Source organism: Oryzias latipes, chromosome 21, assembly GCF_053564925.1.
Source record: "Oryzias latipes strain Hd-rR chromosome 21, Olatipes_Hd-rR_3.1".
Classification (NCBI taxonomy): domain Eukaryota; kingdom Metazoa; phylum Chordata; class Actinopteri; order Beloniformes; family Adrianichthyidae; genus Oryzias; species Oryzias latipes.
The window spans coordinates 3,178,116-3,250,204 of NC_136257.1; the positions used below are offsets into that span (position 1 = coordinate 3,178,116).

At 40.1% G+C, this 72,089-nt stretch overlaps 5 protein-coding genes, 3 long non-coding RNA genes and 1 pseudogene across 8 annotated transcripts; 8 read left to right on the top strand and 1 right to left on the bottom strand.

The window, feature by feature from the left end:
- The first annotated feature begins 2,120 nt into the window (after positions 1 to 2,120).
- LOC101166668 (olfactory receptor 2T1-like) lies at positions 2,121 to 3,886 on the top strand. Its single transcript, XM_004081403.2, has one exon. The coding sequence runs from the start codon at positions 2,121 to 2,123 to the stop codon at positions 3,072 to 3,074; it is 954 nt and encodes a 317-aa protein (XP_004081451.1). The 3' UTR covers positions 3,075 to 3,886.
- A 594-nt stretch (positions 3,887 to 4,480) lies between these two features.
- LOC101166912 (olfactory receptor 2T1-like) lies at positions 4,481 to 5,502 on the top strand. The gene has a single exon (XM_020713177.2). The coding sequence runs from the start codon at positions 4,558 to 4,560 to the stop codon at positions 5,500 to 5,502; it is 945 nt and encodes a 314-aa protein (XP_020568836.1). The 5' UTR covers positions 4,481 to 4,557.
- A 4,671-nt stretch (positions 5,503 to 10,173) lies between these two features.
- LOC101167155 (olfactory receptor 11A1-like) lies at positions 10,174 to 11,681 on the top strand (annotated as a pseudogene).
- A 4,127-nt stretch (positions 11,682 to 15,808) lies between these two features.
- Positions 15,809 to 16,169, top strand: LOC105358779 (uncharacterized). The gene is made up of 2 exons (XR_002872541.2): positions 15,809 to 15,996; positions 16,118 to 16,169. It is a non-coding gene; the product is annotated as an uncharacterized LOC105358779 (long non-coding RNA).
- Positions 16,170 to 22,274: 6,105 nt separating this feature from the next.
- LOC144988626 (uncharacterized) lies at positions 22,275 to 23,884 on the bottom strand. Its single transcript, XR_013652566.1, has 4 exons — positions 23,751 to 23,884; positions 22,840 to 23,029; positions 22,631 to 22,760; positions 22,275 to 22,455 (listed from the first exon to the last, which is right to left on the bottom strand). It is a non-coding gene; the product is annotated as an uncharacterized LOC144988626 (long non-coding RNA).
- A 677-nt stretch (positions 23,885 to 24,561) lies between these two features.
- Positions 24,562 to 26,960, top strand: LOC105357547 (uncharacterized). The gene is made up of 5 exons (XR_002872540.2): positions 24,562 to 24,603; positions 25,821 to 25,883; positions 25,962 to 26,041; positions 26,365 to 26,463; positions 26,591 to 26,960. It is a non-coding gene; the product is annotated as an uncharacterized LOC105357547 (long non-coding RNA).
- Positions 26,961 to 35,692: 8,732 nt separating this feature from the next.
- LOC111946768 (olfactory receptor 6N2-like) lies at positions 35,693 to 36,619 on the top strand. Its single transcript, XM_023950999.1, has one exon. It carries the CDS (start codon positions 35,693 to 35,695, stop codon positions 36,617 to 36,619), a length of 927 nt encoding a protein of 308 aa, XP_023806767.1.
- Positions 36,620 to 45,967: 9,348 nt separating this feature from the next.
- On the top strand, positions 45,968 to 46,891 carry LOC101167405 (olfactory receptor 6N2). The gene has a single exon (XM_004081405.3). The coding sequence runs from the start codon at positions 45,968 to 45,970 to the stop codon at positions 46,889 to 46,891; it is 924 nt and encodes a 307-aa protein (XP_004081453.1).
- A 5,271-nt stretch (positions 46,892 to 52,162) lies between these two features.
- On the top strand, positions 52,163 to 53,086 carry LOC101167658 (olfactory receptor 6N2). Its single transcript, XM_011489199.1, has one exon. The coding sequence runs from the start codon at positions 52,163 to 52,165 to the stop codon at positions 53,084 to 53,086; it is 924 nt and encodes a 307-aa protein (XP_011487501.1).
- Positions 53,087 to 72,089: the final 19,003 nt, after the last annotated feature.

The following is a 72,089-nucleotide window of genomic DNA, read 5'->3' on the forward strand; positions in this document are numbered from 1 at the left end:
GATCGGCGTTTACGACAGCGTGTTCCAGTTCCTTCCAATATCCAGCAACTTCGCACAGCCATTGAAGAAGAGTGGACCAACATTCCACAGGCCACAATAGACAACCTGATCAACTCTTTGCGAAGGAGATGTGTCGCACTTCATGAGGCAAATGGTGGTCACACCAGATACTGACTGGTTGTCTGAGGCCCCTGACCCCTCAATAAAACAAAACTGAAGATTTCAGAGGCCAGTCTAAGGCACACCTGTGCAATAATCATGCTGTCTAATCAGCATCTTGATATGGCACACCTGCGAGGTGGGATGGATTGTCTTGGCAAAGGAGAAGTGCTGACTATCACAGATTTAGACAGATTTGTAAACAATATTTCAGAGAACTGGTTATTTTGTGTATGTGGAAAATGTTTCACATCTTTGAGTTCATACCATAAAAAATGGGAGCAATAACAAAAGTGTTGCGTTTATATTTTTGGTCTGTGTATCTTTGTCAAAAATGACACCCATGTTTCTAAGGCTGGGTTTGACAGCCTGGCCAAGAGAACCCAAATGCTGCTTAATCCCTGGCATTGATAGCATCATCAGGGGCAATAACTAGTGTTTCTGTTTTCTCTGAGTTTAGCTGCAAAGAGTTTTTACAGAGCCATTGTTTTATCCGCATCAAGCAGTTCATTAGAGAATCCAGCTAAAAAAGGGGCTTAAAAACCAGAACCAGTTGAGGTGGCTTGGGCATTTAGTTCGGATGCCTCCTCGATGCCTCCCTGGGGAGATGTTCCGGGGATGTCCCACTGGGCAGAGGCCCCGGGGAAGACCCAGGACACGCTGGAGAAACCAAGTCTCTCGGCTGCCCTTGGAACGCCTTGGAGTCCCCCCAGAAAAGCTGGAGGAAGTGGCCAGGGAGAGGGCAGTTTGGGCAACTTTACCTAGACTGCGGCCCCCACAAACCGTTCCCAGATGAGTGGAAGAAGATGGGTGGATGCATTCAATACAATATTATATATACATCCCAAAATCACAACAGTTGTCTTAATGGGCTTCATACCGGTAAAGTAAACATAATATCTTAAGGATCATAACTACAAAGAATTCAAGAGGAAAATTCTAAACTGAACTAATTAAACAGACTAAACTGGATGAATGGATGGTGTGTCTAAATATATCATTATACCATTATGATTTTAGGATTTGTTGTTAAATTAAGCAAAGCAACAGACATTGCTTTTTACTATTTAAATTGGAACTTGACAGAAACAAATTGTATGTTACTATGTCTAAAGAATTAAATAACACTTCTTTCTTTTAAAACTTTTTTTTATGTGAAATGATTTGTCGATTCTGCTCTCCTGTCCCAAATAATTGTATAATATCCCTTGTGCTATCCTAGGCACTTTAACATTGGGAGTTGGGTCATCTAGACCCACTAGACAGTGCTCTGAACCTTTTTTCGTCAATGATTTGTGATCTTCACTGGTGTCCATGGATTACATGAAATCCTCTCCACCTTTATCCACCTTTGTCATGGTAGGGAGAACACGTCAATGGTTATCCTGACCCCATAGGACAGCACAAGGATTAAATGATGGTGATTAAATACACAGTATGTGAATTTTCACATACCCAGTAAAAAGACAATCATAAGGCAAATATTCACCCACAATGTATTAAATAGTAAAAATCACGTTTTGATCTGTAAGTCATTGATGTTGATTTTTGCACTGAGTGGTATCATTAATGATCCACAGCCCCACTTGGTACATATGGAAGTTCAACAATTTTAACTAGAAAAGTTGAAAAAAGTCATGTGCATCAGGTCTCTAGTGTTATTCTGCTTTTCTAAGTTTGTTGAGCTTTAAACAATTATAAAATCCTTACTTGGCTTTAACAATTATGTCTTTGTCAGCGAAACTACAGACTTTTTAAACTAAAAAGTTTAGAAAGGGTGGATAGACAAAGTAAACTGACAAATCTCAGCTCTCCTAATTAACTGTTGGTATGTTTTTGTCAACAAGCTAATGAGATCCATGGAGAAAAAAAAGTCAGATAAAACCCATTCAGCTGCTGGAACTCTCCACTTTGAGGTGAGGAAACCCAAAGTCCTTGTTGTGAGCGCAAGAAAGAATCAAATGATGGATAACTTTAATGTTACATTTATCACTTTTACTGGTTATGTGGATTTACAGAGTTACAGATTACTGTATTTTATCATCATGTTTATTGTATATGTTTCAATCATTTTTGGTAATTTGACCATATTCTGTCTCGTTTGCATTCACAAAAGCCTCCATGAGCCCATGTACATTTTCATTGCTGCTCTGTTGCTGAATTCTCTTCTTTTCAGCACAAATATTTATCCCAAACTTCTGATTGACTTTTTATCTGACCAACAGATCATTTCTCTTTCTTTATGTCACCTGCAGGGCTTTATTTATTACACCCTTTGTGGCGCAGAGTTCTTTTTGTTATCTGCAATGGCTTATGACAGATATGTGTCAATATGTAAGCCTCTCCGATATGCAAGCATTATGAAGAAATCCACAGTCTGTGTTCTGCTGGTTTTAGCTTGGCTCTTGCCTGCAGGTCAGCTCGTTCCATCACTTTTATTGACTAGTAGCATGAAGGTCTGTAATTTTAATTTAAATGGGATTTTCTGTAATAATGTTATCTCCAAACTGTACTGCACGGGTTCATCTTCAGCATATGTTATTTATGGAGTGTTTTTGATTCTTAATAGCGTATTTTTACCTTTGATTTTTATATTGTTTACCTACTCAAAAATCCTTTTAGTGTCCTATCGCAGCAGCATGAACGTCAGGAGAAAAGCTGCGCAGACGTGCTCGCCTCACCTGCTGGTCCTGATCAGTTTCTCCTGTCTGTGTTCTTATGACATTGTGATCGCTCGACTGCAGATAGATTTGCACAAAACTGCACGTTTTATCATGACTTTACAAGTGGTGCTGTACCATCCGCTCTTTAATCCCATTATTTATGGTGTCAAGGTGAAAAAGATCTCAGAACTCCTGAAGAGACTTTTTTTGCAAGGCAACATCAATATGTGCTTTAAAATAAACGTTTGGTAGCAGTTGTGCAGTTTGATTTTTAAATGAGAATTTACAATCTAATACAGGTTTTCAGTTAATTTCAGAATTAACTGTGGCTCGTTTCCAGACAATCCCAGTTTTGTTGGACATTAAGTTGGACATTAATTTACCTTTGAGAAAAGCTATAATCTGTCGTTACTTTTTCAACTTTGTGTCATGTTTGCATTTTTTGTAAAGTGTAATGTAATAATTAGGATTTTTCAAAAATGTATTGTTATTTTTCTTTGAATGTTGACTCTTATATGGGTACATTATTGGTTGGCTATTACCTGGTAAATAAATTCTTTGAAGCAGTGAAATCTATGTAGCCCTCCAGGTGCCAGTGGTTAAAAGGAAAATATTTAAAAAAAAATGATGTGCACGGATTGCTAGGCTATGCGCACGGATTGATCAGTTGTGCTTGTACTGTTGCGCAATCGTGCGTGCGTGCACATTGCATGTCTGAGCAGAGCAGCTGGACTCGTAGCTTCGTGTTTGCAGGCAGGGGGGGTGCTTTGTTACAGTGTGTGCAATGGAGGAGGCTTCGTACCGCCGTCTGTCTGCCTGCTCTGCGTGAGCGGCCTGCCGGACTCAGAAGAACCGTGTCTCCCGTGAGATTTGTATCTCCAGACAAAAGACAATCATGTAAATTTGTGTTACCAGTCGGGTCCAGTCAAAATAAAGGCTGGTGTTGTTCAAGTTTAAGTTCATGCACGGCTAAATGTTGTTAGCACCTATTAACCTAATCCTAACCTTTCTTTCGGGTCAGTTCGGCTAAGAAAAAGCACTGGCTGCATGGATTTAAAAAACTAAAAGCAAGCCAGTACTTAATAATAATCAAAACAATAATAAAAGCCCATTTTGAAGATCATCTCGTTCTATGTCGGAGCCTTGTTCACAACGGGACTCCATTTTCTTTTTCTATGTATCCAGATCAATCACTATCTTACATGTCATCGGACCAACGTACAGCCAATCAAATAGTGTGACGTCATCATTAGCTTGCAGGCCGTATTCGGGGCTTGATGTCTGTCAAGTCAAAATAGCTTCCTGTCCCTAAATGAACTCGGGTTTTATCCCGTGGCTTTGCCTAAAACTATTTAAACCTGAGGATTTCTTTTGAATAGACTCGGCAAAATGTTGTTTTGCACTTTTTATGTCTCTTCATATAAAAATCATGAATAAAATACAGCTGTTTATAGATTTTTTTTCTTCTACTGTGTTCTTCTTTTTTATGATTGGGGGGTAAATAAAGTAAAATGATTCACTTAACTTTTTGCAGATGTAAAACATCAACATAACATCAGAGATTCAAAGTCTCCAGGACATAATTGGTCTGTTGTCATTTTTGTCAACAAGTTAATGAGATCCATGGAGAAAAAAAGGGTCACATAAAACTGATACAGCTATAGAGACTCTCCACTTTGAGGTGAAGAAACCCAAAGTCTTTTGTTGTGAGCGTGAGAATCATTGCATTTTTTTGATGGATGACTTAAACGTAACATATATAACTTTTGCAGGGCATGTGGAATTGCAGAGTTACAGATCACTGTATTTTATCATCATGTTTATTGTATATGTTTCAATCATTTTTGGTAATTTGACCATATTCTGTCTTGTTTGCATTCACAAAAGCCTCCATGAGCCCATGTACATTTTCATTGCTGCTCTGTTGCTAAATTCTCTTCTTTTCAGTACAAATATTTACCCCAAACTTCTGATTGACTTTTTATCTGACCAACAGATCATTTCTCTTTCTTTATGTCACCTGCAGAGCTTTATTTATTACACCCTGTGTGGCGCAGAGTTCTTTTTGTTATCTGCAATGGCTTATGACAGGTATGTGTCAATATGTAAGCCTCTGCAATATGCAAGCATTATGAAGAAATCCACAGTCTGTGTTCTGCTGGTTTTAGCTTGGCTCTTGCCTGCAGGTCAGCTCGTTCCATCACTTTTCTTGATAAGCAACTTAAGAATTTGTCACTTTTCTTTGAAAGGAATTTTTTGCAATAATGGAATTTCTAAACTATACTGCATGAACTCAGAAACAACTTATGTTGTTTATGGTGTCCTTATTATCGTTACGACCATTTTTGTTCCCATGATTTTTATATTGTTTACCTACTCAAAAATCCTTTTAGTGTCCTATCGCAGCAGCGTGAACGTCAGGAGAAAAGCTGCGCAGACGTGCTCGCCTCACCTGCTGGTCCTGATCAGTTTCTCCTGTCTGTGTTCTTATGACATTGTTATCGCTCGACTGCAGATAGATTTGCACAAAACTGCACGTTTTATCATGACTTTACAAGTGGTGCTGTACCATCCGCTCTTTAATCCCATTATTTATGGTGTCAAGGTGAAAAAGATCTCAGAACTCCTGAAGAGACTTTTCATTTACATCAGGATATGTTACAAAACAAACGTTGGATAGATACTCAACTTAATTTCTTCTTTATGGAAACTTTTTCTGAAACATCTGAAAATTGTAAATAAATTTAGACTTTAATTTATATCACTATTGTTTACTTAATGAAGAGTATTTAATAATTCTAGTTATATATCAGCATTAGTACTTAGCCTTTTTTTGTACATGTTTAACAATTGATGTTTATGTGTTTCAATGTGTCATTACTAACAGTTTGAATGACGTTAATAACTTCTGTGCTCTGCCTCTCATGTTTTAATAGGCAAACAACTAAAAGAACATTATTTACTGATTATTTTTTTATGGTGCTGTAAAATTGACATAAAATGGTAAATGTAATGTGAGAGTCCTAAAAATGACCACTTCACATTTTTATCAACATGATATCTGTCTTGCAGTTGAATCATAGCAACTGGATTTTAAATCTTTTGCCTTGAACCTTTCATCCAAGAAGCTTCATCAGTCTGAGTGGAGGTGGCTTCAGGCCACATTTACATCCTCTGGGTGGGACACTTACATTCCTGCCAATGGATGACCCGTTAAAGAGAAACAAAGCAGACGGAAACCCCTTGCATCTCGTAATCCCCCCCCTATCCCCCTCATAGGGCATTGGGTGTGGTCCGGCTGGAGTTTTGGTCTTTTTTTGGGACTAATGAATGTGCAGCATGATAAAAAGGAGACAACTGTGTTTGAGGTCTTGACTGTAGATAAAGATGACTGGCTGGGTAGCTCGGTTGGTAAGGTAGAAAACTAGGGTTCCATTCCTGGAGGGGGATGAACAATGGTCCTGTGGGCAATCACCATATCAATGCCGAGTAATTAACATCACTCAGTGAGGGCCCTTAAGCAAGACCCTTAATGCTACTGCCTCCCGAGTGCAGTCCGGCTGCAGCTCACCACTCCCCCAGAGGATGGGTCAAATGCGGAGCGCAAATTTCCCTTCATGGGATAAATACAGTAAAAAAAAAAAAGTCCAGCAAAGTGAAGCCAATTCAGTCGCCGTTTTTCCACATTACCGGCGCCGCCATTTGGAGCCAGACGACAGTGATTGGTCCGAGTTGGTCTGAGTTGAAGTTTCTATGGCAACTACGGTTGCCAATCAGGAGTGAGCGTGTTCGGGGCCAGCAGGCACCACATGTTTGTACTGAGACATCTGATTGGTCAGTTTATAACTTAAACAAATTGTGATAAAGAAAAAATATCATGAAAGAAATGTTGTTTAATGTTTAATCTGACAAATAGAATGACTGAGTTTTGGCTCTTTAGTTTTCAATATAAATCGATAGGATTTGGGCTTCTTGGAGCCAACTTCCTGTTAGGAATGCCGCGGGGGGGGGGCAGTCTATGATCTGAGGCCTCCCCCTCTGCTGAGGGAAGGGTTATTCAGTTGTACATGTATTGCTTCTCTTTTAAACCAAATGTCTTATCTGTCAAGAATGTGCACTCTGTTATCTGCGCCTCTGCCTTTTATTGGGAATAAATACAGAAACTCGCCCTGGGGGTCGTTTCTTCTGCGCTGATACATCCTCTTGGCTATTTTGTTTCTCCAATGTACAGCTCTGAGCATTCTTGCACAGGACTCCATGAAATACTTTGCTTCTGTTTTTCTGTGAGTGTAGAGTCTTTGGGCTTAACCCGCTTTTGCTGCAGTGTATTGTTAGGTTAGCCTGTCTGCATTCACACAAAGCACCCCCCCCCCCCCCCCGATACGGGGCTGAGCGTGGAATCAGTCGTTTACTCTTTTTACTATCTCTGTGTATGTAGACAGGGAACACCCCTGCTGCAATGTAATCTGCCTAATTTTACTGCTCACTGATCGGTCAGCAATGCATGCCGCTTGACACCCAGAGCTCCACACAACTGATTGATTATTTTACAAACCAAGTTTTTGTTACTCACTTTTTTATCAACCAACCCGATTAGGCCAGTGGAGGGCTACCTCAACACCTGCTGTCTGCTAATTTGATCCACCCACCTTGCTCTCTGCAACAGGTTCCAGCTGGGATTTGAACCAGCGCGCCGAGAGAGTGTAACGAGAAAGTGCTGACCATTACACCACCGCACAGCGCAGTAAATGTTGTCTAATCTAAAATTTGAAATGCCTGGGTTGAGTCATGAATCTCAACTGTTGAGGATGTCACCAAAAAATAAAACGTCTTTATTTCAGTTCTATTCAAAACAAATCGAATTAAGTGTCCTAAACTTTAATTTCCAAAGGTGTTATTTTTCCACTTTTTCAGAGTAGAAAAACACGCCTTTCCTAGGCATGCTAACGTATAGAGGTCATCTGGAACCCACAAGCCGGTACTCTTATTTTTATTTCAACATAAAATGACACAATGACAAAATTCTGTCCACCATTGTCATGGTAGGGATGACACGTCAATGTCAGGGTGGGGTCATCTGGACCCCACAAGATAGCACATTTTTTTTGAAAACACTTATAATAATGGATTGGATTTGTCTGCGCTTTTCAAGACACCCAAAGTGCTTACATTGTGTCCATTATTCATTCACTCCTCATTCATACTTGGTGATGGCTACGCTGGTTGTAGCCACAGCTGCCCTGGGGCAGACTGACAGAGGCGTGGCTGCCATTTCACGCCTACGGCCCCTCTGACCATCACCGGGATCATACATGCGCATTCACACACCAGTGGAGCCACACTGGAGGCAAGGAGGGTGAAGTGTCTTGCCCAAGGACACAACAACATTTTGGCTGGTGGGAGCGGGGATCGAACCGCCAACCCTTCGATCATTAGACGACCCGCTCAACCACCTGAGCCACTGTCGCCCCTCCATTGTACGAGGCTCACTTGTAAGAACACAATTTATTATATTTATATAAAGACTTCATAATTATTAAGATAATGTGACAAAAACAAGTTCTTTGAAAGCCATGCTGATTGATAGTTGTGAATCTTTAGGAGACCGTTGTCCTCGGTTGGAGGTGAGACCGTCATCACTCCCCACTCCCTGATTAGCTCTTAGGTGTTAATAAACTGAGTAAAAGTGGCTTGTTCTGTTTTGGTTTTAGGAGACTGTTGTAGATTGATGGAAGGTTATATCTAATGCCACCATTCGTTTGTAGTGAGGGTTTCTTTAGACAAAATCAACTTCCTTTACTCCTCCCTTAAACCATAAGTGGCAAGAAAGAGTGGTGTGGAAACAAAGCCACCTTGGAAAAGAGAACCAGGGAACGCAGAGGCAGTCTTTTTGACTGGGTCATGGAGATACTACAATGTAGGCCGAGACATGGTTCCAGTTATATACTTTTTTGAATTTCATATTAAAAAGTAGAATAAAAAAACAGACAGAGAAGGGAAAATTGAGGAAGAGGCCCGCTAGGGCCGAGGCGTACCAACACAGCGCTTAGCGGTCACAAGTGTAGGGGGAAAAAAAGGCTACATTAAAACAAAACGCCCCACTCAGTGACATGAACACAAAGAAAGGAAATGGGGTCCACTTCGGGGAACACCATCGTTGCCAGACATGCTCTGCTCCAAGCAGTTGGCCCTATAAATGGGAGTGAATAAGAAATTGCTCCCTTCAGAAAACAGGTACCATTGGTCATGCCACCATCATCCCCATCTATTTCACGTTTTCTCTTTATCCAATATTCTTTTTTTTCTTTGCTTGATAATATGCAACTATGCAAAAAGGCAAATACCTCATTGGGGGTGTGATTGTACAAGTTTGCCACTTTCCACTTCTTTTTAAGCAATAAATTTTACTCTACTTGACCTTAGTTAATAATCTCTAAATTTAATTATTGTAATGGGACCTAATGTTTGCATTATTGTAAAAAAAAATATTTATGACTCTAAGTAATTACACTCACTTACATTCACGTTAATTTGTCTCTGTTTTAAATCAATGCATTCCCTTATCTGTATTGAGTTTGATACATCTGTGTGATTTTTTTTTCTATTGTCTACAATCAATGCTCAAAATAAAACAATACATTAAAATCAATCAAACTACTGTATTAAATACCTTATGAAAGTGTTTAGATGTCCTTCCTAATTTGGCATCAAATCTTAGTTTGCATTTACATGCAGACCCCCTGCTCCTTGTAATTTCTCCAAAGGGATGCCAGTCCTCATTTTAATTCTTGTACATTTTATGAATTTCACATTAATTTCAAATTTTTCACCAAAAATGGAATAATGAATAAACAAATGTATATGTCTGAGTCTTCTTTTTGAAATCAATCCGTTCAGTAACAGAGTGTTACAATCAGGACTAGCACAGGACTCTTTACAGAGTATAGGCTTTCCCTTTTTTTATTGTTTAAGTTAACTCCTGCAGGTTGAAGGCCTCATAAAACAAGCCTGGTTCTGGATTTCTGAGTTCTGAAGAGCCAAATGAATAAGTTCATTTTTAAATAGACCCTATCCTCTGTGATATCCCTGGATCCCAAACAATAGCCACCAGTTCTTGTTCTATTTTAGCCTAAGTCTCTCTCCTTCTGACATCCGTGTCTTGGAGCACCAGGATTGGGCAGAATAACTGCTGACGTGCAAAGCAGATACAGATAAAAATCCAAGTGGGAGATAAGAGAACCTGTAGATCTTTTGAACTGCTTTGAGCAACAGCTTTAAGAGATTTGAGAAAGCTACTGTCAGCAAGACATAAGGAATGGGAACATTTTTTTTTCAAGCTTAAGATCTTTTTTCTTTACTTTATTATGAATAGGGTTATAAATACAACCTATATAACTCTTGATGGTTATGTGGAAATACGACGATATAAGTGGCTTTACTTCATAGTTCTGTTGACAGCGTATGTGTTGATTATTTGCAGCAATTTTTCCATTGTGTGCATTATTGTTTTGTATAAAGAACTCAACAAACCCATGTATATTATAATTGCAGCTTTGTTAGTGAACTCTGTTTTTTTCAGCACTAATATCTACCCAAAGCTTTTGATTGACTTCTTGTCTGAAAAACAGGTCACATCTTATCCATTTTGTCTTATGCAGTTGTATATGTTTTAGTCTTTAAGTTTTTCAGAGCTCTTACTGCTGGCGATTATGGCTTTTGACAGGTATGTGGCTATATGTAAGCCCCTACGTTATCCAACTATCATGAGGCAAGCAACTGTAAGAACTTTACTGGTTTTAGCTTGGCTTGTGCCTGCCTGTCATTTTGCAGTACAGACTGCAGTAAATGTGAACTTAAAACTCTGCCGATTAACAGTGAAAGCCGTTTTTTGCAATAACGGCTTCACTGCTTTGTACTGCGCCTTTCCAAAGATTATTTCTATTTATGGTATAATGACTATAACAAATATTGGGATCTGTCCACTGATTTTTGTACTTTTTTCCTATACAAAGATACTAATAGTTTCTTGCAAGAGTTGTGGAAAAGTCAGGAAAAAAGCTGCACAAACATGTTTGCCTCATTTGCTGGTTTTATTTAACTTTTCTCTACTTATTGTTTACCATGGTGTTGTGGTTAGAGTGGCATCTGATTTACCAAATACATTAAATTTTATAATGACAATACAAATAATAACATGCCATCCGCTTTTTAATCCATTTATTTATGGCCTGAAAATAAATGCCATAAATAAATATGTCAAAATGTGGTTCACTAGGAAAAACCAAAGTTAGGTTATTTTATGATGAAGGTTTTTATTTAATTTTATTTTCTTTTTTTCTCCCCTGACATTGGAATTGTTTGTGCTGAGGTTGTCCTCTATCATCTGTTTGTAGTCCATTTTGGCCTGTCGGATGCCTCTCTTCCGGTTGGCTCTGGCAGAGCAGTATAGGTTCCTGTCATCGGACCTGAAGGCTGTGTTACTCTCCCGCAACAGTCGCTGGACCTCTCTGGTCATCCAGGGTTTTTGGTTTGGATTCACTCGGATGCACTTGTCCACAGTAACAGTGTCTGTGCAGTGGTTGATGCTGGAATAATGTATATAAGTTATCTCATATTTGCTTTTTTATGTATCACCTAGACATACAGTATATAGGTCATTTAATCATGTTCGCAGAAGTGTCTGTGTCCAAATCTGTTTCACAGGGAGGTGGAGGTGACACCCTTGGGAGAAGGTGATTATCTTTTGAATTCTCTCCAGCATTCTCCTGGGAACCTGTGTTAGCTGTGTCTAGAATAAAACGAAGAACGTTCTGTGTTAGTTTATCTGTGTGAAAAGGCTTTGCAGGTTTTTTGTTGCCATTAAACACATGATAGAGGGTAAACCATAACATAAACCCCGAAGTCCAGCTCTTAGTGTGCGACATAGATACTCAACAAAGCTGGTCTGTACCTGCTACAGTCTGGGTGATAAGCTCCCTGTTCAGAATGTAGAACCTACTGGCGATCCGCAGGACCATAACCTCCTAGTTCATGAGGTAGATATACGATACATCGACTAAGTAAACGCTTTATCAGCCCCCTCATCCCAGACAAAATATAGCTTAACTGAGGTTATTCAATGAAGGGGTGCAGAAGTTGTTTACATCCATAAGGAACATTACACTCAAGAACTGCTAAATAGCCGGCTCAGCAACTTCTTTTTCCTCTGAGGGAACTGTTTCCAAAAATGCAGAGAGCAGCTCATCTTCCGTGAATTTGATTCCCAAACAGTTTGAAAGAAACTGCTTGGGTAGAGCAATTGGAAAGTACTTTGTTAAGTTGTTGTAGCCAAGGACCATGACTTTGGCTATGTTTTTCCCAAATATCCTTCTTGTTACCGGTATTTTAATCATGTTTCCAGAGGTGCACTTCATGACAAAGGTTTCCCAGTACTCACTAAGTGCATCGAGCAGAACTCCAGCAATGTCTTCACCTTTTCAGTAGCACCATTGGGCTAGACCATCTCAATCTCCAGGACCACTTATTAACAGAGACAAGTCCATTACTGAAGGCAGCATTTAGTTCTTGGAAAACATTTCCCTTTTGAAGCCTAAGCCTAGTGGTTTTTGGTGGTTGGCAAGGTTCCTGAACTGCTACTGAACTTTCCACCTGAACCGGGTCCATTGTTGGAGTGTCATCAAGGTCATAAAAGTCATCTGAAAGGAAAGCACGTCCAACCACTACCTCTTCGTCTTATGAGACTGATGCCTGCGCTGCAAAAATTACATCCTCTTTTTTATCCATGTCATGCTCTGCTGATAAGCAAAAAACAATTGCAAGGTTTTCTATATTGGTATCTATATTGGTATATCTATATACAGTATATAATATTTATATTGTTATCAGTGTGTTGTAATGTTTCTTGCATCAAAGGAGTTCCTTGTACAGTTGTTTCTGTATGAGCAGTTTGTTCAGATGCATGTTCAGCCTCATGTTCAAAGGCCCACACATTTTCTTATCCAATATTGTAGGCACAAGCAATCTCTTTGTCATTTAACACTGTTTCCTTCTTTTTGGATGAAAAATACAATCGTAGCTTCTAGCTTTTCACTTCTCATATTGCTGACCCAAAATGGTCATTATTGGATCAAGCTCTTCCTCTGTGAAATCCCAAATACTCAAATAAAAACATCCACATCTTCAAGCCTGCTTTTTCCAATTGAGAAAAAAAGTTATTTGCCAGTTTCTAATAGTTGTGCCATTGTGGCTGTCTTTAATGCTTTCGAATGTGTGTTACCCCCTCCTCTTGTCTCTCAAACCTCAACAAGATGGCCCTCCACATCTTCAAAAAGCCCCATTGGAAAAGAGCGCTTGTTTTTCAATGCATTTAGGTCATTCCTTTTTGTGTTTCAGTGGCAGTGAAGGTTTTTACGGGGAGGGGTCTCTGACCCTTCGCCCAACCCTCCTCCTATACCCGGGCTTGGGACCAGCAAGAGATTCCAAAGAAACCCACTGGCGGAGTTAGCAATTGAGTTACCAGACAGTTTTTCTTGACGCTGTTTTCTGTGACTTCAGTTTGCATTTGACTTTTGGTTGGGCTTTGACATTAGACTGGTTGTTGCCTTTGAAACAGATGAGGTCCCCTCCAGAACAGCCACTTCTCTTCTACAGTATTGTCGTATTGCTATTCGATCACCAACTTTGGGCACGAATATCATTAATTGCTCATCTGTCATTTGATTGACAGCATGGCAGACAATCTGTAAAATAAAAATTATAGATATAGTACATTTGGGGGCAGTGGATGAGGCAATGGAAAAAAAACATACACTGTCAAGGTAAACAATGGATCGACCCAGTTTCCTTTTAACAGACACGATAGGGGGTGTGCAGTTACAGGCGCAGTTACAATCAAAATACGAGTGTAACCCACATGTTTAATTTGCACTGTCCTTTTACGCTGTCGTACACACGCTTTCAGGAAGTATCGCAAGATTTCAGAACGTAATTTCAGAACGGGATGTGACAGAGACAACTTCCGTGTATGTTTCATTATAAATTAGTGGCGGGGATATTTATCAGACGACATACGTTCGGGAGTTAACGGCGAAATCCTTGCTGTACAACGCCCTGCACCATTGATCCTTTGAATTGTTCTCACGCTTTTCTCATGCTTTAACTGGCCAGGTTTTTCCACCCAGGAAAATCCTCCTTCCTTCTGCTGATGGGAGCCAGCTGAGTCCATCTGGACCAAATGCCCAACAGTCCCTACTGACGCAGTAGGACAACAAATCCACACTAACACTCCAACAATAACTCCTACCAAGCAACAAGCTGCGAGATAGTATTCGAAAGGTGCCTTTATTATTGTTATGATTATTATTGAATTCATGTTCTCTTATAGTTCTTTTAATCTGTGCACCCATTGCTTTATTATTGACAGAACGGACCCGGAAGGGCAACATTTAGGCGTGCTGACAAAAATTTCAGCCACGGCTGAACTTAAACTGGAGTAACGAGCGGATTGTGACAACATGTCTTTATAAAAATGACAAAGAATATTGTCAGACACAATTTATGGGGGAAAACTCCTTTAGGTTACAAAAGGGAACGTGAAATGAAAATACGTAGAGCCCAAGCAGATGTCAACGCTACGTAGTTTGTCCAAGTGGGGTTACCGTAGTGTGACGTCATACTCAGTCGAAAGGACCCCGAACGGAAGTTCCAGGCCGAAAGGTTATGGTACCTACACCGTATTTTGTGATTTGTGCAAAGGCGATACTGCATTAGGACATGTATTGTCTCTGGATATTATATGTATCACTTGTTTGATAAGTGCCTTGCCTAACAATTTATGTGTACAAGATACTTCAAAAGCACATATATTTGAGAGTTTGCTCTGCACTTATATTTTCCCACAAATTTTTAAAAACAGGTGTGAAAAGTATTGACAAGTCAACCCAAGTTTGATTAAGATATACAGTAATATCCTCATTGCTTCATCAAAGGTAATAAATACAATGGCACTTCGGGCATACAACAAATTTTGTCATTTTCAACAGCCAATTTCTTCCTGAGCATGTATCAAGTGGCAGGAAAGTCTTTTGTGATGTTTTGTAAAACAGTATCTCATATTATACCAAAAAAAAACCATAAGAAACCTTTTAAAAAACTTTAGGATCGTTTTTGGTAAGAAATCAATGATAACTGCTGCTCTGTTTAGTGTTTTCAGGGAGTGGGTGAAGAAAGTTTATTTTTTTTAACTTTATTGTTCAAAATGTAAGTACAGCCAAGAGAGCAAACATATTACATGCATTTTACACAAAAACATTCAGGTTTCCACAACTTTCATACAAACATACAGCTTTCTTAAGGCTTTCAGAGATTTAACTGAGATACATTTCAATTTGTTTGATTTACACGGGGGGGGGGGGGGGGGGGGGGGGATAGAAGATGAATAGAATTAGCATTTATGAATATACAATTTGCCAAATATAATGATAAAATTAATTATTAGTTTTTATTTGAGTCCAAGTTTTTATTATAAAACCCAAAAATTGTATATTCGAATTTCAGAGTGAAGTTGGGGTGAATATGATTACTGATAAATTGTAAACACTTCTTCCAAAAAAATTCTAATTTCAGTACAATTCCAAAAAAGAAGATTAATTGCTTTTGGATGTTCTTTGCAAAAGGCACAAATCAATTTTTTAATGTATCTTAGCATGAATTGATTAGTGGGGTAAATTTTGTGAATGATTTTAAAAGAAACTTCTTTCATTTTTTATTTTATTTATCATAGATTTTTGGGTCACACTCCAGCCCTTTCTCCAAATGCTGCCGGGAACAAAACGTCTTCAGTAGTTTCGAAGCCGCAAAATAACACGAGGAGAACGAACGGCCGTGACGTCTTACCCGAGCTCCAGTAAAGTGAAATTTGATTGGTCACGTTCTGCAACGCGACCAATCAGTTGTCAAGTTACAGCGCTCCGCGCCGCCATGACGCAGTCTGTTTGAAAACAATGGCGGCACGGAGCGTTAGGTCCGAAGATGAAGACGGAAAAAAAGAATAAAAGTTGACCGTAGGAGACATGGACACCCTCTAGTAAGCGAGGCCGACCGCGTCCTCACAGCGAAAAGACCTCAGAGGATCCGGGAGTTGGCGGCAGTGACCCGGCCGAGCCGATAAGTTCAGGTAAAACTTTTGATCTAAATGGGCATGTTATATTCTGGGCTTGGAGGCTACGGGGTTATATTTAACCAATTCCGGGGCTATTTTAAATAGCAAAAAAACCCACATCCTTCCCTTTTTTCAGGAAAAGAGTCTTCATCTGAAGCGATTGAAACATAATCACAGAGGCTGGACGACGTGGAAAAAACCTATGAGGTGCCGTGTAGGACATTATTCAGAATTAGCATTCATAAACACATATAAAATCTCTCACACACACTAGTGAAATGCTTGTATACATACAACTGAAAATGTATTCATTCACATACACATGTGAAATCTCTCACATACACATGTGAAATGCTCTCACACACACTACTGAAAATGCTCTCACACACACTACTGAAAATGCTCTCACACACACTACTGAAAATGCTCTCACACACACTACTGAAAATGCTCTCACACACACATGTGAAAATGCTCTCACATACACATGTGAAAATTTCAATAGAAACGGAAGGCATTTCAGTAGAAACAACGTTTTTTTTTTTACTTTATTGTTAGAAACGAAGTTGGTCGACTGAAGGCATTTCAGTGGAAATGAACCTGTGTCCGAATTCCTGCCCTGATCCCTAACTACTAAAACCCTATATAGTGCAGAACTATATGTAGTTCTCTGAATTTAAAAGCAATTCAGACACCCGTGCTCAGTACTTTTTTCTTTTGGGTGTTGTTCATAACGCGCTTGACACGGAAACAAAGTGGCGCATTACCGCCACCACCTGGTCTGGAGGCGAACTACTCCTATTTAACGCGGAGAATGACACTTATTTGTCAGAGTAAAAACATAATAAATATGAACATTTTACAAAGACTATTTATGAATCTGCTGTGTTCTGATCATGGAAAACGTGACTGATTTATAAATAATTAAATTACAAACACGTTGGTGTTGATTTAATGTATTTGTTCATAAATAAACCCCCAAGTTATTTTTTCATGCCAATATTTATTTTGTTTTTGTGCCGCTGAACGATTAACGGGCTCTTGCAAGGAGGCATTTTTTTCTGTAGTTTTCTTACACCTTACTGAAAATGGCTTTGAAAATGAATCTGTCCGTGTTCCTGGCAATAATTCAACCGTTTTTCGTGAGATCAAACTGAAAACGAGCAGATATGCAGCATCACAGGATGGCAAGGACAAGCAGACATCTCAGAAGATTTCCTCTGGATGCCCTGACCAGACAGAATAACTTGTAAGTTAAACTTAAAGCTTTTTTTTTAGTTAAACTTAAACTTTAACTTAAACTTTGTTACTAATCATGCTCAAGGTTACACAGTCTCCTGGGTAAGAGTTTAACATTCTTTTTCAAGTGAGTTGTGTAGTCCAATTACATGAAACACTTGTGAGTTCAAAGTTTAGAATTTTTTATTCAGAGTCAAACCATATCACTTGTTTTAAACAAAAACAAAACAAAAACTTTCATTTTTAAAAGTTTAAATGAAAATCCAAAAACCCAGCCAAATAAAAACCACGAAATTTTCCAGAATTAATAAATACTTCATAATCTAAAATGTAAGACATCAAAATAAATAGAAACATTAAAAAAATGTGGGTAACGCTTTCTTTTACAGTACAGTACTTACAGTGTACTTAAGTGGTATTTACATGGTACTTATAGTGTAACCACTGGGTACTTTCAGGGTACTTACATGGTACTTTTTATGGAATTTACTGGGTACTTACAGTGTGTTTACATGGTACTTTCTATGGTACTTTACTGGGTATTTACATGGTACTTTTTGTGTTTACTCTGTACTTACATTGTACTTACTGTGTATTTATATGGTACTATTTGGTTCATACCTATGTGGTACATACTGAGTATTTATAATATTCTTACTGGGTATTTACATGTTGTGCAAAGGTGTCTTTTATGGTACTTACCACATGTAAGAACAAGGTAAGTACAAATAAAGTACCTTGACCTTTAGGTCTGCACTCGCTGCACGTTTCATGGTATTTACCATGAATTTACCACAGAAACTACCCCTTAAGTACAGTGAAACTGTAACTATAAAAGAAAGTCAGCCCTATTTCCACTCAACTACATGGTACTTTCATTACTAAATACTGGGTATGTTCACTTGAATAGTACTTGGTACTTACCCCTTAAGTACAGTGAAACTGTAACTGTAAAAGAAAGTCAGCCCTATTTCCACTCAACTACATGGTACTTTCATTACTAAATACCGGGTATGTTCACTTGAATAGTACTTGGTACTTACCCCTTAAGTACAATGAAGCTGTACTGTAAAAGAAAGTCAGACCTATTTCCACTCTATTACATGGTACTTTCATTACTAAATACCGGGTATGTTCACTTGAATAGTACTTGTTACTTACCCCTTAAGTACAATGAAACTGTACTGTAAAAGAAAGTCAGACCTATTTCCACTCTATTACATGGTACTTTCATTACTAAATACCGGGTATGTTCACTTGAATAGTACTTGTTACTTACCCCTTAAGTACAATGAAACTGTACTGTAAAAGAAAGTCAGACCTATTTCCACTCTATTACATGGTACTTTCATTACTAAATACCGGGTATGTTCACTTGAATAGTACTTGTTACTTACCCCTTAAGTACAATGAAGCTGTACTGTAAAAGAAAGTCAGACCTATTTCCACTCTATTACATGGTACTTTCATTACTAAATACCGGGTATGTTCACTTGAATAGTACTTGTTACTTACCCCTTAAGTACAATGAAACTGTACTGTAAAAGAAAGTCAGACCTATTTCCACTCTATTACATGGTACTTTCATTACTAAATACCGGGTATGTTCACTTGAATAGTACTTGTTACTTACCCCTTAAGTACAATGAAGCTGTACTGTAAAAGAAAGTCAGACCTATTTCCACTCTATTACATGGTACTTTCATTACTAAATACCGGGTATGTTCACTTGAATAGTACTTGTTACTTACCCCTTAAGTACAATGAAACTGTACTGTAAAAGAAAGTCAGACCTATTTCCACTCTATTACATGGTACTTTCAGTAGTAAATGCCACTTATTACCTTCCCGTACAGTGTACATGAACACACTTGGTCTTCTGACCTCACCACATGAGACAATGCTAACCTGTTGGTAAGGGTAAAGTAACTACATTGTAAAAAAAATATACTGGCCTGATTACTTCTTGTAACATGAGGCAAGTTTAAAGAGAAACAAGACAGCTGTGAAAACAACAATCTTTAATATGATACATGTCTGCAGCATACAAAGTGTCATCACAATGAAATAGGTTTTAAGTACAAAACAGTACAAAGGAGAATTCTAAAAAACACATTATTGGCCTGAGGGTCGTGCTTTTTGTACAGTTTGGTAAAGGTGCAGGACTTCTTCAGGGTTTGTAACTGCAAGAAAATTCACAATATGAGCTCAAGTGAACATAAAAAGCATAACGACTTTGATGCAATACAAAATAAATGTTACTTATTTAATCATTTCTGTAATGAGTTTGATAAATCTCTATGAATTTTTTTATCGCTTTGACTGTAATGCTTGAAATTAATCAAGTACTATCCTCATTTAAAAACATGATAATAAATTATTCAAAACTTAACTTTTTTTAAATATTGTTCTAAAAATGAACTTTTTTAAATATATATTATATAATGTCAGGAAAATATGTAAAACAACAAGGCTAAATAATTAGTTTTAATACTAAAAACACCCCGAGTGTGTGTTTTTGTTAAGTATGGCAGGGGAAGTAAAGTTGCAAATTCCCAGCGCACTTGAATGCAGCACAACTACCCCCAAAGTGAACGTGCAGATTAATCCGGAGAGCCTCGAGGCGCGCGCAACAGTTTGAATTTCTCTTCATCTGGCAGGTAAGCCAGTGTTTTGTTTTTTTTTTAAATATTGGATAAATTACATGTAAATATTTAAACTGATCAAACTTTATAAAGAAGCTAACCTTGTGATTTCAAGCCACTATCTCTGTGTTTGAAACGTGACGTAAGAGCCTGTCTACCTTACTGCAATAATTTCAGTTATTTTGTGTATACATTTTCAAAGTTTGTAATGAAAATCTACAAACATTTTTGTTACTTACCAGGAGAGAGGCACCTGTAAAACAAGCACGTAGCCTAAATGATAACGTCTGTTGTCCTGTGCTCGTTTGACTGAGCGCACGTCTTTCTGGGAAAATCAAAGAAAGGCGTTTATTTAAAATAATGATGACGTACTTCCGTCTTTTTACCGCTTTACATCAGCTATGGTGAAGAAGACATTCCAGACGAATCCGTGAAGCCACAGGAGAGTAAGCTAAAGTAAGCTAAATCCACCAAGTGGACATATTATCTACATTAATGAAGAGTTTAAATGCCGTTTCCCCATTTTCTTTTCTTTCGCCGTTTTTATTTTATTTTTATTTATTTATTTATTTTCAAATATGATAGAGACAACAATACCACCCAACAGTGAATGTAAATGTTTGAAAATTAAAACATATTTTTGTGAATAACTGTGTTGAATTTGAAATTGCCTATTTATTTATTTTTTTCTTTTCTTTTACACTGCAATGTTTTTCATGCTAATGCAAATTGTAGGTGCGAATAATATTTATAAAGAATAAATACACACAGCAATTGCCAATTAAAACATTGCTTTTGTTATTCTTTGTCTAAACAAATTAGATTTTTTTATGGCAATTTTGATTTTTTTTCTTTGATTTCTTTTTTGTTGTTCTTGTTTATGTAACTAAAATATAAAGTTGTGAATAATTTATTGTCATGTTCATAAATGAGGATAATTGATTAATTTCAAGCATTACAGTCAAAGCTATAAAGAATTCACAGAAATTTATCAAACTCATTACAGAAATGATTAAATAAGTACAATTTTTTTTTTTTTTCATCAAAGTCGTTATGCTTTTTATGTTCACTTGAGCTCATATTGTGAATTTTCTTGCAGTTACAAACCCTGAAGAAGTCCTGCACCGTTACCAAACTGTACAAAAAGCACGACCCTCAGGCCAATAATGTGTTTTTTGAAATGCTCCTTTGTACTGTTTTGTACTTAAAACCTATTTCATTGTGATGAGACTTTCTATGCTGCAGACACGTATCATATTAAAGATTGTTGTTTTCACTGCTGTCTTGTTTCTCTTTAAACTTGCCTCATGTTACAAGAAGTAATCAGGCCAGAATATGTTTTTACAATGTAGTTACTTTACCCTTACCAACAGGTTAGCATTGTTTCATTTGGTGAGGACAGAAGACCAAGTGTGTATGTACACTGTGCGGGATGGTAATACGTGTACATACCCAGCATTTACTACTGAAAGTACCATGTAATAGAGTGGAAATAGGTCTGACTTTCTTTTACAGTTACAGTTTCAGTGTACTTAAGGGGTAAGTACCAAGTACTATTCAAGTGAACATACCCAGTATTTAGTAATGAAAGTACCATGTAGTTGAGTGGAAATAGGGCTGACTTTCTTTTACAGTTACAGTTTCACTGTACTTAAGGGGTAGTTTCTGTGGTAAATTCATGGTAAATACCATGAAACGTGCAGCGAGTGCAGACCTAAAGGTCAAGGTACTTTATTTGTACTTACCTTGTTCTTACATGTGGTAAGTACCATAAAAGACACCTTTGCACAACATGTAAATACCCAGTAAGAATATTATAAATACCCAGTATGTACCACATAGGTATGAACCAAATAGTACCATATAAATACACAGTAAGTACCATGTAAGTACAGAGTAGACACAAAAAGTACCATGTAAGTACCCAGTAAAGTCCCATAGAAAGTACCATGTAAACACACTGTAAGTACCCAGTAAATTCCATAAAAAAGTACCATGTAAGTACCCTGAAAGTACCCAGTAGTTACACTATAAGTACCATGTAAATACCACTTAAGTACACTGTAAGTACTTTACTGTAAAAGAAAGCGTTACCAAAATGTGATTTAATTTCCTCAATGAAATAATTAATGTTGCATTTTCCAGGGTCTTCCACGTCTCTACTGCTTTACCAACACAAAGGTGTCTGTCCTGGCCCTTTACGCTGACGGTCAGTCCGACACAAGACTGGATTTTCGGTTGACCCGCAGGACCATCGAGCATCTGGGTCGATGGTCCTGAAGCATCAGCTTCGGGTTCCTCACACTCTGGGGGGTCACAGGAGACTGACGTCCTGGTGTTTCTTTTCTGGCTGGCGTGTGGCACATCTTACAGTGTGGTAGCCAGAGTCTTTGACATGACACGGTCCACCGTGAGCGATGTTGTCCACAGGTAGGCAGACCGCATCCTCCAGCTGATGAGCAGGGTCACCCAGCTTCCCAGTGGGAATGAACTACCATAAGTCGCCTCTGGATTTTAGCAGCTCGCTTGGTCTTTCTCCTTCCAAAGGGTCACAAGGAGCATTGATGGCTGCCACATAAGAATAAAGGCCCTAAAAGAAAATGCAGCTTGTTATTTTAACAGGAAGCTTTTTTATTCCATTAAAATGCATGCTGTATGTGACTCTAATGCCAAATTTATAGATATTTTTGTTGGGAATCCAGGATCAATCCATGATTCACAGGTTCTACGTAAAAGCCCAATTTATGTAAATCAAACAAACCCACCTGAAGGATCCTTTTGGGTGATGGTGGGTATCCCTGCATTGCACATCCCATCATGCTGCTGACACCCTACAGGGAACCCATGAGGAATGCCATTGAGGCAGTTACAACCAGAACCACTCCAGAACACGCTCTGTTGTGAAGAGAGCATTTGGCATGATAAAGATGAGGAGGAGAGCAATATTTCTGGTGGCACTGGAAGTAAAACCAACCTTTGCAATGAAAATCATTGCCTGCAGTTCAATTCTGCACATTCTGTGCATCAGCAAAGGCGACTGCTTAGCCACAGATGTTGAGCCACAGCAGGACAACACCAGGAACATGCAGGACGAGCAGAGTCACGTCTGTCTGCAAGGACAAATCTTTGCTTTCCTTTCAGCTCCAACTGTGACACACATGACTCTAGAAGACCAGGATTATTGTTAACATGTATAAAAATAAATATTAACATATAAAACGAAATTCTAAATATGTACATCTGATATTTATATGAAAATCCTTTTAAGATTGTTAAAAATAGCTCAGATTTAAATAATACATGTAAATTATTCATTTTTGTTCATACATTTATTAAACAAATTGGAAAAACAATGGCTGCATTACATTTTAGAACAATAATTTCAACTCAAGTTAACTTAACAGACTCTCCTGTCGCTGTTCCTCCCTTCTAGCCCTTTCCTCCTCTCTCTTCTGGGTCTTTAACATAAACCTTTAACCCAGTACGACAACGATTAACCGTTTATTAAAATGAAGTCAAATCTGATCATGTCTCTACCCATCTGGCACGAGCTAGCTTGAAAACAAACAGGCTATCTTTCTCCATCCGCAAATGGATCGGATTTTCCTCATCCTCGTCTGTCCCTACATATATGAACACATTTAAAACATGTGTTAATAACTTGTGACTACGGTTAGAAGTCACTGCTTTTTGATGTAATATCTAGCGTTTGTTTTTAGCCTTCGGCGCTAATTCGCGTTAGCGTTAGCTTTAGCATTACTGAAATTGATGAGCTTCAAAACAATCTAGGTTGTTGATTGAGGAATATAACATATTAAACACATCATCTTAAGTATTTACAAATATATTTTACAACAGATACTGGATATTTTTTAATATACTTACACGTTTCGGTGGTTTTCCTTGCGCAACCGGCTGCCATTTTCGAATGATTCAGACGAATGATTATCTCGCGATAATCAGCCAACTTCCGTTTCTACTGAAATGCCTTCCGTTTCTGTCGAAAATTTCAGTAGTGTATGTGAGAGCATTTTGGATAGTGTATGTGAGAGCATTTTCACATGTGTATGTGAGAGGATTTTCACATGTGTATGTGAGAGGATTTTCACATGTGTATGTGAGAGGATTTTCACATGTGTATGTGAGAGCATTTTCAGTAGTGTATGTGAGAGCATTTTCAGTAGTGTGTGTAAGAGCATTTTCACATGTGTATGTGAGAGCATTTTCAGTAGTGTGTGTAAGAGCATTTTCACATGTGTATGTGAGAGCATTTTCAGTAGTGTGTGTAAGAGCATTTTCACATGTGTATGTGAGAGCATTTTCAGTAGTGTGTGTAAGAGCATTTTCACATGTGTATGTGAGAGCATTTTCGATAGTGTATGTGAGAGGATTTTCACATGTGTATGTGAGAGCATTTTCAGTAGTGTGTGTAAGAGCATTTTCACATGTGTATGTGAGAGCATTTTCACATGTGTATGTGAGAGCATTTTCACATGTGTATGTGAGAGATTTCACATGTGTATGTGAGAGATTTCACATGTGTATGTGAAAGATTTCACATGTGTATGTGAATGAATACATTTTCAGTTGTATGTATACAAGCATTTCACTAGTGTGTGTGAGAGATTTCATATGTGTTTGTGAATGCTAATTCTGAATTATGTCCTACACGGCACCTCATAAAAACCAAGAAGAAGCTACAAGAACAGCGGATACGAACCCCCCCCCCGAAGTCTCCGTATGTATCTTCCGTGTGTAAAAATATTTTGTGCTGAAAAACTTCGCTTTTGTATAAAACTTCAAGTAACCCAGAAACATGTCATCACCTAACGGACAAACGTCGAGCAGCGACTTTAACGCGGTAAACAGCAGAGGACGTGACCGAACAGATTAAATGAAGCGCGTGGAGGGGATGGGGGATTGGGGGGTGGAATCCGCGGCACACGTCTGTGCAGAACCGGGGCCTGTGATCCGTATGGATCATGGATCATCCGCGCAGCCTAGTAGCTTCTCCTGGGATTCGGTGTCAGACCGTAAAACCTCATCACCCGCGGGACGTCATCACCGCGGACCCACACTTTATTTATTTATTTGAAGATACAGGACTGCATATGGTGTGTGATTTGAACTATAAACATATTCATCTTTGCTAATTATTGTGTATTGTCGTGCAGTTATGGACAAATGTTGGACACCCTGGGCACTATGTCAATTAGGTTTCTTTTAGGTTCTACGTGTTGGGCGGCCGCGGCGTCACTCCTCCCGATTCCCCCGCTGGAGCGGCAGACGTCTCCCCCCACCGCCGTGGGGCCTGTGTGGCGCGGGCAGCACGGAGACACGGGGGTCCACCGGCAGCTGCGCCCGAACCGCACAGGGTCCGAACGTCGGCTCCCCTCTCGCTAAGGGCGCCGGAGGAGGGAAAGGAGAGGCGAGGAGCCTGCGGGGCGAGGGTGGAGCGCAGGCGCCCCGAAGTCTCTGCACTTCTGTCAAAAGTGGCAGGAAAATATACGTCTAAATGCGCTACGAGCTCCTCATGGGAGCGTGAATTCAGCGCGGCAGGAAACATCGTCACCCCGTTAATATCCTCACTGATAGCTGACACGGTTAATATGTTGGTGTTCCGGTCACGTAACATGAAGACGGGCGAATAAAGCAGCAGCAGCACGATTCACTAAAGCAGCCAAACAGACAAACACGTGTTCACTTTTTTTTTTGCACTTTAAAAAAGGTTGTTCATGTTTAGCCTATGTTGAACCTTTCCTGCGATGACTTTTCTCTTTCTGACCGTGGTCGGAAAACGTTGGCGGATCTTCCTTTGGGGTTATAAGCTACATGCGTTCTCGAGTTTGCCACTCGGCCGCTGGGGGGTTTTGTGTTGGGCAGGTGCCTGTATTCTAGAACATTGGCCATAACAACAATGTTACTGTAACCTAACAGACTTCTTCTTTCTTTCAGATTCCATCACAAACACAAGAACCTCGGAGAGCAGCTCCAGTGGAAGGTCCGGGCAGATGACAAGTATGTTTCCTTCTCACTATCGTTTTAGGAAACTTGACAAGAACTCCAGTCAGTTATAAAATATTGTCTTTTTTTTAGCTTCAGAACACCGCACAATGAGGAGATGACGGCAGCAGTGAAAGATGTGGAACCAAATTGGAGTTTCCACCAAGTTAGAAGTAAGCACATGAAGTTGGATTTACACAACTCGCCATAAGTTAGAGATAATGTGAGAGACTCAATGTCAATAATCAGTGTTACTTTCTTTTCAGAGATTTTTTGAATAGGATTGCAATTGTATTAGTGTGATAGACAGCTCATTTAGTGTTTCCATGTCTTAAGACCAAACACTAAGTTACAATAACGATATAGCATTGACAATGGATAATTAAGATAAGCCACTGTGACAGTCTGCATGGCACATTTTGAATATTCCACTTTGGAAACATGTTTGCAATATGTTGACCTCATCTTCTGTACATTTCATATTTCCATCGACTAGGAGCTTGCAATCGAGCTATTGACAGTCTCAAGTGCAAAGAGAGAGAATGGAGATAGAAGCAAGGAGGAGGTCAAAAGGAGGACCAGTCAGCATGATCAGGTGAGTTGTCCTATTTGTGACCTTGTTTCATTTACTCAGGTCGTGCATGGTCCAGTTGAACTGTGTATGTGTGTGTATGTTGTTTCCTCTAATTAAAATAATATTTTCCTTTCCTGTTGGTCCACAGCTCTTCAAAAAGAGGGTCAAAATTGCTGAGAAGATTCTCAATCAAGAGGATCTGTCATAAATAAAAAGAGCCAATGCAAACTATGTCAGCGACGAGGAAAGTGACGAGGACAAACCATCTTATTATCAAGCCTCGCCAAAGTGGCGCTCCACTAGGCTAACCATGGTGATGCTGAAATGCCATAAAGCCTGGGATGAAAACTGGAGGAGTGGAATTGAGCCAAAATTACGCACGAGACACTCAGCTGACTTTACTGAAGGAAACCCACCACCAGTCAAGAGCTGCTATCTGGCAGAAGAGAGAAAAAGGATGCATGTTTGTTTGTGGTTTTTGACTTATTTATTTATTTTGTAATAAAATATTTTTGAGTAATACCGGTTTTCTGTTACCTTTTATTTCTTATATATTTTGGAGATGACTGGTATCTTGAAATATCCTGACTTACATCACTAGAGTTTGTTCTTCAGATATGCCTGCTGGCCATATGTTCCAAATCCTAACTTCAGATATGACTGGTATACGGACATCAGATATCAACAGATATGACATGGATAGAATCTGGAAATATCCTGACCTTGGATATCACTAGTGACGCATCTCATATCTGGAGAGAATCTCATCTCCAGATTCTATCAGAATAAAAGTGTCCCATACTCGGAGTTGATATGCTCAGGACATGAACTTAGAGACAGTCATGTCCGGAGAGTATCCACCGTAGATATCACCAGATATGGGGTATTTCTGAGGATATCCAGACAAATATATGTCCTGATTCTGGGGTTTTTTGCACAGTGTAAATAAATAGGTAAACAAACAAACAAGTATGGCTTGGCTCTGCTGTGAGGAAACAGTATTTGGGAATCCTTTCATACCAGGAGCCAGCCCGGCCATGGGAGCATCGCCACAGCGCCCTCCCAGACTGGGACAACACTGGGGTCCACTTCACAGCCGTGAAGCTGCAAAGTTAGACCCCAGCTTCCCCAGCAAGGGCAAGAACTGCAGCAACAATCAGCAACCAAGCCGGCAAGCCCTGGAGGAAAAGATCCCCACAAGAAACACTGGGGCTAAAATCATGAGAAGATGCTAAAATTAAAGACATAGGATGTATATAAAAACATAAAATTGAGAATAAGATGCAAAAAATGAAATTAAATACATAAAATAGCCTATACTAAAACTAATAGAATAAATTAGCAGTTAAAATCAACTAAAAGCTAAATTAAACAGGTGGGTCTTAAGCCTCATCTTAAAAACATCTACAGTCTCTGCGGCCCTGAGGTTCTCCGGCAGGCTGTTCCACAGGCGAGGACCGTAATGGCAAAACGAAGCCTCACCGTAAGTTTTGGTCCTCCCCTTCGGAACAACTAAGAGGCCAGCACCGGAGGACGTCAGGGTCCGCGAGTGCTCATACTTTAAAATAATATCATTTAAATAAGAAGGCCCAAGACAATAAAAACATTTATAAACCATTAAAAGAATTTTAAAATCAATCCTGAAACGCAGAGGGAGCCAATGCAGCCATTTCAAAACCGGTGTAATGTTTTTCCCGCCCTCTGGTCCTCGTCAGAACTCGTGCCGCTGATTTCTGCAATAGCTGTAGGTTGGAAATAGACTTTTTGGGTAAACCAGAGAGAAATGCATTACAATAATCTAAACGACTGAAAATAAAAGCATGCATCAGCACCTCCGTGCTGGCAAGAGAGAGGAACAGGCGGACTCTGGCAATGTTTTTAAGATGATAAAATCCTGTCTTAACAACATTTTTAATGTGTGGGATAAAATTTAGCTCAGAGTCAAAAAGTACGCCCAGGTTTCTCACACATTGAGAAGGTTTAAAATTATGAAGATGTGGTAAAATCATCTCTCTCTTGTGTTCGGAACCGATGATTAGAACTTCAGTTTTGTCCTGGTTGAGCTGTAAGAAGTTTTCTGCCATCCATGACTTTATCTCTAAAATACAGTTTCAAATAGTGTTAACAGGTTCAAGGTCATCAGGAGACACATCGCTGTAAAGCTGTGTATCATCAGCATAGCTGTGAAAGTCAATGCCATGTCTCCTGATGACTTCCCCAATGCCATGGTCAGAACACGAGACGGACCCAGATGCTGGAACCCAGTACGAGGAGACAGGTAAGTGGATAAATGTAATTTAATGTCACTGAATATGGCGAAGGCTTGGAGGAGCGTGGCTAGGTCGAGACTAGAAGGCGTGGCTTTGAGCGTGGTGGAGAAGCCTGAGCGAGCTGTAGCTCTTGCTGACAGAGGTGCAGCTGCAGCGCTACTGGAGATCTTGAGAGTGGTGTGACTGAAGGTCTTGAAGAGGGGTGTTGCTGGAGTTCTTGTGAGTGGCGAGGCTGGAGGACCAGTGAAGCCAGAACCAGTGCGTGCTGTGGCCGAAGAGCGTCGGCGTCTGGGAGGTAGCTGCAGCTCAAGGTGGTGTAGGTTCCAGGTGACAATCGTGGCATGACAAAACCATCAGGGTTAACGAACTGGCGAAGACTCTTGGAGTTGGGTCTCCTTAAGAAGCAGATGAGTTGATTAGTCACAGCTGGAGTCAGGAGCAGAGCAGGGCTGGAAGGGGGAGGAGACTGGCAGGCACCATGACAGTACCCCCCCGTCAACGACCGCCTCCAGGCGGTCCCGGACGCCGATCCGGGTGGGCACGGAAGAAGGCAGTGATGAGGGAAGGGTCGAGGATGAGAGAACGGGAGACCCACGAGTGTTCCTCAGGCCCGTACCCTTCCCAGTCCACCAAATACTGGAAGCTACGGCCACGGCGGCGAACGTCCAAAATCTTGGAGACCGTGAAAGCCGGAGCGCCGTCAATGATACGGGGAGACGGAGGGGAGACGGAAGGCGGGCACAAGAGACTATCAACAAAGGGCTTAATTTGTGAGACGTGGAATGACGGGTGTACCTTAAGGGCTGCCGGCAACTTGAGGCGAACGCAGGCAGGGTTGATGATTTTGTCAATAATGTAGGGGCCAATAAAGCGGGGAGCCAACTTCCTGGAAGTGGACTGCAAAGGGATGTTCTTGGCAGACAGCCACACCTTTTGACCGACCTGATAAGCGGGTCCCACCACCCTGCGACGATTGGCTGATCTGCAGTTGCGTTCATTGGTTCGGAGCAGGGCTTCTCTGGTCTGGTTCCACACCCGCTGGCAACGCTGTAGATTGTGTTGGATAGACGGAACCGCCAGATCCAGTTCCTGAGAAGGAAACAATGGAGGAGAATATCCGAGCGAGGCTTCAAACGGTGAGACCCCTGTGGCAGAGGAGATATGGGAATTATGGGCGTATTCAATCCATACAAGAAACTTCGCCCAATCAGTTGGGTTTTGGGCAGCCAGACAGCGAAGGGATGCTTCCAGCTCCTGATTGGCCCGTTCCGCTTGCCCGTTGGTTTGGGGATGGTACCCGGAGGATAGACTGGTGGTGGCACCCAGAGCGGAACAGAAGGCCTTCCAAACTTGGGAAACAAACTGTGGACCCCTGTCGGAAACGATATCGCTAGGGATCCCATGAAGTCGAAAGACATGTTGGACTAAGATATCAGCAGTACTGGTGGCGGTAGGTAGTTGGGGAAGTGGAATGAACTGAGCAGCCTTGGAGAAACGGTCAACAACAGTGAGTATAACTGAATGACCTTGGGAAGGGGGTAACCCCGTAACAAAATCAATGGCGATGTGAGACCATGGTCTGTGCGGCGTAGGCAGGGGCCGCAACAGTCCTGAAGGTGGAGAGTTGGAAGATTTGTCTGGTCCTGACACTCACGCACATCCTTCTCCATATTCGGCCAGAAGAACCTCTTCCTGATGAAGGGTGCGGTAGATGCCTCCATGACAGGCTATACGGGAATTGTGGCCCCAAACTAGCACGTCTGACCTGAGAGAGGTGGGAACGTAAAGGATGCCGTTAGGACAGGGATCATGGTCGGGTTCCTCACCTTGGGCGTTAATGACCCGGTTCTCAATATCCCAGGTCAGACTTCCCACGATGCAAGTGGCAGGGATGATGGAAGCAGTATCATTTGGTCCGTCAGTGCTGAATTTCCTGGAAAGGGCGTCAGGTTTGATATTTCTACTGCCTGGCCTGTAAGTAATGGTGAAGTCGAAGCGATCAAAAAATAAACACCACCTGGCTTGGCGAGAATTCAGTCTTTTTGCGGATCTTAAATATTCCAGATTTTTATGGTCAGTCCAAACTATGAATGGTTGTTTTGCCCCCTCCAGCCAGTGCCGCCACTCCTCCAAAGCCAACTTGATGGCAAGCAACTCTCGGTTACCCACGTCATAATTTCGCTCTGCAGGAAAGAAAGCACACGGTTTGAGTTTGCCAGAGGATGCTTCACGTTGGGAGAGAACAGCGCCAACCCCAGTATCAGAGGCGTCAACCTCGACCACAAACTGTCTATTCGGGTCAGGTTGGATGAGAATAGGAGCCGAAATAAACAATGACTTGAGTTTGTCAAAAGCAGCCTGTGCCTCTGGGTTCCAAATAAAAGGTTTGGAGATGGAAGTTAACTGAGTGAGGGTTGAAGCAATACTGCTGTAGTTGCGTATGAACCGCCGATAAAAATTAGCGAACCCCAGAAACTGCTGCAGCTTTTTACGTGACTCCGGTGGTTCCCACTGAGTGACTGCTTCTATTTTAGCGGGATCAGGACGGATGCTGCCAGCCTCAAGAATATAGCCGAGGAACTAGACAGAGGAAGCATGGAACTGGCATTTCTCCGCTTTAACAAAAAATTGGTTCTCGAGCAGTCTGGAGAGAACGAAACGGACATGGTTTTCATGCTGCACAGGATCAGGTGAGAATATCAAGATGTCATCGAGATAGACGAAAACAAAACGATTAATGAAGTCCCGGAGGATATCATTAACAAGTCTCTGGAATACTGCAGGGGCGTTGGTAAGACCGAAAGGCATGACGAGGTATTCATAATGACCCAGAGGCGTATTGAATGCGGTCTTCCACTCGTCGCCTTCTTTAATGCGGACTAAATGATAGGCATTACGTAGGTCGAGTTTGGTAAATATGTGGGCCCCCTGCACTGAATCGAACACGGAGCTGATAAGTGGAAGAGAGTATTTGTCCTTAACTGTAATTTGATTAAGTTCCCGGTATCGATGCAGGGTCGTAGCGTTTTGTCCTTCTTAGAGACGAAAAAGAACCCAGCACCCACCGGGGACGAGGAGGGTCGAATGTGACCGGAGGATAGAGCTTCATGGATATACGACTCCATGGCTGCCTTTTCAGGACCAGACAGGTTAAATAAATGTCCTTTGGGTAGAGTAGCCCCAGGCAGGAGTTCAATGGCACAGTCATAAGGTCTGTGCGGAGGTAAAGAATTAGCCTTGAGTTTGCTGAAAACGGTTTTAAACTCATGATAGCACGGGGGTACTGACGAAAGATCAATAAGTTCAGTAGTTACGTTGACGTCGGAAGGTACAGTAGGCATAGCTGAACGAAGGCAATTAGCTAGACAAAAAGCACTCCAGGTAACCACTCGGTGAGAGGCCCAGTCCAAACGTGGGTTGTGCAGCTTAAGCCAAGAATAACCTGAAACCACTGGGTTTTGAGGAGCATGCGTGACATAGAATTGTATAAACTCGTGGTGATTGCCAGAGGAAACGAGCTGAATAGGTCTAGTGCGGTGAGTGATAACAGCGAGGTGCTGACCCCCCAACCCTGTGGTTTTAACTGGGTTTTCTAAAGGTTCCATGAGCAGCGACAGTGATTTCACTAAATCAGAATCAATAAGACTTTGTTCGGCCCCAGAATCAACTAAAGCATGGATTTCAGTGACAGCGGACTTGAAACATAGCTTGACAGGAACATAGAAAAAGTTCTTGGACGTGGGAAAAGCAGTCTGACCCGCCCGCGGCCTGTCGTCTAGCGGGGGATCCTGGAGTTTAAACGGAGCCTGCATTGAGAAACCTTATGATTCGGATCACCGCAGTAGAAACAAAGACCTTCGTCTCTACGCTTCTGACGTTCTTCAGCTGACAGTTTTGAGTGCCCAATCTGCATGGGTTCCTCGGAGCTGCTACGTGACATGGCCGGGGAAAAACCAACTGGATCACCCGGGGGTGCATGTGGTTTAGCTAATGGCGGCTTGCGGGGTTGTGAGTTACGTTCGTGTTGACGTTCTCTGAGGCGGGTATCAGAGCGTAGCGCAGCAGCCACAAGATCTTCAAAAGACTGAGCTTCGGGCTGAGTGCATAAATGATCCTTGATGGCGTCATTTAATGATTGATAGAAGATACCACGAAGTGCCGGATCAGACCAGCCTGCTTCTACCGCTAGAATACGAAAGTCAATCACGTGATCGCTGACAGATCGATTACGTTGGTTGAGCCTCAGTAATCGTCTGGTGGGTTCTTCCTGTTTTTTCGGCTGATCAAATACGAGTCGGAACTCACCAATGAAGCTTTCGAAGGACAGATGAGTGACGGGATTGGCGGCGAGGAAAGCTTGGGCCCACTGTAGCGCTTTACCTCTGAGTGAGTTGACTAATAAAGTTGCTGTGATCCGAGTGGTAGAAACGAGGCGCTTGTAGAAACAGGAGGTGACACTGCAGTAGGAAACCCCCGCATGCTTCGACGTCGCCATGGAACTGCTCTGGCTGGAGACGGAAGTTTTCCGGAAGTGAGGCGGAACTAGAGACAGGCGGATCGCTGGAAGGTGGAAGTGACGCTGGAACAGCAGAGACGGATTGTTGCCCGGTTAGTTCTAGCAAGGTTTGTGTCACAGCCGGCAAAATAAGTCTTGGTGCGCGGAGGCCATCTGTGTAAGCGCTTTGGCTTGATGCCCCAACATGACGCCCTGTTGTTTGACTGCCAGGCGGAGTCCTTCCGGGTCAGCTGGGTCCGGATGATGGCCAGTTCGTTCTGTCATGGTCAGAACACGAGACGGACCCAGATGCTGGAACCTAGTACGAGGAGACAGGTAAGTGGATAAATGTAATTTAATGTCACTGAATATGGCGAAGGCTTGGAGGAGCGTGGCTAGGTCGAGACTAGAAGGCGTGGCTTTGAGCGTGGTGGAGAAGCCTGAGCGAGCTGTAGCTCTTGCTGACAGAGGTGCAGCTGCAGCGCTACTGGAGATCTTGAGAGTGGTGTGACTGAAGGTCTTGAGAAGGGGTGTTGCTGGAGTTCTTGTGAGTGGCGAGGCTGGAGGACCAGTGAAGCCAGAACCAGTGCGTGCTGTGGCCGAAAAGCGTCGGCGTCTGGGTGGTGTAGGTTCCAGGTGACAATCGTGGCATGACAAAACCATCAGGGTTAACGAACTGGCGAAGACTCTTGGAGTTGGGTCTCCTTAAGAAGCAGGTGAGTTGATGAGTTGATTAGTCACAGCTGGAGTCAGGAGCAGAGCAGGGCTGGAAGGGGGAGGAGACTGGCAGGCACCATGACACCCAAAAGGCAAACTATATAAATTAAAAAGTATTGGCCCTAAAATCGACCCTTGGGGAACCCCACAAGTTATTTCATGGATTCCTGAAGATCACGTATACATACTTACATAAAAGTGTCGGCATGTAAGGTAAGAGTAAAACCTGCGTGTGTACAACAGCTTAAATGGACAGTGCAAATTAAACATGTTGGTTACACGAGTGTCACTTTACATCTCAGAATGTTATATTTAGTGCAACAATTACATTTAACAGAACTTTTTACCTTTTACCGTCTGTTAATGTCTCTGTCAGGCACCAACCGTCTTGTATCCTTGGGGCAAATAAAAATGATTTTCTCAACCGTTCTCCCCACTTACCCAGAGTTCACCATTTCTTTAATGAAACTGGTCACTGAAAACGCAGGGAGCGCACTCTAGTGGCATAACTATGTACATAAGTTTTTCCTCCACCTGGCTACAAATATTTTTTGGATTGTCTGTTCTTTCTATTTTACTGTATAAAGGTGTCATACCTTCTTGACGATCAGTTTTGCAATAGGAGCCTCATCCAACTTCTGTTGCTCTGGCAAGAATTCTTGAAAATTAGGTTTAGTAATCCATGCGCAGGGATTGTCAGATTTTTTTTTTTTTTACCATTGGCACCAAGGGGGGCTCTGTAATTTCCTCTCTGTGGAAAGTGACAACTAAAATCTTTGAGGTTTTTGTATCTTTCCCCTGAACCCTAGTGCTGAACAACTTTTTTTTTAGGTCATTTGAGAGTTGTTTTGAGGTCCCCATGTTGCCACTCATTGGAGGACAATTAAAAAAATGAAGAACAACTAAAATACCTCTTGTCATGATTGGATGCACCTGGCTTTGAAGTTAAGGCTTAATAAGCTGATTAAATCAATTTTGGGTTCCAATTACTCAGTTAAATGATTACAGGCATTCAAAGTGACAAAATGCCAGGGGTGCCCAAATGTTTGCAAAGCCTATTGTTCACATTTTATTTTATTTTAAACAAAGAAACATTGTTAAGTGCTAATGTGTCAGGCTTATGCCAGACTTGTACACTGATTATGTATTTATCTTTTTGTACCTTTATTTAAGAATCCCAATTAGTCTCTACCAATGTAAATACTATTCTTCCTGAAAAAAACTTTTTCTTTTCTGTGAAATAATATTTTCCTAATTGTTCATATTTTATCATGGCATTGGTTCTTGTTGAATAAAAATAAATCCCTCTGGCATCAAAGCTGTTGACTTTATCTGATTAACAATCATAAAATTAAAAAAAAGGTAAACGTAAAAAGAGACAACTAAACTGACTTAACTTTGAGCCTTGGTTGCAGGAAAAATTCATTATGGATCAGAGTATCTCAGCGCCAGCAGGTTTGTTGATGGAAAACATTGATGCTACCATGGCAAATGTCAAACCCCAGAGGACTTTTTGCTTATAATTTGAAGCTATCTTTGTCACAATGTTCACAGCTCAGCAGGTCTGTCTGTCTGTCACGTTGGGGGTCAGTGATCCAGTTTAACAGAGGGAACTGAACTGTCCACTTCAAGTTTTACCTGAATACTTGCGGTAAAGAAATACTTGATCACACTCTTTGTCTATCTGGGAATATTTTTGTTACCCAATCAAACTCTGCTGCATAATCTGTGCTTTGCTAGATTGGTTTCTTTTTACAGCGTTCCAGCGATGGATAGTGAGCAAAATGCAACATTAATAACCCTAGGTGGTCACATTGAGTTGCGTAAATACAGATTTCTTTATTTCTTTATCTTGCTGGTTATTTATGTTTTAATACTCTGCAGTAATTCAACTATCATTTGCCTAATTTGGATTCACAAAAACTTACATGAACCTATGTACATATTTATAGCAGCTTTGTTAGGAAACTCCATTCTTTACAGCACAAGTCTGTACCCAAAACTTTTGGTTGACTTTTTATCAGAGGAACAGATCACCACTTATTCATTCTGTTTGCTTCAGTGTTTCTCTTATTACTTTTTAAATGGATCTGAATTCCTGCTGTTGACAGCCATGGCTTATGACAGGTATGTGTCCATTAATAAACCTCTGCAGTATGCAGCAATCATGGGGAAAAAAACAATGGCCCTTTTTTTGAGCTTTGCCTGGCTTGCACCTGCCTGTCAGATTGCAGTACCTGTGGCTTTAGGTTCAAAGACAAAACTCTGCAACTTTGTTTTAAAGGGAATCTTCTGCAACAACTCTATTTATAAACTCCACTGTGTGAGTTCTGCAGCGCTGTCTGTGTATGGCGTGATCTCCTTAATAAACCTCACAGTGATCCCAGTTTTATTCATACTCTTCACATACATCAGGATATTTATTTTAACATACAAAAGTTGTGGGAAGATCCGGAAAAAAGTTGCACAGACCTGCTTGCCTCATCTGATAATTTTGCTGAATTTTACTTTTATGTTTACTTACGATGTAACTATAGTCAAACTGGAAGCTGATTTGTCGAATTCTGTGCGTTTGACTCTGACCTTACAGGTTATTATATGCCACCCCCTCTTAAATCCAATTATATACGGATTAAAGATGAAAGAAATTTCGAAATACTTGAAGAGGCTCTTCTATCGTGAGAATGTGACTTAAATCACAAACCTTTCAAAAATGTGCAATTGTTATCCTGGGACAAAATATCCTATCTGGTTTTTCCTATTTTTCTGACTGAAACCGCTCCACATTGTACTTGTAATAACTATTTTTTTTATTTGCACCAGCTTTATAAACATGGAGTTGTGTTATATTTTCTGTTTCTATATTCTAATTTACCTTTAAGGATTTAGCACTGTTTTTTCTCTGTTTATGGAACAAGACCCACATAATTTCTTCTCTTGTAAAGTTGGCATTGTACCCAATATATGCACTGACTTGAGGAATGATCAAAAGGGAAAATATTGAAAGCCTCTTACTGGATTCTGATGCTATCAGACATGATATCTCACTTTAACCTTACTACTTGCTGATAAGTCGTTTGGGAACAACAGTAATTCAGCCTACAAGTGGAAGACCATGTGAACTGACAGAGAGGGGTCAGCGGATGCAGAAGCAAATAGTGCAAAGAGATCGCTGACTTTCTTCACACAGCTCCAAACATCATGGGATCTTCAGATTCGGCCCGTTACTCTTCTAACATGACTGTGCACCAGTGACCAAAGCAAGGTCCACAAAGACGAGGAGGACAGAGTCTAGTGTGATGAACTGAACTGGCCTGCACTGAGTCCTGAAGTGAATCCCATAGAACATCTTTGAGATGAATTAGAGACTGAGAGCCAGGCCTTCTCCACCAGCATCAGTGTGTGACCTCACCAATGACCTTTTGGAAGAACGGTCTAAAATTCCTTGAAACACTCCTCAACCCCATGGACAGCCTTGCCAGAAGAGTTGAAGCTGTAATAGCTGCAAAAGGTGGACTGACATCATGTTGAAATCCATAGCTTAGGAATGGGACGGCTCTTCCATTTATATGTGATTCAAGGCATTGTGTGCATTTTAAATTAATTAGGTGGTCTCTGGGTAAAAAAAGATATTTAGTTTCCTTAGAATGTTTTTTGGTGGGAATTTACCTGTGAATGTAAATGGACAAAACTAAAGGTACAAAATGTGACATTGAGAAAAATCAAAATGTTAAACTGCTCCTACATTTTTGTTGTTACTGTGTGTATGTACAAGTACCTGAAACAAATAATTCCACGTATGTACGTATGTATTTATTTTACAACTCCTGCATGGTATGGCTATTTGTGATTTGCACTAAATGTTAATGAAACAAGTTTAAACATATATTTTTTACAAAAACTATCTGACTTAGTTCTTTACAGAATTACCTGTCTTGACAGTGGTCATGCTCAGTGGGACAGCTCTTTACAGCATGGCCACACTGCAGCTGCTATCTCCTGCTGAAACATAAAATTGCTTTTTTGAGGTATGTAATGGATGCACCAGTCAACAGTGCAACAACACTTAGTAAAGCACTAATTCAAATTCAACTTAAGTTTATTTCTATTGCACCTTTCATGTAAAAAGAACAGCTCAAGGCGATGTACATAAAAAAAACAAGAACCCAAAAACACCAATCCCCACACATGCAATAAAATGATAAAATAAGCTCATCATAATAAAATACACGAAAACAAAGACAAATAAAAGAGAAATTATTATAAAAAGCTAAAGTATAGAGAACCCAGCTGGCGCCGTCTGCCCTGTCCTCCTGTTGGCTGGGATGCCAGCATCCAAGCAACACGAGCACAACTCATCCCCAGCCTCTCCCACCCCACAGTCCCCCAACCCTTGGGTCCACTGGGCCCGACTTGGGCACACGAGGTCAGGCAGCTCGGAGGACTCAGAACAAGACATGCCAGAGGACAAGCAGGGCCAAAACTCTGGGAGCCCCAACAAAAAACACCCCAACCAAGGGTGAGAAGACACTTGTGAACAGTCTAAAATGTAGAAGTAATAAATAGAAAAGTTAAAAAATAAAAACATGTAAATATAAATTAAAACAAGTCCACTTTTATTTTAATTTCTTGAAAACTGAGGCTGGGGGGCCGTTTCAGGGCCACGGGGATGGTGCTGATGGTGGTTGATCGCGGCCGACGCACCTCTCGGTTACTTCAGCTTCTACTAACCTCCGGTTAGTAGAAGCTGAAGGGAACGCACTTCAGTGTTAAAGACCGGTTTCCGGGGGGGATGCTGCTACAAGGGAAGATCCTTTTTCCGCTGATTAAGAAACACCTCACCGCCAAGCTGTGGGTCTCTGCTACGGTCCACAGACCCGTCACGGTGCCATCCCGGATCCTCATGAACCGGTCAAAATTAATCACGAGTTTAAAGATTAAAAAAAAAAATGTATACACATCAAAGATCAATCCATCAGAGCAAAGCATCAAGTCATTTCTTGATCATGTAAACCTACCCAGGTTAAATGAGGATCGAATTACAAACCAAGACTCACCGTTCTCGTTGTCTGAACTTCACTTATGCCTAACAATAAAGCTCCCCAGATTAAGTGAAGATCAGATGACAAACCTAGACTTACCGCTTTCATTGTCTGAACTTCATGAAGCTCTATTACTTATGCCTAATGGTAAAGCACCAGGGCCTGACGGCTTTCCTGCTGAGTTTTATAAAGAATTCTGGGAACAACTGGCACCAACGTTTTTTGCAATGGTAACATTTATCAAGGAAAACAAATCAATGCCACCTAACATGAACTCCGCAAACATAATTCTCCTCCTTAAACCAGACAAAGACCCCACTAGTCCTTCAAGCTATCGCCCCATTTCTGTAATCAATGCAGATGTAAAAATTATCTGCAAAGCACTAGCACAGAGAATAGAAAAAATCCCCCCTACATAATTCACCTCGATCAAACGGGATTCATCAAAGGCAGACATTCTGATGACAATGTCCGCAGACTCGTTAATATAATTGACTTTGCCACCATTACAAACCAGGAAATGACCATACTATCGCTGGATGCTGAAAAATCTTTTGACAGAGTAAATTGGGAGTTCCTTATTGCTGCCCTCCACAAGTTTGGGTATGGAGAATCATTCGTCAAATGGATTAAAATATTATATCACAACCCCAATGCATCAGTTAGAACTAATAAACAAACTTCCAACAGATTTTTTTCTCAGAAGAGGAACCAGACAGGGTTGCCCACTCTTTTTCTTTCTCTCTTTTTGCTATATTTATTGAGCCTCTAGCTGCAGCAATAAGACAGAATGAGAGCATTAAAGGAATTAAGACTAAACACAGCCATCATAAAATTAGTCTCTATGCGGATGAAATATTACTGTTTTTAAATAACTCACGTTCTGTAAATGAAACAGTAACAATTATTAATGAATTCTCCTGCCTATCAGACTACTCAATTAATTAGAACAAATCTGTTTCATTATCACTGAACAGTAATGCGGAGCAAAGACTCACAATACCAGTCAAATCAGGCAATATCTATAATATATCTAGGTATTTATTTTTCCTCCAAATTATCAGAACTGGTGCAGCTAAACCACACCCCATTACTGAAAAGCATACAGGACGATCTAACCCGCTGGACCAACCTGCCTCTGTCCCTTATGGGCAAAGTAGCCACAGTTAAAATGAAAATCTTACCCAAAGTTAATTATCTCTTCTCAATGATTCCCACACAACCGCCATTGAAATGGTTCAAAACATTAGACTCATCCATATCAAGCTTTTTATAGAACAATAAACCTTCAAGAATTGATCTAAAAACTTTAAAATCTGCAAAAAGCTGTGGAGGCTTCGAATTACCTAACTTCCACAAGTATTTTCTGGCAAACATATTACAATACATCTTAAAATGGTTAAAAAATAATCCAGAAACCAACTCATGGTTAGACTTGGAACAGGCGTTATGTGGAAAGATCAACCTGTCAGATCTACCATTTATCAGCCAAACAGTTAAAAAACAAGACTGTTTCCAAAGTACTAATATAAACGCTACTTTAACAGCATGTTCGGAATTTTTATAAAAATATCTAACTCGCCACTTCAACCGTGCAAAATGACACCCATCTGGAACAACCCAGACATCCTTATAAACAAAAAAATGATTCACTTCCCATCTTGGCAAGAAGGGAGCGTAACACTACTAGAGCACCTAATTATTGATAAAAGATTCATAACTCCCCAGGAACTACAAGACAAACATGGAATAAATAACTTCTTGGAATATCAGCAACTTAAATCTCTTATTACTAAACAGTTTAAATATAAAGACAACGATTTAAAGCTAACAGAAGTAGTTAACTCTCTGATTAATTTCTCAATGAATAAAATTCACTCTAAAATATACAAACTCTTATGCAATTTAGATAATAATATTTCACTTCCAACAACAAAAATGGGACGTAGATTTGAGCATCAACACAGATGAAACCTTCTGGTCAGAACTTTGTCTAAACACCTTTAAACTGACAAAAAGTCCAAATCTGCAGCTAATACATTTCAAAACTATTCACAGAATGTACTACACTGGACAGAGGATGTTCAAGATGGGTCTCAGTAACTCAGACATTTGTCAGCACTGTGACAGTAATCTACCCGACAATTACATGCATGCACTATGGTTCTGCACGCCTGTCCAGGCTCTCTGGCAGGTATGTGCCGATCTATCAGTCTGGCTTAAAGTTTCAATCACGGCTTCACCGTCACTTTGTGTGCTGGGTTACATGAGTGCCATCGATATAGAAAGAGGATTAGTATCTATCATTTTCATAACTCTTTGCATTGCTAAAAAAACTATTTTAATAAATTGTAAAAAAAAAAAAATATAAATATAAGTCAACACAGAAATCTGCTGCTTGATCATATCAGCTTGGAAAAAATGTCAGCCCAAAGTTCAAGCAACTTTGAAAGAATTCAGTCTCTCTGGTCTCCCATAGCTAACTCCATGACTTAGGGGGCGGGGGGCCTGGTCGTCGCTGCTCCTTGCCTTTCTGCCGTGGGTCGTGTGGGGGCCGGGTCCGGTGCCTGGGTGGGGCGGGCTGGGGTGCTGCGTGGTCCTCTGGGCGCGGGTGTGGGGGTGTGTGTGGTGGCTCTGCTTGGCTTGGGGGGGTGGTCTCTTTGCCTGTGCTGGGGGGGGTTGGCGTGCGGTCCTGCTTGAGAGGGGAGGTCCAGCGGCACTGGGCGGGCTGCCCGTCTACACCTGGGGCTGGGATCAGCCCTTCCCTGGCTCTGGGACGGGGCGGGGCAACCCTCTTGGGGCCCCCGGTCGCTCTGGGTGTCATCCGCTGGGGCTGGGGGTGTGTGGGCGGGGATTGTCGGCCCCGACCTGTGGGGGTCCCACTATCGGTACGGGACCTTGAGGGTTTGGCGGGTCGGGGTCTTCGCTGAGGCAATCGGCGGTTGCCCCGGCCGGTTGGCGGCCTCGGTCCCGTCGAGGCCTGACCAGGGCTCTCCCAGGGCCGGCGCTTGGGGATGGGGGCCTGGGCTTGCTCCGGGGGGGGGGGCTTTCTGGCTCTGGGGCGTCAGCGCCTCGGGGATGGGGCCATGCGGCCTGCTGCCGCGTGGCGTTGGGGGCTTCTGGCTGCTGCGGCTGCTGCGGCTGCTGCGGCGGGGGTCTGGGTGTGGGGGTGGCTGGTTGCTCCCCCTCCTTCTTCCCACATTCCATCATCAATTTTAGAAGAACATAAACACTCAGCAGAGCACAGGTGTTAGCTCACCTTTGCATTAACAAATTGCGTGAATGAATAAAATATCTCGCACTAGTTGGCTAGTAGGCATAAGTATGAGTGTGTGAACAATATCTGTATTGTGTACATGTTGACATGTGGTCATTTTTGCAGCTAACAGGTGTGTTTATAACAGTTGAGTGTGTATGTGGACAGGCCCCGCCCCTTTGAGATTTGTATTCTATCTGTACCATACCATAATGATAAACATCCAGAAGATTGTTACTTTATGCTTGTCAAGTTATTATGCCCCACTTGAAAGGGGAAAGCATCCACAGAGTTTTATGTGCAGGACTTCACACACCATCCAGACACACTTTTCCTTTTGTTCTGTTTTATTCAATTTCCTGAGAGGTTTCAACAGTAATGGCGAGGTACTGGTTGTATGTGTATGAATGTATGGTGAAAAACCTAAACAAGACATAATATTTTATCAATTTACGACAATAAATACAACAATAAATATTTAACATGAATCAACAGTTAAATTCATGACTCTATAATTAATTCAATTTGCACAAGTAATTTGTTAAAAAGTTAACTTCATTACTTCATTACGTGAATTCATTGAAATACAGCAATACATACATTTCATAAATAACAGTGCTTGTATAAATGACATTCAATGGACTAAACAAACATTTAATGACGTGGCAGCTGACGAGGAAACGCGCAGCCGGCGCTTAACGCACAGCGGATCACACCAACTATGTCACGCACTACGACCGAATCTTACCGGCTGCCTCCGTGGTTTTGATGCCTTTAACCGGGTTTTTTTTTTGGACTAGTTTTTTGATGGATGGATCGCGAGTTTTCTGATCGCTCTCGAGCCCTGCCTGATCTGGCACTACGCATGCACTTCATCCAAAACGGCTCCGGTGCGCACAGCTGGGTCCTTAATTAACGCCACGCCCACTACAGACTTAAACTTTCCTTTTCCTCTCTTTAATTTTTTAACTACTTAAAATTAATTTTCTCTCAAATTTAACAGAATGTACTTTAATGCATTTTTACTTTAGATTTTTATTTGATTTTTTCTCTCTTCTTTTTTTCTTTTTGTGTTTTTATTTACTTTTAAAATAAAATCACTTGAAGCATCAGCTTCCTCAAGTTTGACCTAACAATGCTGCTTCATGGCTTTACCCCCCTCCCCCCTCCTATGATCACCCTCGTATCCCCCTCTTTCTAACATCCCTCTCTCTTCTTCCCTTCTTTCCTTTTCCGTCCGGTCCAAGACAAAAGAATTTCAAAAATAATTAAAATGAATAAAGTCTTGCCTCAATTACAAAAGGGGTTTATTCAGACATACCTCTGGTTTGTCAGAAGATTCATAACCCCTGTTGTAAAAGTAAAATATGTCCAACACAAAAAAAAAAAAAAAGAACTTACAAACAGACTTCCGACAGCTTGGAAGAGGAACCAGACAGGGTTGCCCACTCTGCCCCTCTCTTTTCGCTAAATATTTTGAGCCCCTAGCTGTAGCAATAAGACAGTATGAGAGCATTAAACGAATTAAACCATAAGCAGCCATCACCAAATTAGTTTCTATGCAAATGACATATTACCTTTTCTAAATAATTCACATTCTTTAAGTGAAACAGTAACAATTATATATGAATCATTCTTCATATCTGACTACTCAATTAATTGGAATAAATCTATTTTATTATCACTGAACAGTAATGAACTGCAAAGACTCTCGATACCAGTCAAATCAGGCAATATCATATATCTAGGTATTTATTTATCCCTCAAATTATCAGAACTGGTGCAGCTAAACCACACCCCACTACTGAAAAGCATACAGGACGATCTAACCCGCTGGGTCAACTTGCGGACAGAGGCATGATCCCTCATTATCTCTTCTTGATGATCCCCACACAACTGCAGCTAAAGTGGTTCAAAGCACTAGACTCATCTATATCAAGCTTCTTATGGAATAATGAACATGCCAGAATTAGTCTAAAAACTTGAAAATTGGCAATAAGCTGTGGAGGCTTAGAATTACCAACTGCTTTCTTGGTTAAGACCACTCCTCTTGTCCTGTGCTCTCTAACTGGTGTCCTGTTGCAGACGCAGAAGTCCCAATCCGAGGACTACAGTACCTCCGTTCTCCAACAACTGGATTACCTAACTCTAAAGGTAACAACACTGTTATCTTAGCCATTATAGACAGGTACTCCAAAGTTGGGAGAAGTTGCCATTAGTCAAAGAGTTGGCTGCTATTGTTACAAGCACATGTTTTTTTTTCATGACCTTACGCAAAATATTTAGTTTCCAAAAAAATATTGTCTATAAAGAAAAACCAATGATGTTTCCCCGAAACAATAATGACTGGCCATATCTGAATGTTGTAAAGCTGATCACTGCCCATACCCCAACCACCCTCACCTCACTGTTAATAAAGTGCTTTTTTTTAAATGATCAGTTTGAATACTAATTTTGAGTGCCAATATGTACACAGACGTATACTGGAGTATACTGCAATAAACATGTTTAGGGTACATCTTTGTTTCACTTACATTTTTATTCACAGGCTTTCCTAAAATGCCAAACACTTCTAATCATACCAACTGATGTATTTGCACCCATTAGATGTTTTAACGATCAGGGGTTTTCCCATTATCTTTCTTTTTTCCTTCCTCTGCATGTGCTCCATGTGCTAAGTGAAGACACCTGGTGGAGACCTGACGAGCTGCGCAATCAGGCCCCAGAGTCAGCCACCAGGCCTGCATAGGAGCTCGTTCTGGATCACAATGCAGGTTTATGTCAGGACAGGTAAGAGAGGGTACCCAGTATACCTCATGTATCTTGCTTTCTGTTATGCACACTATGTAAGTTAGTTGGTGCCACCTCTTATATTTTTTGATACCTGTGATAGCTAGGCTGGGTTTTGTTCAATTTATTTAATTCCGTTGGCCCAACCTTGGTCCCTACCTCCCCTCCTCCTCTTTCAATAAAAACCCTTAAAAATCATACGTTGTGTGTTTTCTGTTACGTACACTCCAGCCCTAGACCTGTATGTTTGTGGATGTAACAAATGTCCTACAAGAGAAAATGACGCTTCAAGAAACTTCACGCTGGAATGAACCCACTGTATGAAAGGCTTCAGTGCTTCATGAAGCTCAATCAGCCTATCACTACAAACCAGCTGACTCAGGGGTTGCATGAAAAGACAGCAAAAAGTAAACAAATAACAGGTACTTTAAAAAAACAACACATTTAGAAAAGCACTTTTAATTATTTGATAAGGCCTAGGCATAATAAATGCCCTACTTTGAGAATTCTAAGTAACACCTTGAGCTCTCAGAATCGACACATTTTAATGATCTAAAAATTATTATTCAAATTAACCAGATTTTCATTAAGTAAATGATCTTTTGGAAAAAAGTAGGGATAAACTAATTGATCCTATACATTTTCACCAAGAACTATTTTTAATTAAATTTTCTTGTCTGCCAAATAAAATTGAGTTCAACTGGATTTGTTCAGTGTTCTGTGTGTGTTTGTGTGTTTACCACCTAATTCTCATGGATTCACAAGAGCACTAATGGGCTCCATAGAGGATAAATGTGTTCTAGATAAACCCGAACCCTTCACTCTGCATTACAGAGAAGACCTCTTCTTGTGTCCAGTCCTAGATTGGTGAGGTGTCGCAAAAACAACAATATTTTCTTTGTTACATATTGTATAGAACTGGTTTGTTTTTATTAAATAACCTGGAAAGAGCCTGATGGAGCTTGAATTCAATGTATCACTAATAACTCTGGATGGATTCATAGAAATAGAAAAGTACAGGTATTTGTACTTTTTGATTGTGTTTACTGTATTTATCCTAATACTTCTCTGTAACTGTACTATTATTTTCATTATTGTTGTTCAGAAGAGCCTTCATGAGCCCATGTACATTTTTATTGCAGCTTTGCTAACAAACTCTGTTATGTTTAGCATGGCTGTCTACCCAAAGCTTCTGGTTGACATTTTATCGAAGAGGCAGATCATAACTTATTATGCATGTTTTTTTCAGCATGGTGTGTATTACTCTTTGGGGGCGTCAGAATTTCTGCTGTTGACAGCCATGTCCTTTGACCGGTATGTGTCTATCTGTAAGCCTCTACAATATCAATCTCTCATGAGCAAAAGAAGGGTAACTGTTATGTTGATGCTGTCTTGGCTTTGGCCACTTTTTCAACTTACAGTGGCAATTTCAGGAAAGGTTATCATTAATCAAAGGCCCTGTAGCTTCAGTCTGGAAGGAATTTTCTGTGACAGTGCTCTTCAAAAACTTCTATGTATAAAATTAGAAGAACTTGCTGTTTTAGACATGATTATACTTTTTAATATTACAGTCTTGCCTTCACTTTTCATACTATTTACATACATAAGGATACTAAAAATATCATATCGAAGTTCTAAAGAAGTTAGAAGTAAAGCTGCACAGACCTGTTTACCTCATATGTTAGTTTTAGTAAACTTCTCTTGCCTGGGTTCTTTTGAAATCATTATAGGTTTTTTTTGGTCTGAATATCCAAAAACTTTGCACTTAACAGTGATATTGCAGATTATAATATATCAGCCCTTATTCAACCCAATCATATATGGACTGAAAATGAAAGAAATTTCCAAACATGTCAAAATGCTCATCAGGGGCAGGTGAAAAGTCACAAGTGACAATTAGAAACACTGGAGGTTTAACAGGGAATCAGTTTTATAGACTTTAGTTTGAATTGTTTTAATACATTTTATTTTCAAAATGTATTGTATCAGACTTGAATTTTTTTGTAAGAAAATAGATCTGAGTAGAATGGTTTCTGGTCTGCTGCTTATTGAAAAAACTCTGTATCAGGCGAATAATTTAACTAGGTATGACTTTAGTAAATCCAGATTTTCCCTCTCTACAGTTTGGTTAAATGGGAATGTTTAGTACATGTGATATTAAAGGACACCAACCACTGAGATTATTTTTAATTATTTTTAGCTGCCCTTCCCCTAAGATTTTAGAGATGATAAGCACATTTTTAACAATGACCTTTTACTGTAATGTTGAGACTGGAAAACATTATGAGACAAGAAGATAACATTTACAAAGTAACAAAAAATGATGATAGTTATTTAAAAAAAAGCATAAACTTTAAAAATAATAAACACATCACACATATCTCATAATGCATCTCAAGCAACCAACGTGTCCCTCAGTGACGTGCAGTCAGGAGAGGCAGGTGAGGCTGTCCCTCACCTGTCATTATGGGAAGAAAAGAGAAAAAATAAATTCAATTATTATATTTAATCAGTAATTTGTGCTTTGCAGTCATTTTCCATTTAAATGTGCCATTTTTGGGTGTTTTTTCTTTTCAAAATCGCTGAATTTCCGCATTTGCCGTTCAGATACTAAGTGACGTGCGATGAGGCACCAGCCCGCTGAGCCTCACCTTGGATTGCGCAATACCTATGCAGTCAGACGGTACTGCTGTCTCTGTGTGTCGGTTCAATCACTTGTACTATATGAGCTGAGTTTACATAATTTAGCAGATGTATATGATGTACAGTGTTTGTTTTTATAAATAACTGTATGTGAGGGACGTGTTTCTTGTGCTGAGCGCTAAACGCCAGCGAATCAGCCGCTGGGTGAGGCCAGAAGTTCCCGTGCCTCAAGTTAGGGGGCGCCGGTGAGCCCTGAGATTATGACGCTAAAAAACAATAGAATAAGTGATAGCAAGCGGCAAGACATTTTCTTCAGAAGGAGCGGCGTATGGATTTTATTTACAAGTAAAGGTAAGACGATAATAACGTTTGTGCTTTTTTCTATGCTGCAGTTTGTATATGAAAAAAAAACATGTTGAAATGATATTTTAAACAAAACACGTTAACTGTTGTCAATCAAATGGTGAATAAGTTACTCAGTATGGTTCATATGTTTGTAAATCTGACTGATGACGTCAGTGCCTCACCAGCCATTGACCTCACCGCACGTCACTGGTGTCCCTGTAACTGTGGTTGTTAGAGAGGACTGTGAGGATGGAGGACTGCATTGCTGATTCGGAGTTTAACCGTAAACAAGATGGGGTGTCCGTCAGGAATAAGGGAGGAGGAAAAGGAGATGTGACTCCACTTGTCAGATGTTCTGAATTTATTCCATTGCTGAATGATTCAAGTTAGTGTGCAAACAAAAATCCTCTCATCACTACATAAATAACACAAATAGGCCGGCTGTAAATAAAATAAATTAGATAAAACAAGCAAACTGACTCAATATGTCATTATGACAATAAACTCCTTATATTAGGCAAAATATAATTAAATCTGCTTTAAACTTCATTGAAACACTGACAACAGTGACCCCTAGCGGCCGAAAAAAATAACTGCATGAATCAAATGAGTAAAGCACGTAAAACAAAGGATTCAAACGCTTACGTTTTGGTCAGTTACTCAATATTGAAAAATACAGCAACTGGAATGAACTGAAGATGTAAGACAGGGTTCTTGGGCAACCAAAGTCTCTGTCTGCTGCTGACCCAGAGCACATGCAAAACAGGAACTAGCTCAACAAACCCATAAAACCACAGAAAAAAGGAACTCAACATCATTTCCTGTGATGTCATCAACAATGGGCTGAGCCTTCACAACAGCCGCCCCCAAATGTGCAAGGCACATTTGCTTCAATTAAACTAATTTTCCCCAGATGGCAGTGCAGGTAACTTAACTAAACGAGCTACTGGTCGGGTAAACACATGTCCATTTATCTCAACGTCAGCCGACCCATTGTGTCCATCATCACTCCGATGAATTTTGACAGCTCTTCCTATGGGCCAGGAAGCTCGGGGCAACTGAGGATCAACTAACATGATCACTGCACCCACGTAGAGTTCTGGGGTGGCTGAATGCCATTTCTGCCTGGTCTGCAGGGTGGGGAGGTATTCCTGAAGGAATCTTGCCCAAAGGTGGTCAGCACTGTGAGTGCCGCCAATGTCTCCTACTCAAGATCTCAGTGTCTGGATAGACCACGTGAGGCAGCGATCCATCAGGCCCCCCCATCAGGAGACTGTTAGGTGTCACAGGTTCGATGTCTGCCACGTCCGCAGAGACGTAGCCCAGAGATTTAGAGTTAAGGATGGACTCCACCTCCAAGAGTACAGTGAGAAGCACTTCCTCAAAGACTGGTTGTGCTCCAACAGATGTGTATAGGGCCGTCTTTACAGAACGAATTTCTCGCTCCCACACACCACCAAAGTGCGGAGCTGCTGGTGGGTTGAAGTGACACTTGATTCTCTGCTGAGCAAGCTGTTGCCGTAGAGCAGGTTCCATGCTAGCGAAGACCTCCTTGAGTTCACGTTCTCCACCTTTGAAGTTGGTCCCCCGATCAGACCAGATCTCCGCTGGTCAGCAAATCAGCAAATCCAAGGCCTGCAGAGACAAATGATCAACTCAGGAATTCAGTCCTGTTTGGGGACTAGGTGGCTCACTTTATTTAACCATTGGTTCACTGTTGGCAGTGCTACAGGGAATATGTTTGACTTACTCCCAGAAATGCTAGCCACACTACTGCTTTGGTTTTTCTGAGACTAAATGGACCTTAGTAAATAGCTTTTTAATTTATAATACCTTGATGTTTGCATTTATGCTACATTTTCTTTGTTTTTGCTTTTTTTATTTAATTCTAAGTCTTTTTTTCCCTCTGTTGTCAGTTGCTATGGTGACAAACAAATTTCCCACGTGTGGGATCAATAAAGTATTTCTGATTCTGATTAGTAGAGGGTCCTGGACCCAAAGCTCCCAGAGAACGTGATTTTAATTCTTTCTCCTAATCCACTGAGCACATATGAATTTGATGGGTGAACTCACATGATGACAAATTTCTCTAACTAAAAATTAATGGGGCCATTGGACGTGAGAAATTAAACCAGAATGCATGACAAGTATATCCCTTGTGCTATCCGAGGCACTTTACCATTGGGAGCTGGGTCATCTAGACCCACTAGACAGTGCGCTGAACCTTTTTTCTTCGATGATTTGTGAACCTCACTCAATAGTGTCCATGGATTACATGAAATCTTTCCACCTTTATCCACCTTTGTCATGGTAGGGAGAACACGTCAATGTAAGGGTGGACCTTACATTTTGAAACCAATGTAAGGTTTCAAAAAACTGGAAAAGAAAAGGAGAGTAAAAGTAACCCAATCAGAATACAGATTCTGTGGGTTATTAGGTGACAAAGTCCACTCATATACAGTACAGACCAAAAGTTTGGACACACCTTCTCATTCAAATGAATGGGAAGGTGTGTCCAAACTTTTGGTCTGTACTGTATTTTTATTTTAGAGCCAGACAGCAGTGGGAAAGAAAGACCTGCAAAATCAGGCAACAAGTGTGGTTGAGTTTCATTGACTATAATAACAATGGACGAATTGAGGTGTGGTGTCACCCATAGAAAATGCCTTACCTCAGTCTTTCACAAAATCAGGCCAAATCCCTCACCAGCGCTTCCTGACATGGGTTAAAACCAGTCAACAGCGATTGGTCCGAGTCACTTTGAGTTATTGTATCTATGGCAACTTCTGCCACCAAACAGGAGTAAACTTATTGTGAGTCCCCACCTCTTTCCACGCCTCTACCTCTTCTTCTCTATGTTTCCATTGACTATAAAATTAGATTTGTGATAGTCAATTCAACTCATGAAAACACATCGATTTCTAAAAAATCTCGCATTTTTCGAGAAAAAAGAATTGTGCTTGGAGGAGGTGGTGTTTTGAAGCATATCGAAATTGCATATTTCACAAAACTGCAACGGAAACACTTTTTTTATTATTTGAGTCATGTGACCAACAACTCTGCCAGTTTGCATCAATTTTCGTAATCTGCTGGTGCTGCAGAGTTGCCGCTACTGCTGGGTGAAAGATACAGTCTGCACAGGTCGCCATCCTGCAGTCGCTTGTTTGCCTGCTATGCCAGCATCGGGGTGGCTGGCTGGCCGCATATAGAGCGCCGCTGCCGGATGGAAAGGCAGCCAGCTCAGGCTTCCTAAATCTTATGATATGATATCATAATTATTTTCATCAAGACAATTGTAAAAACCTCTTCTAGCTTGATTCTTGTTCTTATTATTCCCTTCTTAAACTAATTTGTGTCACAGAGAAACGGAATTAGCGGTGAAAGCTGTTTTTGCAGGGTTAGACATGAAGACGTGATTACCGATGCTTTTGTAAAACTTTTTAAAATAAACCCAATCTCTAAACATCTTCAGTGTCTTCCATGCATTGTAATAAGATATACACCTTTATATAGTCAATAACGCAGCTCGGGAGAATTGTACAAACTGTTTTAGGCTGCACAGTGGCGCAGTGGTTAGCGCTCTTACCTCACAGCAAGAAGGCCCCTGGTTCAGGTCCCGGCTGGCGGACCTGAAAACAGAACATCAATGGGGGACATTTCTGTGTGGAGTTTGCATGTTCTCCCCGTGCATGCGTGGGTTTTCTCCGGGATCTCCGGCTTCCTCCCACCGTCTAAAAACATGCTCTATAGGTTAATTGGTCACTCCAAATTGTCCATAGGTGTGATAGTGCATGGGTGTGTGATATGTGTGATCCTGTGACGAGGGTCCAGGGTGTCCCCTGCTGTCGCCCATAAGTGGCCGGGATAAGTTCTGGCAGCCCCGTGACCCCGAAAGGGACAAATGGAAGAAAAATTAATGAGTGTGCGTGTGTGTCTCATTTGTTTGCAAGTTTCCTTGAGTGAGATGACGAGAGCACTAATGGGCTCCATAGAGGATAAATGTGTTCTAGATAAACCCGAACCCTTCAGTCTGCATTACAGAGAAGACCTCTTCTTGTGTCCAGTCCTAGATTGGTGAGGTGTCGCAAAAACAACAATATTTTCTTTGTTACATATTGTATAGAACTGGTTTGTTTTTATTACATAACCTGGAAAGAGCCCGATGGAGCTTGAATTCAATGTATCACTAATAACTCTAGATGGATTCATAGAAATAGAAAAATACAGGTGTTTGTATTTTCTGATTGTGTTTACTGTATTTATCCTAATACTTTTCTGTAACTGTACTATTATTTTCATTATTGTTGTTCAGAAGAGCCTTCATGAGCCCATGTACATTTTTATTGCAGCTTTGCTAACAAACTCTGTTATGTTTAGCATTGCTGTCTACCCAAAGCTTCTGGTTGACATTTTATCGAAGAGGCAGATCATAACTTACTATGCATGTCTCCTACAATATGTTGTGTATTACTGTTTGGGTGCGTCAGAATTTCTGCTGTTGACAGCCATGTCCTTTGACCGGTATGTGTCTATCTGTAAGCCTCTACAATATCAATCTCTCATGAGCAAAAGAAGAGTAACTGTTATGTTGATACTGTCCTGGCTTTGGCCACTTTTTCAACTTACAGTGGCAATTTCAGGAAAGGTTATCATTAATCAAAGGCCCTGTAGCTTCAGTCTGGAAGGAATTTTCTGTGACAGTGCTCTTCAACTGCTTCTATGTAAAAAATTAGAAGAACTTGCTGTGTTAGACACCCTGATACTTGTAAATGTTGTAGTCTTGCCTTCACTTTTCATACTATTTACATACATAAGGATACTAAAAATATCATATCGAAGTTCTAAAGAAGTTAGAAGTAAAGCTGCACAGACCTGTTTACCTCATTTGTTGGTTTTGGTAAACTTCTCATGTTTAAGTTCTTTTGATGTCATTATAGGTTTTTTTGGTTCTGGATATCCAAAAACTTTGCACTTAACAGTGATGTTACAGATTATAATATATCAGCCCTTATTCAACCCAATCATATATGGACTGAAAATGAAAGAAATATCCAAACATGTCAAAATGCTCATCTGGGGCAGGTAAAAAGTAGAGTTGTAATGTTGTAATGTTCACATTTTTTTTGAACAGCTCTGCAACGTGGAACGAAGGCAATACAGTTGCATTTGCTGAAGACCAGTTCTTTTTTCTCCGTCTTCTGAATTCACACTTATGGTTCATGCCGATGCTCAAACAAGCTCCTTCTTCCTCTTTTGTATGCAAATGTCGCAGAAGTTGTGAAGGCTTGATTCACCTGAGTATGGGTTCTTTTACTAAAATGTTTCACCAAAAACTTTTGCCTTATTGTAACCTGCTTTCGTTTTCATTGTGTTGTTCTTAAGTGTTTAGGTGTTGCATATAGAGCAGAGGTCAGGGTAGTTTTACACGCATACACACTATACAAAAGGTAAAAAGAGATTTCAGTGTCAACTCAAAGGGATATGGCAGTGGAATATTTACAATAATTCCATATTAGAGTGTAAAATCTTGCTGATGCATGTCAAATAAAGCTATTAATAATATTTTAGATAAATTCAATTTCAATATTTGGTGGGAAATCTAGGTTAGAAATAAATTTGTTCCAGATCTGAGTTTATCATTGTTCCCTGGTACTAACTATTTCTTGGAGGACATGAATTAACTCCACGCTGGCTTCCTAAAAGTAAATCAAACTGACCCAAATGAGCCAGTCTTGTGAACCGTTCTTAGAAATCCCAAAGATTAGGCTCCCTCCAAAGAGCCATATACTTAAACAAACTATCTGTTTATACTTCTTTAGAAACTGAATTAAAAAAGATTCAAAGCACTGTAAAGGTGATTATGCATTACATTAAAGTCTAAAATGAAAAGTCATGTTGTCCCACTAGATGGCAGTCTTGCTCTGTCTGTATCTATCAGCCCATGTCAGTTCTCCTGCCACCTGCTACAATTCTTTGTCCTCAGAGTCTGGAGAGTCAGGCTGAGCTCGGTTACTGACCACGAGTCAGCAGTGCGGGACTTGTCTGTGCGCTGACATCAACACTTCAAGCTTAGTGGCTTTAGGACACGGGTCACTTTACAGCAGCTGCCTGGAGGCTGTGAAAGAAGCATTCACTGGGATCTTGGTGGTTCTGCTAAATCAGATAACTTCTACACCATCAACCATTTTTTAACAGAATGTAAAATCTATGCTCCTTTACATTTTCAGACATTACAAGCAGGAGATAGTTTTTTTTTTCTTCTTACAATTAAAATCCCTGCAGCCCTTGGTTGGTTTGGGAGAGTGCATCACATTTGGATCATGATGAGTAACACACCGGCTTACTCTGGTGGCTCTATCAAAAAACAGAGGTGACGTGAGCTAAAAATGCTCCCAGCAGCAATGAGCCTCGTCTTTCAGCAGCGCTGCTTTCTCCTCAGGATTAACACTGGAAATCCCAACCACAGCAAATCCAACAGCCTGTAAATACACTACCCAACACATAAGACTCACAGATTGTATGAAAGCCTAAGAAAGAACATATCTAATGGGATATTTCATTAGAAAATGTTAGATGTTTTAAAGTAGTATGTTTTACCCTACAGCTATTAAAGATTACAACTACTTTTTGTTATAGTTGTGCCTTTTTTTTATTGAGAATACTTTGTTCTTTTGAGTCAGCCACAAGGCTTTTTTGAAAATAGAGAAATTAAAAAATGACCAAGAATGGGTTTGTGTGTGTGTGTGTTTTACGAAACAACAGAGAACATTTTTTGAGTTAGAAATAGCAATTAAAACAATCAGCGTCTGTACTGATGGGTACAACAACCTGACCCTAACCCAGAAGATGTTAACAGTCTAAAAGTTTGAAGTTTTGTTGAAGAAAAACTCAGAAAGAGGGTACAAGTACTTTTCAGATGGAGTGTGTTTATTAGCTTTTTTGCCAAAATTTTACAAGTGGAGCATCCTATACCTCAATTCAATTCAATTCAATTCAATTTTATTTGTATAGCCCAAATTCACAACAACAGTCGTCTCACTGGGCTTCGTATCGGTAATTGAAAAAGTGAAACATGAACTCAAAAGGATCATGAATACATAGAATTCAATAGGAAAATACTAAACTGAAATCTATATATCTGTCTTTAGGAATGAATTTATTTACAAAAAAACGTTGTTGCTGCAGATTGCGTAAAGTTTCCCTTTCCACAGATTTGGAAACTGTACAGCCCGTATGCACCCATAAGGGCAGTTGTGACTAAGGCAGGGGTGGGCAAATATTTTGACTCGCGGGCCACATAGGGTTCAAAAATTGGAGGAGATGCATGGAGTGAGAAGGAAATAACATGGAATCTGGATGAAAACATTTGTATGGAAAATTAGATTTTAAATCAGAGTATTTTTAGAGTTTTTAGGTTAAAACTTTTGTTCTCATTTTAGAGCCAATTGCACCTACCGCTCTTCTAAAACTTGGAGAAATGCTGCGTTCATGTGGTGTTTGAATGATCGGAGGAATGAAAAACAACAAATCTTCCAACACCACATGGATGCTAGAGCGGGTCCCCAAACGTTTTCTTGTGAGGGCCACTATATAACTCTTTTTCTGTAAAACTTAAAACTTCTCTCGTCTTTCTTTTATTGTGAAGCCCTTTAGAGAGTTGTACAGTGCTATATGAATAAAGTTTCATTCATTCATTCATGATCCTTTTAATAAAATAAATAACACTATTTATGAAATAAAAAAATGACCAAATAACTCTGTCTGTGATTTTCAAAGACTGAAAGTCAGGAAAAATAATACTGATACATAAAAAAAAAACAGGCTGCACGGTGGCGCAGTGGTTAGTGCTCTTGCCTCACAGCAAGAAGGCCTCCGGTTCAAGTCCGAGCTGGGGGGCCTGAAAAATACATCAATGGGGGACCTTTCTGTGTGGAGTTTGCATGTTCTCCCTGTGTATGCGTGGGTTCTCTCCGGGGTCTCCAGCTTCTTCCTACTGTCCAAAAACATGCTTCATGGGTTAATTGGCAACTCTAGATTGTCCATAGGTGTGAGTGTGAGAGTGAATGGGTGTGTGTTTGTGGACATTCTGCCCTGCGACAGACTGGCGACCAGTCCAGGTTGTCCCCTGCCTTCGCCCACAAGTGGCCGGGATAGGCTCCAGCAGCCCTGTGACCCCGAAAGGGAAAAAACGGTTAAGAAAAAATAAAAACAACAACACCATAAATAGTCTCACAGTTTGTGCTAAAACTGAGCAGCTGTGTCCTGGGCATCTGCTTCTCATCCAGTATTTATGAAAAAAAGCCTATTTCTATGTCCAGCAACCCTGTCGCCCCAAAAGGAAACAGAACGAGAATGATTGGATCAATCCTCAGAGTTGGATTTGGACTGCAGTCGCTGATTGAGTCACTGAACACGTCATGTGCCCAAAACTGAGTCCCTGATTGGTTGATGGCAATCAGCGACAAAGTTCAGATTTTTTAAATTCTGGATGCGCAGACACTCAAATGGCTCAAAAGAACCTCGGATCATGTCTGTACATTGATTTAACAATAAATCTGGACGCCCCTGACATACAAATTGCGTTTGGTGTGAAGGTAGCTAATGGCCTAACTGATAATTGGGCTAAAAATAGTTATTAGTTAGACTGTCAATTTTAAATAGCAAATTGTGCGTTTGAAACAAGCATGCGTGATGCTAGTTTGGTAAATTTAATAACAGAACTTAATAACAGATTGTAAAGATAACGCAACGCTACCTTTGACTTCTGCCTCCAAGAAACTTTGACTTCAAAACATTTTTGTGTTCCACTCCAAACCATCTTTTGCAGGATGTTTAGATTTGTTGGCAAACTTCTTATGTGAATATTTTTTCTGTAGCTTTTTCAACACAAAATCTGCAGTCAAAAAGAAACCTTTCATAATTTTTTTCAAATTAAATATGTGATACTCTCCAGTAACATTTTCCATGATTTTTCTTTCCATCCCTCTGTTTTGATGTCCGTCAGACAGCAGAACAGCAGCAGCTGTCAGACAGACCATCCATCAGCCTGCCAGGCCACTATTCATCTGAGTGACAGGCCTGGTGTTAAATCTGTGTCCAGCACTCATGCATGAGCCCATACCTGCGCTGAGATACGAGGTGGCGGCTCGCTCTGGTGAGACGCAGTTGTAATGTGGTTGTCTCAGCTGTGGTGGTGGTCACAGCCGGCGTGGGGGGGGGGGGGGGGGGTTGCGCATACAGGCAGGCCGCTGAGTGATGAGGTGATGGGGCGTGCAGCAAAGGAGCTGCTCACATGATGGTAGAAATATTCTCGTTTTCTTTGCTCCCGTTGACTGTAAACTTTATTTTGATGACCTATTTTTGTTTGTGATGCAACAGCCAAGCTTACTGAAAGCTTTTTGGTATTTATTGAACGCACAAAAGAAACGACTTCCTTTAGTCCAAAGTTTCCCTTACATGTAGGATGGAGTTTTAATAAAGTCAGAACTGGACTTGTTTCTTCCAGCACATGTTGAGCTGCTTCACCCTGACCCATCTCAGCGGAAGAGAGTAACATGTTTTAATAACCAGCGTCTGGTAAGATCAGTAAAGAGGAAACCATTTGTTCCCCTCCAAGGTCGGCCCTTTTGCATGCAGCTGCAAAGTCACACACACACACACCTAACGCATATATGCACAACATACACAGCAAAGACATAATCCCCCAAGAGTGCACATATGCAGAGTTACTGCTGAGCAAATGAATGTGTGTTTTGGCTGAGACATGAGGAGGCCATAAGGACAGAAAACACTCAATTATTGCACATTCAAGGCACCAACAATACACACAAACACAACACACAGTCAACAAACTTTTTAAGAGTTCCTACAAATCCTTACAGTTGATGCAATTAGTGATTTTAACACTCTGCACTTCATATTGCAAGTCATAAACAGACATTCAATACTCAGCTTAGAGAGAACTGTTTATTCTGGAGTTTATGGTCCACACAGGACCTTTGGTTTTTTTATTCTCTGCGAACAATAATGCCACTGTGGTCCTGGACTGGAGTGCTGTTCACTCCTCCAATTAAACACAGAAAATAAATGTGAAAAAACTCCCAAAACAGTTCAACACTGATGGTTTGAAAAGGGTTTTGAAGCAGCTGTTTGCTATTTTAACAAAATGTATCAAATGTATGTTCACCGCTACTTTTCTAATGAACACAGGTCATTGTAGATAACGGAAGGCTGTTACTGGTTTTTATAATTGCAAACGAAAATTCAGCATGGAGATTTAAAATGTTCCTAATTGAGCTGAAGTCCCTTTCAGATCATTGGGGACAAAAGGTAAGTGGAGGGACTTTTTTAACTGGTCAAAAGTTGCTGTTTTAGCCAAAGTTTATGAACAGGAGACATGAGAAAAATACAAACTTAATCTATACAAAACCAAAAAAAGGGGTTTCCCACACAATCTACTGACTGTTTACGTTAAGGTTTTCTGTTGAAAATTCACTGATGACTTTGTCAGATATTTCATTGAAACTTTTTCCTTCCCAGCACAACTGTTCTCTTCAGTGTTAAAAAAAGGAATCTTGGGATCTAACTTAATTATTTTTACCGTGTGCTGCTTTTTACTTTTCCTAATCAACTTTTAAAGAATTATTATTATGTCTTAAAACAAGACTCAGCCTATTAAGTGTTTTACGTCTCTCATCTTGAAGACTGACTCCAATGAAAATTGGGTTTTTGGTGTAGTGTTAACATGTTCTTGTAGCATTTTTCTCATGATGGACAACTAAGATTAAAACTGCCTTTCTGGGCATTTCTTTATACAAATCAGGGTGAATCAGACGCAGACAAAAATAAAAGCCATTTGAAAAAGTTCTGTTTTTGGGCGTCACAAATCCAATGGGCAGACAACAAACTGTGTTCCATTCCATTCCATTCTGATGCATCTACTTGCAGGCAAATAGATCCATTGCGATGGCTCAGGCATCTACTCGGGATGGCTCCTAGGACAAGCTGGAGAGACTATGTCTGTCGGCTGGCCTGGGAACGCCTCGGGGTCCTCCCAGAGGTGAAGGACTTGGCCGGGGCGAAGGAAATTTGCTTAGACTGCTGCCCCCGCGACCCGGTCCCGGATAAGCAAGATGAAGATGGATGGATAGATGGATAGATCCATGTATGTCTTTGTTTTCCTTGTCTAGGTGTGTGAGGGGCTGTAAGTTAGCGGTAGAAAGTGTGAACAAAGGCTTGTGGGATATTAGTGCAGGCTTACTCTGTGCTACCAGTCTTCCCTAAACCTCAGAGGTGAATTTTTAATGAATTCCGCCCACTTTTCAGAAACTATGTAAAAGAATACGACAGGTTTTGGATTAAGGCTAAAACAATTTAATCCTAATTAAAAGATCACTGGGAACGCTTTGAAAATAGATCAAAATGTAGTTGGAATCAGACAAAAAATCCACCAATCAAGTTTTTTTTTGCTGCCCTACCTCATATTCCCTCCAAAAAAACAAAGTCATTTGATTGTCCTTATTCCTCCACTCAGAGGACGACATGAGGTCATTTTACTGACAGCAATCGGCAAATGTAGAGTCACAGATAATAATAACCTTTTACATTAGTGAAGAGTTAAGATTTTGAATTTCCATTCATTTCAATAAAGGATTTTATTTATCATAACATATAAGAAAGTTTGCACATCAAAATGTTAACTGTCAACCAAACGCAACACAACGTTACATTTGTACAAAAAAGCTGAATTTTTTTATTCAATTGTAATTTCTTTTGAAGCATTAATATAATCAAAAATGTTTATAAATATTTGATCATTTTTCTTGAAATTTCTATTCATTGTCCCATAGAACATGTGGGTTGTATTTAAAAGCCAAAAATGCATATAAATCCTCTCATCCACCTTCCGCCTTTGTTTTACTGGAGACCTCTAATGTTGTGGTTTGTCTGTAAGTCAACGGGGACTAAAACATGCATCCAATTATCACGACCATTCTTCCCGCCAAAGGCCTTTGACAGGATCTCCATCATCCTTGCAGTAAAACCTGTTTGGTCTACCATCAGATCAAGGTGTCAAAACCATCGCAGACCCAGTTAAGGAAACTCAAAAAACAGGATTTTCATTGGAAGGAAACTTTAATATTTCATTCTTTCATTTGTTATGGGGGAACTTATGATCCAAATTTTATATTGTTTGCATATGTCTACACATTTTAATGCAGTTTAATTTCAGCGTTTACTTTGTCTGCTGATAATAAAGCTTTGAAATTTATTCCACAGCAGTAAAATGACTGAAAATTGTAAAGTGATGGTAAAAGTGATCATTAGCAGTTTGCTTAATACCTGGATTCATTTTGGTCTTACAAGTTTACATTAAAATTATTTGTAGGTTTCTGAAAGTGAAAATAATGAATTAAAAATAAAAGTAAAAGCAAAGAGGCTGTCCCTTCTTTCTGACCAGAACATTAGCAGCAGACCACCCAGAGAGAGCAGTGAGCTGTCACTCATTATGTTAACAACATCAACATTGCAGTGTTTTCCTTTCTTGATTGATGCTTCACCCCTTATTCTTTTGAACTCATTAAATGGATAATTGGGAAACATCATAAACTATCTTTTATCTACAGTTTGACTCACACCGTTTACATACTAATGGCCATTCAGACATCCAAAGTCCTGTTGTCATGGAGACGTTTTTTTTCCCTGTATATTAAAGAAAAAAGTTGCTCGTTAAAGATGAGGCCTAATGGTCACAGTGATAACCACACACGCCCGGGTGAGGCCAGGGCGCCGACAGAGTGTTAGTCTCCACAGTGTGTGTGTGCAGAAGCTCTCTGGGGCAAGTTGTCTGTCATCACAGAGGCTTGAACTGGAGCTGGTTGTAATCCCTCTGTCAGTGAACGGACCTCCTGCCAGTAACACACACACCAACCGCTGACCAACTAATAAAACAAGACAGTCTTTTCACATCAGTCCAAACAAAACCTGCAGCCGGAGTCCAGACCACCTCACAGCCTCCAGGCATCTGGCTAATCTTTGGAGATTTAGGAAAGGTTGATGCAATCTCCACTCCTTTCTGATGTCTGATTACACCCAAATCTATAAGCATGACATTTTTAGCTATAATTTAAAAACCTGTCTTGTTTTCTAGGACCTAGTTTCTGCAGAGCGGCAGTAGGTCATTAGGGACATACCTCTGAGTTGTGGGTGGGACCGTTGGCACGGAGTAACCCCTCTCTCATTTCCCATCATCCCTTTGTTTACACTCTCTCCTGCTAGCCTACAGCCCCTTACAACCCCGACCTAACATGGTGGTGCAACAAAAATGGCAACAACATCAAACCTATCCAGTTGTACAGTTTTGATCAGATTCCAGCTCAGACCAGGAAAACAAAGACGTTCATGGATCTGTTTGTCTGCAGGTGGATGATCAGAATGGAGCAGAGCAGGGAGACCGTGGCCCACTGATTGTAGCTCCTGCGTCACTGCTGCTGGCGATGTCCAACAGCATTTTGATCTGCTCCTGTATGAATATAGAAATACTCATAAGTGCAATCATTTATATTATTTTGTTTTTATTTGTCCTCCATCATGAGAAAAATTACAAAAGAACCTGTTTAAAACACCAGAAATACACTTATCATTGGTGCATATTTAATATTTAAAACATTATTTTCTATATTTATCATTTATATTTAAGATAATAAAGCATTCTGTGTGCATGTTTTCCCCGTACATGCGTGGGTTTTCTCCGGAGACTCCGGCTTCCTCCCACCGTCCAAAAACGTGCTTCATATGTTCAGTGGTTCCTCTAAATTGTCCAAAGGTGTGAGTGTGAGAGTGCACGGGTGTGTGATTGTGGCCCTGTGACAGACTGGCGACTTGTCCAGGGATAGGCTCCAGCAGCCCCGGGACACCGAAAGGGAAAAAACGGGTTTAAAAGATGAATGAATGTTAGCAAAGAAATACTAATTTTACAGATTTTATGTTTTCATTTTTCAACTAAAAGTGAAGGACAATTAGGTCAAACATAATCTGGTGTTTACAATGTAATCTTTTTTTAAACGATGCAAAAAACAGAAGATGTAAATGTACAGAAACTTATTATTAGATAGTTCTAATTCTAAATGCTTTGAGAAAAGATCCTTCTCATTTTTAACTGGGAGAGCATCTCTCGACACCTGCAGCGTTATAGGTGATGTTAAATACGCCTAAGTTCTCTGCTTTCAGGCCTTTCCAAGGCCTTCACTGACACCTACAGCAACCAAAGGTGCTCTGAAGTCAAAGTCTTTGGGAGGCACAGCGTGGCTGGCAGCTAGCATTCCTGTTCGTCTCCAGAGGTGTCAAGACGGCGAAACAGAGTTTGAGTGCCAGCCAGTAAATTCATCTCAAAATAAACATTAGGAAGCATTTTCCTTATTAACCTGATATTTCACATTCATCTCATTTATTTTTATTTTTTTTCTGTTTTGGCCCAAAAAGTCACATCTCGGTACCAAAACTATAAAATAAAGAAATAATGAAGACTTAAGAAAATAAATTCCTTTTTCTAAACCGGTCAGAGTTTGACTTCACACACACGCTTCTGACTCACACTGACTGATCCGACAAGCGTGATGCTATAAAAACACACACTCAGTCAGATGTACAAACACATGTGCACACCACCGTCCAACTTAGCCTTAAAACACCACCAGCAATGAAGACCAAAGAGAGGAGAGGGGCTAAGACCCTAAACATCCTCACACAAGCCCCCACCCCCTTTAACATACACAGTGCAGACATGAAAGGCACCTGGAAAATGGGGCAAAGACACAGACTGCTTCATATTAGAGTTTAATTGGGTTAAAGGACCTCCCTCACTTTGCAGTCCAATAACTTAATTGAAGTCATCTTGTCTTTCACGGCTGGTCTGACGTTCCAAACCCGGGATCACATATTAAAAGCCTGATGTTGGGATCTCAGCTGCAAAGCTGCCTCTGGCCATCACCGATCTCTCACTCATGAGAATAACTCAATAAAACTATTATGCAGACCCCCCCCCCAGCACCCAAGCCTTTCTACCACTTTGCATTATCTGCTCCAACTTTCTGTTTTCCTTTCATCCCACCTGCTGTCTCTCATCTCAGGCCCCCTTTGGCCAAAGCTGCCATCACTGCTGCCAAGACAAGCAGGTTCAGTTGTTTTACTTTGAAAATCTCAAAACTGGATGGAAGAGGTGGATTTTCCAACGTTGCCTCAAGTGCTGACTTTAAAACGTTATGTAACTTTTTATTTTTATTATTTATTTTATTTTTATAAAAAAACAATTGTTATGTAATTAACGGCACTAAACGGCAATTACTGGGACTTCTGCTGATCATTTTAGTCCAGTTCAGTCCATCATAATGTAGCAAATATTCAAAGTTTCCAACGATGTTCCCTTGTAAAAACTTGCTATGATATAAACACGATATGGTTTACACCGACTACTGCTTCTCCACCTTTTCTTCTTCTATTTTAGTTTTTTGATCATCGTCATATTACCACCTGTTCAAAAAAAAAATCCTGTTTTCCTTTTCATCACGTTTCTCTTCCTTCCTCTCCCCTCTGATGACAGATCCTTGCTTAGCACTTTCATAAACTACAAATACTTTTGTTTTTAATAAATCTGGACTCCAGAGGGTTTCCAGTGGATCCGATCAGATGACAGGGAGGGATAAAAAAACAGAGGAAATTCTGAAAAATCCTTTCCGCCCCTGCTGTCAGCCGCAAAATAAAAGAAGAGAAGGATTTTCATCAGCTGTTAACATAAAAAAGAGCCATGGTTTCCTCTAGGTCTCATGTATTTCTTTACCTTACCTTATTCTTTTCCGTGTCCATCAACAACTCTCAGCCTCAACATCTGACTCCCTCCACTGAACTTCCCTCTACAAGCTTTTGTTTGGCCAGCTTGCCTGTTGACACTTGATAAATCTTTCTTCATGTTCACGCTGTCTCCTGTGTCTCAGTAACACTGCTTTGGCAGTTTGTTTTATTTGATTTCCTCTATTTTGCTTTGTCAAAAGAAATCTGAATCGCTCCATCTTCCGAGAGGCCGGTGAAAGTCCAGGTCAGTTCAGACTTTCTGTGCAATGACTGACTTTTCCTCTACCTCTACACACAATATTTATTATGCTGCACTTTATTCTGTTTTTTTCATACTTTTAATTAATTGTTTCTTGTACATATTTTGATTATATTTAGAGTATCTTTTACCACTCCAAGGCTAAACAATGTTATAGTATTATTATGTACAATGACAATAAAGGATTCTGATTCTGAATAAGCAGAGTGTCATGATTTGAGTTTGTTGTCTTGTTTTTCGTCCTTGTTCTTGTTCTGTCTTGTTTGTTTCTGTTTCCTGTTTTATTTTGAAAGTTCTCCTGTCTTGTCTGGTTTCTTGAATTTTACTTCCTTTGGTCCCCATCTGCCCTGATCGTGTTCACCTGTGTCTTGTCTGCCCTGTCTGTATTTAAGTCATGTCTTTGCCTTCCTCCTGTGCTGGTTCATTTAGTCTTGTCATGGTGTTTCATGTCATGCTGTCTCTTGCCACGTTCCATGTTTCATGTTCCTCGCCACGTCAAGTAAGTTTTGTTGGGTTCTGAAATTCTGCTCTGCAGCGCTTTGTGTTTGGTTTTTGTTATCATTAAATCCATTAGTCTCTGCTCCTCGTGCCTCCGCCTCTGCTACTGGGTCCTACCGGCTCTCGAGCCACCCCTCCACCGTGACACAGAGGGAGGTAATATTGATGCCATGTTGAGGGTTAGCATCAAATACCTGAAAGTAGAGAACTTTTAGGGGAGTAAAAGTGTTGAAAAGATTATCCCCTGGTGGAGGACATGGAGCAGATACTAAAGACCTTTAAATGCTTTCCTATTATATTGAACTCAATATTTAGACAGTATTGTTTATAGTGTCCCAATTGTAAAAAAAACAAAACCAAAACACCTGAACTAGTAGTAAGATGGCTTATAAGTGACAACTGTCACACCTGATAAGAGCAGGTCAAATGTTTATATAGGACACATTTTTTTATTTTAAAAATGGCAATCATCGCCACAAATATTCATATTTAATTTTAAAAATGAGTGGATAAGCTTAACAGCCTGTAAACTAGGTTGCTGCTGGGCAAAATCCTGAATTCTGACCTGATTATTCTTTCTGTAAGTTTGCCACTAGCTGTAAAACTCCTGAAATTCTGATTTATAAAAAAAATCCTAGTAGCATTTATGTCTAAAATCTTTATAAAGTCAAGGCATTAGTCACAAATGCCACTAGATCAAGATTGTCTATAGGCGAAAAATGACCAAATCTGTACAGGCATTCAGAGGAAATGTCAAGGTCGTAGACCGTTTGGTGAAACTGTGGAGTGAAAATGTTCGCTGTCACAGCAAAACAGGGATACAAACAGGCGTCTCATTCTGATTTCTCTTTTTTTGTGTGTTTTATTTTTTTTTATTTTTTTATTTTTTTTTTTTTTTATCCTCCAACCTGTGGTCTGTGAGTACTGTTCATGTAATAGGCTAAAAAAAAAAAAAAAAAAAAAAAAACTCAAACAGGCTGAAGCGTTGATGTGCAAAAAATGTATGAATGAACCAGATGAGGCTCATGTGAGAATGTGACTGAGCGTTCACACAAAGCATATGACATCAAGCTGCTTTCGCTTCCTCCTACTGTGCCCTTGTGGGGCATTTTTGCTCAGTTGGGTAAGTGGATCTTCTCCGAGGGCATTGAGGAGAGCGGCAGGAAGTGAGCGACAGGGATGTCCAGTCCCAACGAGAGGTCGTAACTCATGTCAGAGCATAGAGCTGTGAGTCACGACCTTTAGAGTCACGCTGGGGTTAAGTGTTTTCATTCCAAACCCAGCTGACACTCAGTCTAAGGACTGCGTGGACAGGTTGATGTGTCTGCAGTGTAATTTATAGCAGTGATCATTGTCTTTGTTATTTTTGCCTTCTTAGCTACCACATTATCTCTGCGCTGCTGATCTGTCCTCTGTAGTTTGATAGCTCCAGATTCTCATGTCGGGTTATGCCATGTAAAGAAATGACCCAAGGTCTTGGCTGACATTAAAGGTTTGAGCAAATATGTGAGTGAATGAATGAATGAATGAGTGAATGAATGAGTGAATTTTCCCCCGAAGCTCCGTCTGCAGCAGTTAGTTTCATTTTGACGTAATGGACCAAGAAGTGAGGTTGTTTTTGGTTTGATTGATGATGTTCATGTGTCGTACCACAGGTTAACACACGCTACGGCAAAGCTCAGCTATTGCATCAACTGGAGTTTCCATTGGGTGTAGACAGGACCTGAATGTCAATCAGGGCGTCCAAATTTCAGCCAACTTTCCATCTTCACAAAAGTACTAAACTCACTAAGAAGTATTAAAACTCTGTTTCCACTGCAGTGGATTTAATTTTTACAGAGTATTTTGTGGCGACCCTGACAGGATATGCCAACAGGTGAAAAACAAATGTTAAAGAAATATGTTGACACCAATCTGACACTGGTCCAAAGAACAAAATGTCCTGCGCTGGTATTTTAATTGTGAATAGTTAATATAAAACATTTGTGGAAAATCTGAATGACTGGGCAGAAAAAAGATTTAAAAAGTTACAAATCACTGTAAAAAACATTTTAAAAACATATCAAAATCTCTGTCAATGTGACTCCCAGTTTGACAGCTGACGTAGTAACAGTCAAACCAAACAATTGCTGTGATGGAAATGGAGCTGTTCTATGGGACTTAGCATCCATTCTGTGTAAGTGCATCTAGTGATGGGAATACCAATACCAAAACAGAAAGGAAATATGTTTACTATCTAAAATACAAATCTGCCGGTAGTTTCATTTTCTGTAGCTATTGTCTTCGTGAACTTGTAGCCATTTTAGGAAGCATGCGTGAACACAAGCAGTAAGAAATAATAAATAATTTTCATTTATTAAACTAAATAATTTTGGTCACTTCAATTATGATTATGTAAGAATAGCCACCAACTCATCTAATTATTATTATAATCATTTTTCAATTTTCAAAAGGTTTCTCAATGTTTATCAATATCTATCCATCTTTCCGTCTGTCCGTGGAATCTGGTGGATGGATGTATTATGATTTTTGTAGTCGCACGTACATAAGAACATGGAGACATTGGAACATATGGTAATCTGTTTCAGCATGGATTAAGGAAACATACAATGTTTAGATTAAAGCCTTTAAATAATGATTTTAAATCAACAAAACTAAGACAAAATTTTTATCAAATAAATAAAGAAATTGAAAGACAATAATGAAATTCCACATCGAAATGACAAAGAAACATCTATTTAAAAAAATAAATATAAAGAAAACAGAAAAGAAATGCAAATAGAAAATGGAGATAACAGCAGATAAGCAAACAATTGAAACCTATAACCACAAATTAATTTTCAGTGGATCATGGATGGCATCGTTCTGCTGGGCAAACTCAAAGAATACATGTCACAAAGTTTAGGAGTTTGTGACAAAAAAAAGCTATTTTTAATCTCACTACAACACAAAGAAAATGCTTTATGTTGTTAAACTACATTGGATTTTATTTTCATTTTTACTCAATTTGATTCTATTCAGTATTTCAATTCATTTACGGTAGTTGTCTGAATGGTCGAAGTCTTACAGTAGTTGGAATTACGTGTTTTTCTAAGTCACTGACGACATCTCTGGTTTTAAAGGGGTACCGAGGTGTCTGAGTGCTGAAATACTTAAACCAAGAACAGAATCAAAATGTTATGTTAAGTTTTTTTTTCTTAACTTGAATAAAAATTATGAGCATGTTGCGTTAAAGTGTTCTTAACGAAGACTGTCAATAAAGGAATAATTTTGTTGTATTAAGCTGCTGCCTTTAATTATATTTTTTGTTTATTTTTCTTTGACGATATTTAAGACTGTGACTTTGAATCCTTAAGATCCATGAAGATTTAATATGAAAAAATATGCTTAAATTAGAATTTGACAATCTGCAAAGTTGCAAAAAGCAAAGAAAAGCACATCAGCATTGTCTTTCTTTATAATTTTGTTACCAAGCATGAACTGAAATTGACTTCAGCAGTTTTCATGCCCTCAAGTTAAATTAGAATTATAATGTTGTGATTTTTTTGCCAGGATCAATAAACAGGGGCAAAACACAACTACAGTCTTACTTTTGTTTTCATGTGAAAACAGAGGATTAATAATAATATAAAAAATAATTTAATACAAAAAATATAAAATTAGACAGTGACAGTTTAAGGTATGGAGGGGAAAGAGAATGACAATTAATAAATAAATAAAATAAACAGAGACGGCAAAAGCGTATTACAATTCTGTTACTCCACTGCTTAAGCTTGTGAGCCTCACAGTTCCGACTGTTCATTTTACATGAAGGCCAAGCTTTTGCATGCAAGAGTTATTTCACTTATTGACTATTAAGACACACGACTGATGCCTTTTCCATCTAGAACAAAACATTTGCATAACAAGCTGCAAAGGGAAATAGGGGAAAAGGGATTTACCTTTGTAAAGAAGGTAAACAAACGTGCCATTGGTTTGCTATTGAGTCTGAACAGGACAAATGCTGCTTCACTGGGAGTGACTCTGCATGCCGCATGCCGCCTCTGTATTCCAATCTCGTTCCACATCTCTCACCTGCACTCTTGTTTATTTCTTTCCTCTTATCACTTAATTTATTTTTTTCTGCACCAATTACTGCCCCTTCACATCTCAATCTCCTCACTGCTCTTGTATCTCTGTCTTCACATCTCAGCAGGAGAGCAGAGATGCTGAGTGCTGGGCTCATAAATTTGGCCCTGGTGTGAAACAGAAGATGGCTTCCCGGGACGGCTGGGAGGTTTTTCATCACTGGAGCCTTTTTAGTGCCCTCTGCCACCATGATGCTACATGACACCGAACCCCCGCAGCACCAATGTTACACTTTAATTACACTTTCATTTGGAACACGGAAAAAGACTCAGGTTTACAGTAGATTGAACTGTACTTTGACATGCATCAAGCTGGAAAATATTTGTTAAATTACATATGAAGATTGCAGACAATTTTGTTGAACTTGGGGGAAAAATTCACTGCAACAATTTTGCAAAGATTTTTAAATACTTTTCTTCTTGAAGGAATGTGCAAAAACTCAAATTTGGAAAAACAAAACAAATTTATTGAAGCTCTTCTTCGGCCTCCTCCTCAAACTCTTCCTGTCAAGTTTGGGGGGGCATGAGAGCAGGTAGGACCCAGACGCAGAGGCAGGAGGCACACGGTTTCAAGGCAAGGTGTTTAATCCCAAACAAAGAGCGCTGCAGAGCAGGATAACAAAACTAAAACTAAACTTACTGTGGCAAAGCATGAAACATGGCATGAATGGAGTCAGGGACAAAGAGACCTTGAAGACGTTAGTGACGTTAATGGACCAGCACAAGAGGAAGGGAGAGACGAGACTTAAATACAGACAGGGCAGACAAGACACAGGTGAACAAGATCAGGACAGATAGGGACAAGAAGTAAAACTCAGGAACATGACAAAACAGAACACCTTTCAAAATAAAACAGGAAACAGAACCAAACATGACAGAACAAGAAATACAGCAAAAACCAAGACAAAAGAAACCCAAACCATGACACCTCCTCCTCATCAGCTGTAGCCTCCTGGTACTGCTGGTATTCTGACACCAGGTCATTCATGTTGCTCTCCACCTCTGTGAACTCCATCTCATCCATGTGTACCAATGGAGGAAAGCCCTGTACCTGAACATGGCTGTGAATAATCAGGGATGCGTTTGAACAACTCTTGGACTGCTGTGCAGTTGCTGATGAAGGTGGTAGCCATCTTCAGGCCTCTGGGGGGAATTTCACAGATGGCTGTCTTGATATTGTTGGGGATCCACTCGACAAAGTAGCTGCTGTTTTTCTTCTGCCCGTTCAGCATCTGCCCATCCACCTCTGTCGTTCCTCGTGAATCTTCAGAGTCAGACGGTTCTGATCATTTAAGTCTCAACCCCCACGAGAAGAAAAGGTTATCTGGTTCTGCTAGAGACAGAACATGATACATTAGCTATGCCAGCACCATGAGGTTCTCCTAAACAGCTGTGGACTAATCTCAAATCCACACCAGACGCTACACAAAGCAGTTGATCAGACCCAGACATCTGATATCACAGCAGTAAGTTTGGGAGACACATAAAGTCATTGGCTTGTGTTGGTAGGGCATCTTTTGAGCTTCAAAATGTTTCTGACTTGCTAAAAAAATTAAACTAAAATTGATCTTGTAGTTGCAAAACCTGGAGGGCAGTTTTGACTCATTCATCAAGATTTCCTCAGCCATCCTCACGAACTGAAGTGGCCACATTTAAGTGGTGTTTGTGCAATAATTTGAAAGGAGTCATTTTCTCATTTAGTTAATGTGAAAAATAATGAAACAGTTAATTGTGAGTTTCAGGTGCGTTCAAACAGAACAAATATTTATGGTCAATTTTAAACTCATACATATAGAAATCCTAAAGAAATGCTTAGTCAGCACCTTAAAGTCTGAAATACTTTTCTACAAAAGGACCAATTGGAAGAAATCCACCAGAATTGGTTCTTTTTTACCAAATTATATTGAAGGCTGAATTTGCTCTCCATACCTCAAGATACTAAAACATTGTGCAGTATTTCAAGACGTTTTCCCTCATGAAAGAATTCTTCCCAAACACCACGGTCTTGAAACATTATCTAATGCTAATATGGCAGTTGGGCCCCTTATAGTATCATGGACTATGCTATTTAAATCCAAACAGTTTCTTCCAGATAGTACTTCGTCATACACACTGTTACTAAAATGATCTGTTTTTAGTAGCTCAAGTCACCAATTTCCGATTACACAAAATCTGCACACATGTGAAGCTTGAAGATGACTGATGTTTCAACCCTTTCTATTAGTGTTTTACATGAGAACATTGCTCTGTCAGTTAAACAGAAATTTCCACATTTGGATCATGTGAAAAAGCTTGTTAAAAATTTATCCTACACTGGTTACAACTACAGGACTGGAATGGTTCTGGTTCATGGGTCGCTTGCTGGTCTTCCCGAGTTTTGTGACATTGTCAAAATGATTGTATCTCAAGAGATTCTCCTTTTCATTGTGAAACTATAGGATGCCTGGTGCCTGGAACATTATCACACGTATGACTTGGTTCTAACTTCTACAAGAGAACTTCAGCTTGTTGAGCCTCATGAAATTGTTGATATCTACCCTCTTACTCAGTACAGAGTTAGTGAACAGTTCCCTGTCTCTCTAAAAAGATGCGTAAAGCACATGTGTGAGGTTGTATGGGTGTAAAATCAATGATTTTGGGGCAACATGGTTTTTGTTTTAAACCATTCCAAAATATTTTACTTTAATTAGTCAGCATCTGTGTTGTAAATGTCTACAGCATTAGACCTTTCAGAACAATATACATTAGCTAAATTCCGTGTGAACTGGAAACATTTGATGTGATCTGAATTTTTTTCTAGCATTTTCATAATGTATTTTTTAGTTTGGAGATTACCTGCTTGTATCCTTTTTTGAGTACAGCATGGCAGTGAAAAGGCCAAGCAAGCTGTTGGTTTTTCTGAGCCTCGATGACTCTAGAAACTTATTCTATCTGATGGATTTCTAGAGATATGAATTCCAGACTACAATATCAAGTGGTTATGTGGTTAACTTGACATCAATGGCGGAACTTGAGGATTTGGCAACAGTCACAGTTGTTGATTAGGACAGCCATGAGACTGTTTTGACTGTCTGCGAGGACATTAGTAGTGCTTAGTCAGATGACACAGAACCGCTGTCATCACCTTCCAGTTCTGTCTCTACAAGAAGCCAAATGGGGCCAAGATAGTTTCCAATTCCACTGTTCTCATGTTACACTACACTGCAATTACAAAAAGGTTATGCAGAGTACAAGATAAAATAACACAAGGTTGACACTATACTCAAAAGCATATTCAAATGTTCTGTGAAAAGTTGCTGAAAAGATCTGTAAGTACAAAGGCCACAGAGATGATTCTGATTTCCGTTGCTGAAGCATTA

Excerpts from the sequence above, each read along its gene's own strand:
- LOC101167405 (XM_004081405.3), top strand. The coding sequence starts at position 45,968 with ATGGAGCTTGAATTCAATGTATCACTAATAACTCTGGATGGATTCATA.
- LOC101167658 (XM_011489199.1), top strand. The coding sequence starts at position 52,163 with ATGGAGCTTGAATTCAATGTATCACTAATAACTCTAGATGGATTCATA.
- LOC101166912 (XM_020713177.2), top strand. The coding sequence starts at position 4,558 with ATGGATGACTTAAACGTAACATATATAACTTTTGCAGGGCATGTGGAA.
- LOC101166668 (XM_004081403.2), top strand. The coding sequence starts at position 2,121 with ATGATGGATAACTTTAATGTTACATTTATCACTTTTACTGGTTATGTG.
- LOC111946768 (XM_023950999.1), top strand. The coding sequence starts at position 35,693 with ATGGATAGTGAGCAAAATGCAACATTAATAACCCTAGGTGGTCACATT.